The 72,089-nt window shown below is 34.2% G+C and overlaps 3 protein-coding genes across 3 annotated transcripts; 1 reads left to right on the top strand and 2 right to left on the bottom strand.

Moving 5' to 3' along the window:
- Positions 1–17,112: 17,112 nt before the first annotated feature.
- Positions 17,113–18,558, top strand: LOC109815151 (ethylene-responsive transcription factor ERF105). The gene has a single exon (XM_020379780.3). The coding sequence runs from the start codon at positions 17,233–17,235 to the stop codon at positions 17,995–17,997; it is 765 nt and encodes a 254-aa protein (XP_020235369.2). The 5' UTR covers positions 17,113–17,232; the 3' UTR covers positions 17,998–18,558.
- A 2,217-nt stretch (positions 18,559–20,775) lies between these two features.
- On the bottom strand, positions 20,776–35,522 carry LOC109815170 (uncharacterized). The gene is made up of 5 exons (XM_083071712.1): positions 35,345–35,522; positions 22,775–24,029; positions 21,963–22,526; positions 21,119–21,653; positions 20,776–21,075 (listed from the first exon to the last, which is right to left on the bottom strand). Exons 1-5 carry the CDS (start codon positions 35,520–35,522, stop codon positions 20,776–20,778), a joined length of 2,832 nt encoding a protein of 943 aa, XP_082927838.1.
- A 31,817-nt stretch (positions 35,523–67,339) lies between these two features.
- On the bottom strand, positions 67,340–68,265 carry LOC109815171 (uncharacterized). The gene has a single exon (XM_020379810.3). The coding sequence runs from the start codon at positions 68,205–68,207 to the stop codon at positions 67,575–67,577; it is 633 nt and encodes a 210-aa protein (XP_020235399.1). The 5' UTR covers positions 68,208–68,265; the 3' UTR covers positions 67,340–67,574.
- Positions 68,266–72,089: the final 3,824 nt, after the last annotated feature.

Below are 72,089 nucleotides of genomic sequence, written 5' to 3'. Positions count from 1 at the left end.
TAGAATGGTCCGTTCTTAAACTAGAACGGCCCATTTTGGGGTTTCATTTTAACACATAACGACCATGTTTGGAACGGTTTGTTCTTAAACTAGAACAGCCCGTTCCCAACTAGGGTTATAGGCCTTTTTAGTAGTTTGAAATGGCTCGTTCCAGTTTGGGAATGGCCTGTTCTGGGATACCAAAAATAGGTCTTTTTAGTAGTTTGGAACGGTCGGTTCCAGTTTGGGAACGGCCCGTTCTGGGCTACTAAATCACCCTTATTGGGCTTTGAGCCTTCGTACAATATGTGAAAATCAGGGTGTTACACTCAAGATCCTTTGACTCCTCTATCGCGACCATAATATGATCAAATTTAGAAGTTAATGTTTGAAACACTTTCTCAACCATCAACTAATCCTTTATTGCTTCTTTGCATCCCTTCATTTGGTTTTTCAAGGATCAAATCTCGGTGAAGTAACCAGAGATAGTGTCACTTTCCTCCATCTGTATAAGTTCATATTGCCTTTGCATTGTCTACAACTTCACCTTCTTGATTTTTTAGGCTCCTTCATAGCTTTTCTCCGAGCTATCATAGTTCTTGTCATTCAGAATCGGTATTGACATAGTGAACCCACCGTTGCTGGTTATGATTTTCCAACCAACACTCTTTTTCTCTCACAAGTTTGGGATCAGGAACCTTGCTTTAGATACCACTGTTGGAGAGTTTTTACAGCAAGGAACACTCCACACAATGGATACTAATTAAGTCACGTAAGTGAGCTTGACTCCACAACATAACCTAAAACCTTAAGGCATTAGGTAGGTGGGTCTTTCTCACTTATATATTACTCAACATGTCCAACTCTAACCAATAGTGGTATCAGAACTGGTGGTTCAACCAAGTGACTGGTGACCAACTCAAATGAGTATTGGCCAATAGAATTGGTAATGGATGGATCCGAGAGAAGGATCCTGAATGGAATTGGCAGAAGATCCAAGAGTGAGATCATCCCTTGTACTGAAAGTCTCCCTAGAGGTGTGGAGGAAGTGTGTCATTGAAGTGTAACGGCAGTGCAAGTAAGGCTACTATTAAATACTCGTGGACGAAAGAAAGGCTTTCACTTGACCATGTGGAAGGGATTCACACTTGAGGGGGAGCTAGCGTTGGAGTTCAAGTGTGAAGTGAAGTCCCACATTGGTTAGAATTGAACATTTTGAGTAATATATAAGTGAGAAAGACCCACCTACTTAAGGCCTTAAGGTTTTAGGTTATGTTGTAGTATCAAACTCACTTGTATGACTTAATCACTACCCATTGTGTGGAGTGCTTCCTACTGTAAAAACTCCCCAACAATTAATAGAATAAGATTTGTTTTGGGAGTAATTCTAAGTTTTTTTAAAAAATATATTTTAATTTTTAAAACAAAATGTGTTCAACTAAAATGAAGATAAAATCTTTTAAAAAAAATTACCAAAAAATGGAGATAAAATATTTTCATGTTCATTTTTAAAATAATAAAAAAGAATTTACAAATTTGGTATAATTTTTAAAACAAAACCTCTCCTTACTTTTAACATGATCTTTACTGTTGTCACAATTATCATCAACACTAGCGCATTGTCATCATCATGATCAATATCACCACCAATATCAACAATGCTAACACCATCATTGCTACCATTCTAACATTAATTGGTACCACCGATAACACTACAACCACTTTGCTAGCACTAAACTGACAACCCCACTACTATTAATAGTGCCATCATTATTACTATTGTCATTACTATTATTATCATTGTCGTTACTACTATTTTCATGACCACTATTGCTACCGTGGCCACCATTATTATTGGCAATGTCATCACTAACATTGTGACTGTCGCCACCGGCCCCAAACGGGCTTTCGGCATTCGCGAAGGATGGTTGGACTCGTTTATTTGTTTGAAAAATGTGGATTGCTAGAATGACTTATTCTCAAACTGAGACCTCGTCAAACGAGCAATTTTATTAAAAGGCTCACTAATCCATATTAATCCCAAGCGGGACCCTCCATGGATTAGTGGTTTTCATAAAAGGAGGGTTCGTGGAGTCGCCACCAATGTTTTACTCAAAACATTGGAAAAAGGGATAAGGCAATTGATTTAAAAATCAACTTTGGCCACTACAACCAGAGTTGGGTAAGGGAGTCGGTTACGCGTGGGGAAGGTGTTAGCACCCCACAGCGCCCCTTTCGGGTTCCCTATGACAGATTATTTTTAACAGAACAGTATAAAATTACTAAATTACCCCTATTTATTCTAAGCAATTATAAATTGACTATCTACATGATGACAGTTTAAATATTCACACAGAAAGCAGTAAAAGGAAGGATTGAAGGGAAACCTCTTGAAGCGTGCTTTTATAAAAAATGAACTGGGAAGCGTTTTGGCGTTCCCACGCTCTACAAGCCCGCTCCTCGCTCTCCTAGAACAAAATTTTAACTAAGGGAATCAAAGAGATTTCCCCTCGACTAGGTTTGAATCTCCAAGCTAAGTGCTCGGAATTCCAGAACTTCGTCGGATCGACTCCCAGAGAGATTTCTAGGGCAGAACACTGCTCAAAAACCCCAGAATACTCAAGGAGGGAGTCAAAACTGAGTGAAAAAGTGTGGAATGACGTCCAATTGACGTCATATTTATAGGGAATAGGCGCAATACGGCCTACAGGAGCAATACGGCCGTATTGAAATTTTTGAACTTCAATACGGCCGTATTGAGTTCAATACGGCCGTATTGAAGTTCAGAAATTTCAATACGGCCGTATTGAGTTCAATACGGCTGTATTGAAGCTTCAATACGGCCGTATTGATTTCAGTACGGCCGTATTGAAGTTTCAGAAACTTCAATACGCCGTATTGAGTTCACTGCGGCCATATTGAAGCTTCAATACGCCCGTATTGAGTTTAGTACGGCCGTATTGGGCTTCATTCCCTCCACTTCCTTATTTTAAGCTATTCTAAGACCTCTAGACCTACAGAGAATCCTCCTAGGGCCTTCCAGGAGTCCTTCTGGCTGATCTTCCTTCAGTCTTCGAGAGTCTTCAAGCTTTATTTCCGACCCGGACAATTTTAGGGGTCTACAGCTGCCCCCCCTTTACTTAGTCAAACGGTCTTTTGGTGTACCGGCTGACAAGTAAAGGAGTTGACCCAATTGTCCGGGTGATGTGCCGACCTTCTGACTTGTAATGTCTTCCGGTGGAAAATTGTTGAGTAGCCTCTCCAGGTTGTTGCATACCTCGGCGCTTCTGACAACCTCGGTAGCTGAGTTTAACATCAACGTGCCTCTGACGACGCTGATGGCTGAGTATTGTCTCTCCAGACCTTGAGTATTGTCTCTCCAGACCTTGAGTACTGTCTCTCCAGACTTTGTTTGAGTATTGTCTCTCCATACTTTATTTGAGTATCGTCTCTCCAGACTCTGAGTACTGTCTCTCCAGACTTCGAGTACTGTCTCTCCAGACTTCGAGTACTGTCTCTCCAGACTTTGAGTATCGTCTCTCCAGACTCTGAGTACTGTCTCTCCAGACTTTGAGTACCGTCTCTCCAGACTCTGAGTACTGTCTCTCCAGACTCTGAGTATCGTCTCTCCAGACTCTGAGTACTGTCTCTCCAGACTCTGAGTATTGTCTCTCCATACTCTGAGTATCGTCTCTCCAGACTCTGAGTATCGTCTCTCCAGACTCTGAGTATCGTCTCTCCAGACTCTGAGTATCGTCTCTCCAGACTCTGAGTATCGTCTCTCCAGACTTCGAGTACTGTCTCTCCAGACTTCGAGTACTGTCTCTCCAGACTTTGTTTGAGTACTGTCTCTCCAGACCTTGTTTGAGTATTGTCTCTCCAGACCTTGTTTGAGTATTGTCTCTCCAGACCTTGTTTGAGTATTGTCTCTCCAGACCTTGTTTGAGTATTGTCTCTCCAGACCTTGTTTGAGTACCGTCTCTCCAGACTTCGTTTGAGTATCGTCTCTCCAGACTTTGCCTCTCAAAGATGAGGTAGTTGAGTATAGTTTGTCTCCACAGTCCACAATGCTGCTTCGACGGTTTGTTTTTCTGATTTTGTGCCGCTGAGGGCTGGATAACGCAGGGATCCGTCTAGGGGATGTGCAGTCATTCATAGGTTCTTGTGTCCCAACTTGCATTGCTTAGTTGGTACCCATGGGAATTTTTGACTCCTTGGGGTGTAGACACAGATGCTCTCTGAGTTGAGCGATGCCTTATGTTTGGCTGACGTCCTTTTGACGTGAGTGGAGTATCCCGGTTATCCTTATTCGGGTGTCTCTCTTTGATTTTCTGATTGTGTTGCCTCTGTGTAGGCTGTTATCCACTGGGGAATTTTGTCGTTGATTTTGATTAGCCTCTTCTGTTAGGCGTATCGGCTTGACGTTCGATGTTTGGCTAAGAGCCGGATTCCACTTGGGGAATACTTATTGATATTTTTGATTTTCTTCTCCTTTTTGCAGGGATACCTCTTGAGTAGGCGATTGGGGATTTGGGGATCTTATTGTGTCCCAGAGTATTATTTAGGAAGCCTCTACAGGCTTAGCCTCGCTCAGTGCTTTGAGTCGGAGAGCTATCTTCCACCGAGGAAGTGTTAAGTCCTTTGACTTGTATATACTGTTTGGATGATCGCACTTCCATTGGGGATTGCGTCGATTTTGCTTTGATAGCTCTCGCTGGGGATTTTTCCGTGAGCTTGAGCTGAGGTTCCCTCTGGGGAGTATTATTTCTGCGAGCCTCTCCAGGCTCAGTTATTCTGCATACTGTGGAGGATATGGAGTATTATTTTGGTAAGCCTCTCCAGGCTTAGTTATTCGGTACAAATTGTTTGTTGGATTTTCTATATCCTTGCCTTTTTTATTTTCGGCTTTTTCTGTATTTTGCCTTTTCTTCTGATTTGGCTTTTTCTGTATTTTGCCTTTTTTATGTTTTTGGCTTTTGCTGTACAGAAATTAAAAGTGTTAAAGAAATTAGATTTATGAGAGAGTATTATTTCGGCAAGCCTCTCCAGGCTCAGTTATTTTGTAGGAGTATTATTTCGGCAAGCCTCTCCAGGCTCAATTATTCTGTGGGAGTATTGTTTCGGCAAGCCTCTCCAGGCTCAATTATTCTGTACGAGTATTATTTCGGCAAGCCTCTCCAGGCTCAATTATTCTGAGAGTATTATTTCGGCGAGCCTCTCCAGGCTCAGTTATTTTGAGAGAGTATTATTTCGGCGAGCCTCTCCAGGCTCAGTTATTTTGAGAGTATTCTTTCGGCAAGCCTCTCCAGGCTCAGTTATTCTGTATGATACTGTTGATTTTCTGAATCTTTGTATTTTGCTTGCTGCTGTCATACACAAGCAATTTTCTATTTTTCTATTTTATGCGGTTGCCTCATGATAAGGTCTTTGAATGTGCAACTAATGTGTGTGTGATGCACAAATGCAATACAATTTTTTACTTTTGTTCATTTATTTAGAAAAGCGAGTGGCTCTCCCTATCCTCTTCTTCTTGGAGGACTTTCTGTCATTGACGCGAGGGAGTATTTTTGTGAGCCTTTATGCAGGAGATTATGGATTTTACAGGAACCCCTCCAATTTTCTTTTATTGACCGATTATTAATGGAATTTCGTACAATTTTATGAAAAACCAATTCAGAGGCATAATCACATGGTCAAGAAAGAAAAGAAACAAATGGATATTTTTATTGATATTCACAAGTGTTTTTACAGAAAGATATACAGAAGGAAATTTCTGAAGAATGGCTGGCCAGGGTAGGCTATATACATTGGGCTTAACAATTATATCTGTAATTGTTGCTCTTTACGTTCCCCTAATTGCTTCGGCCTGAGCCAGGAGTGTAGATGCTGCAAGATGTTTGCTTCTAGAAGATAATCACTTGAACCGCCTTTCGGTTTTCGATTTAAGCGATCGTTGCTTGCTTTGCTTTTACATCTTATTCTTTTGCCCCTAACTTTTGCTTAGGACGTATCCTAACGGGGTAAATTTGCCTTTGTTTTGCCTAGTACCCTTGTACTGGCAGGCTTTTTATTTTGCCCTAACTTTTGCCTAGGACGCCCTTTTTGGGTTTTCATCCTAGCGGGCCTATGCAAGCAACGTCTTCAAGCATAGTACTTCTTTACCACGTCAGTGTTGACTAAGTATCGAAGTTCTTCTCCATCCATGTTTGTGAGGATCAATGCTCCTCCTGAGAAGGCTCGTTTTCCCACGTATGGTCCTCCGTGATTTGGGGCATACTTTCCGATTTTGTCCTTTTGAGTTGGTAGTAATTTCTTCATTACCAACTCTCCCTCATGGTAGACTCGAGGGTGGACTTTCTTGTCAAAAGCCTTTTTGATCTTCCTCTGATAGGCTTGACCATGGCATATGGCGTTCAGCCGTTTCTTTTTGATAGGGTTCAACTGGTCATATTGGCTTTGAACCCATTCTGCCTCGGAAAGTTTTGTTTCCATGATTACCCTTAGATAGAATATCTCGACTTCGATGGGTAGAACTGCCTCCGCCTCCACCTCATAAACGAGTGAGAATGGAGTAGCTCCTGTAAATGGACGTACTGAAGTCCTATAGCCGTGAGGAGCGAAGGGTAACATCTCGTGTCAGTCTTTAAATGAGACAACCGTCTTTTGCACTATTTTTTTGATGTTCTTATTGGTTGCCTCGACTGCCCCGTTCATCTTTGGCCGATATGGGGAAGAGTTGTGGTGTTGGATCTTGAATTCTTGGCACAGTTCTTCCACCATTTTGTTGTTCAGATTAGATCCATTATCAGTGATGATTTATTTCTCCATGCTTCCACTAGATTATTCTAAAATCTTTTGGGACAAGAGAGAAAAGAAGGGAAAGATATTTTTGTTTTGAAGTTTGTATTTTAGAGGGGATTATTTTTCAAAAATGGTTTTTGTAAGAATGGGTGGCCAAGGTAGGCTTAAGTGTTTAGGCTTGTTTGATTAAACACTTATGAGGTTTAAAAAATCGTGTTGTGATTCGACAACTTGGATAGCTTCCCTTGAACCTTTCTTTTTGAATTTGGTTCATGGTACCATCATGGATTTCTTTTGTTTTTTGATTGTCCTTATTTTTGCCTAAAACACCCTTTTGTGGCGTTTTAGCGGACCTTTGTTTTTGTTTATTATTGTAACCCTAACTTTTGCCTAGGTCACCCTTTCGTGGGATTCCTAGCGGGTCTTTTGCTCTTATTTTTGCGCAGTCCCCTTTTTGGGTTTCCTGCCGAGCTTCTTTTATTTTGAAAGATTTCTTTTTACCCATGATGGCACTTGTCGAGGCCAAGGGAAGGTGCTCCAAGTTGTCACACACATCTCCACATAAAAATGATGTGGGTTTATTATCATTAAGATGATTTTAACCTCATTCATGTTTATTCAAATAGGGTTAAAAATAATGTGGTTTAGAATTTTATTATAAGCAAGAAAAGAAGCAAGAATGATTTTATTATAATCATAGTGGAAACATGTGTCCTTATTTCATCACTGATATGGGTCCCAATGTTGACCTCTTTTATCTTTCGGCCATGCCCCAAATTCACGGTCTCGAGCTTCTTGATCTAGCAATCTTTGCAGATCCGGAGAAATGGTCTCCTCATCACTGTCCAACTCAAACCTTTCACCTTCGGATCCCGGTCAGAGCGAACAATTACAGACACAATTATTTTATTGGTTCTGTTTAGGTTTAGAATTTATTAATATTGATGAGGAAAGAGAGAAAAGAACAAAAGAGAGAGTGATGTGTGAAATGCCTCTTTATTGATATATGTAAAATGTACAAAAACCCTTATTTACATGAAAAGGTTCTCATAATCTCGGGTACTGATCATGAGTCCCTAAAAGAGAAGAAAAATATGAAGGGGCCCTATCGTGGCTTGTTCTTCTCTCTATTCCTGCTTTGGCCGAAGATTCTTGCTCACGTCGGGCGCTGTTGAATCAAAAGTGATCCACCCGGCATCAATAAGGCTTTGGACCTTATATTTGAGAGCTCTACAGTTCTCCGTTGAATGCCCCGATGCCCCCGAGTGGTATAGGCATTTATCTTGTGGTTTGTACCACTCGGGATAAGGTGGATCAATCTTCTTTAGTGGAACGTAAGCTAGAAGACGTGTTTCCAATAGCTTCGGCAGGAGGTCGCTATATGTGGTCGGAAGTTTATCAAACTTCTTCACAGGGTTGAATTGCGACTTTCCTGACTTCGAAGTGGAAGAAGATGAGGAAATGGTTATAGCATTGACTCCTCCTTCCCTCTTCTTCCCAAAGGTCTTCTTAGCTTTAAATGATTGGGAAGGTTTAACTAGCTTCCCACTTTTCAGCTCTTGTTCCACTTTTCCTTCAACATGATGGGACTCATGGTCACTGTGCTCAGCCCCGTGTATGTTGTGGTGACGCATGAGTTCCATCACTTGCGCCATTTGCTCCTTGAGCTGTGAGAGCTCGGCTGTAAGCTTCTTAATTTGTTTCTCCATCGCGTCCATCTTCTTGATTTTCTGCGCGCGCGTGAGGACAGAGAGATGACCAGCCACTTTCTAAAATGAATTTTTTAACCTAATTAGTTTATTCATGAATACGCTCTTGACATGAGCTTGATAACCTTTCATCTTTGAGGCGCTGCCTTTTTAAGATGAAAGTTTATCACCCTCCCTAGACTATTATCTCTCCACAACGGAGAATCTCAATAGTCACGGGTCTCTTTCACTCACATCGAGAGGGTATTAGTGAACCTATAAATGATGATGAGGATGCATGAGGTTTTATTGATAATGATGCCTATGCTCCTTACTTTTATTATATTTTCACACATTGGTCTTTCCTCTCATGTCATGGTTTTTTCATGCATGGGGATTATTCTTTAGACCTTATCACGAGGTTATTTATTAATGCACAAACAATGTCACATAACGAATGCACAAACAATTCACTCATCCACGAACAGTCACGAGCGAATCACGAGGTAGGGGTCTCCTGCAGAAAAGTGCATATTCAAGGAGGATCTAACTGTTCTCACTTGGTCAAAGGCCCCCAAGGTGCCCCCATTATAGGGACCCAATTCCTCTTGTCGTAGGTCGATGGAAAGCTCCAACGCACCGTCGGACTCAAGTTCATGGTTATCACCTTGAGTGATGCTTTTCGACAACGGTCTCATAGGCTCCTATAAACCCATCAACCGGCCGTACTAACATCCACTCCCTATGGATTACCACTCATGCCCCCGGGTATAGAGGGAACTGTTGTGTGCAAAGGTTTGTGTGCAATTTTATTTCAAACATTTGCGGAAAATTAAACATACAACAGTTATTAAAGCCAAATAGATAAACATGTTATCATACAAGTGAGGGGTAATAAAGTAATTTTAACTATTTGTTAAAAATAATCTGTCACTAAATGGGACTGACTCTCGAGGCTTCCCCAGTGGAGTCGCCATCTGTCGCCACCGGCCCGAAGCGGGCTTTCGGCATTCGCGAAGGATGGTTGGACTCGTTTATTTGTTTGAAAAATGTGGATTGCTAGAATGACTTATTCTCAAACTGAGACCTCGTCAAACGAGCAATTTTATTAAAAGGCTCACTAATCCATATTAATCCCAAGCGGGACCCTCCATGGATTAGTGGTTTTCATAAAAGGAGGGTTCGTGGAGTCGCCACCAATGTTTTACTCAAAACATTGGAAAAAGGGATAAGGCAATTGATTTAAAAATCAACTTTGGCCACTACAACCAGAGTTGGGTAAGGGAGTCGGTTACGCGTGGGGAAGGTGTTAGCACCCCACAGCGCCCCTTTCGGGTTCCCTATGACAGATTATTTTTAACAGAACAGTATAAAATTACTAAATTACCCCTATTTATTCTAAGCAATTATAAATTGACTATCTACATGATGACAGTTTAAATATTCACACAGAAAGCAGTAAAAGGAAGGATTGAAGGGAAACCTCTTGAAGCGTGCTTTTATAAAAAATGAACTGGGAAGCGTTTTGGCGTTCCCACGCTCTACAAGCCCGCTCCTCGCTCTCCTAGAACAAAATTTTAACTAAGGGAATCAAAGAGATTTCCCCTCGACTAGGTTTGAATCTCCAAGCTAAGTGCTCGGAATTCCAGAACTTCGTCGGATCGACTCCCAGAGAGATTTCTAGGGCAGAACACTGCTCAAAAACCCCAGAATACTCAAGGAGGGAGTCAAAACTGAGTGAAAAAGTGTGGAATGACGTCCAATTGACGTCATATTTATAGGGAATAGGCGCAATACGGCCTACAGGAGCAATACGGCCGTATTGAAATTTTTGAACTTCAATACGGCCGTATTGAGTTCAATACGGCCGTATTGAAGTTCAGAAATTTCAATACGGCCGTATTGAGTTCAATACGGCTGTATTGAAGCTTCAATACGGCCGTATTGATTTCAGTACGGCCGTATTGAAGTTTCAGAAACTTCAATACGCCGTATTGAGTTCACTGCGGCCATATTGAAGCTTCAATACGCCCGTATTGAGTTTAGTACGGCCGTATTGGGCTTCATTCCCTCCACTTCCTTATTTTAAGCTATTCTAAGACCTCTAGACCTACAGAGAATCCTCCTAGGGCCTTCCAGGAGTCCTTCTGGCTGATCTTCCTTCAGTCTTCGAGAGTCTTCAAGCTTTATTTCCGACCCGGACAATTTTAGGGGTCTACAGTGACTACCACCACCATTATCATTATTTGTAATGTCATCACCGACAACAACATTACCACTAATAGCACCACTAACAACTCTATCACCAATACTATCATTATCATTGTTTCCACAGAAAAGCATTAAATTAATTTTAATAAGATAAAAACTTTGTAGTTTTTAAATTTTGTAAAACTAAAATTTTAGTGTAACACTGTAACTTTTTCATTAATTATTGTCTTTTAACAATAAATATGTGTTATATGGTGTTATAAGGTGTGATGTTGTGTTAAGTAACTCTTGATGAGTCTTTAGGTATTTTATAGGGTTTCTTTTGATAAAGGTCCAATTTAACCCAAGGCAGGAAGTGTTCTTGATAGAGTTGACGATGAATTTCTATGTTTTATCATACTATGATTGCATGTTGTAATTCTAGTCAGATTTTAGTTGTTAGAAGTGCCTATATAAGTTGTGATATGTTGCATGTTGGAGATTTTCTAGTTTTCAAGTGGTTTGAGCCAAATTCATGGTATGCTAAGTGCAAAAATCACCGTCACACTAGGCGTGCCTCCATGGCGTCAAGCATGATTTCAATTAGAGGCTCTTTGCCTTACACATGCTGATCACAAGATAGGTGGTGCCAAGCTTGAGGAGAGAGAATAACCTTGTGTTGAAATAACATCAGGCATGGGTTGAATGGTGCAGGACATGACATGACATAATTGGCTCTACCTAGATTGGCGTCGGACGTGAAGAGGGAGATTTATCTCTACCTAGATTAGGGTCAAGCATGGGACTTTTCTGTGGAAGAAAATATGCACAAAGTTTTGATGATGCCAAAGCATTGAAGAAAATAAAGGTCAAGTTAAAGCAAGCTGATCAAGAAGCAAGATCTCAAATAATAACTAGATAAGTTTTGACTGCTTAGCTTAGTATGTAAAATGAACTTTTAGAATTTGCAAATTTGACTTGGCCATTAAAATAAGAATTTCAACAAAACCTAAACTTAATACTTTTGAATATAAGAATAAGTTGTTTGAAAAGAAAGAAAAAAAGAGTATTCAAAAGATTAAACAAAAATATTTTTAACTAGAAAATAGAAGCTCTTTATATCTTAAGTTTTCTAAATTTTCCTCTTATAAAACCTTTTCCAATTACTTTCTTATCACTTTATTTCCTTAGACAAATTTGCATGTAAAGAATGATGATGAAGAACAACTCAAACACAATTAAATAACAAATAAATAAAAGTGTAAGGAAGAAGAATTGCAAACTTGATTTTATACTGGTTCGGCCAATCCTGCCTACATCCAGTCCTCAAGTCTCCCACTTGAGAATTCCACTACTCTTGTAAACCTTACAAGAAAATGAATCCTTCAACACCTCAGAACTCCCTTTCCTTGTGTTGAGATTCAAACACCAACAAGGAGAGGTAACATCGTCTAACAATGATATCTCTATTACCTTTGATGAATTGCAAGATGCATTTAATGATTTACACAAGGAATCTTTTAAACTTGCAAAATTAGTATCATCATATAAGAAAACAATTTCTAACTTGGAAAAAGAGATTTCGAAATTAAATAATGAATTAGATGATCTTAAAACTGAAATTAGTATAATAAATTTTAAAGAAGAAAATCAAAAGATTAAAAATAATTTAGAAACAAATAAAATAAATCATCCATGTTCAACATGCAATAGATTTAAAGAAGAAATTAGTAACCTAAGAAACACTCTTGCAAAATTTACTAGTGGAAGAAATAATTTGGATATAATATTAGGAAAACAAAAATGTGTATTTGATAAGGAAGGATTAGGATATAATCCTCAAAAACAACAAAAGAAATACAAAAATTTCTTTGTTCCCACACAAGTTACTAGTTCTCCATTCACAACATGTTTTTATTATGGAAAGAAAGGTCATAATTCTTCAACTTGCTATATTAGAAAGAATTTTAACAATCTCAAGAATATGGTATGGATTCCTAAAGGTTCTTCTGTTATTACTAACATTAAGGACCCAAAGAAAGCTTGGGTACCAAAATCAATTCATTCTTTTTCTTGAAGGACTCCAAAGACCAAACTTGGTACTTTGATAGTAAATGTTCCAAGCACGTGATAGGAGACAACAACAAAGGAAAAATACTTGGCATTGGAAGAATTGGTACAAACTTCTCAACCTCCATAGAAATTGTCTTACTTATGAATGGTCTTAAACATAGTTTATCAAGTGTGAGTCAATCATGTGATAAAGGTTTCTCTATATCTTTTGATTCACAAAAATGGCTTGTTGAACATAAAAATAATGAACATGTTATAATTATAAGAAACAAAGCTAGACTAGTTGCTAAAGGATATAATCAAGAAGAAGACATAGATTATGAAGAAACATATGCACTTGTAGCAAGACTAGAAACCATTAGAATGTTAATAGCCTATGCATCTATAATGAATTTCAAACTATATCAAATGGATGTCAAAAGTGCATTTCTAAATGATTTTATTCAAGAAGAAGTATATGTTGAACAACCATCTAGATTTGAAATCTTATAATTTCCAAACCATGTCTTTAAGTTGAAAAAGTTTATATATGGATTAAAACAAGCTCCTAGGGCATGGTATGAAAGACTTAGTAAATTTCTTTTGGAAAAAGAATTTACAAAAGGAAAGGTTGATACAACATTAATTTATCAAAAGAAAAATGAATGATATTCTTAAAGTGCAAATTTATGTTGATGATTTATTTTTGAAAGTACAAATGATCACTTGTGCAAAGAGTTTTCTAATGATATGCAATTGACTTTGAAATGTCCATGATGGGCGAGTTAAATTTTTCCTTGGACTTCAATTTGGCTTGATCTTTACCTTTGGATTATTTTGTTATTATATTTTTTTTGATGTTGCCAAAGGGGGAGAGTAAGGCTAAGGATCACAAAAGGAAAAATACAACACTTATCTTAATCCTCTACTTGACTTTTTGATGTTGCCAAAGGGGGAGAGATAAGACTGCAAATGAAAAGAAAATGTTTATTTTCTTTCTAACATTACTGTGGGCTAAGTTTGTCTAAAATATTTTGACAAAAATATTCTTGATGCCCAACTTGACACTTATGTTTTAAAAACATAAACATTGATCTCTACAATCTTTTTCAAAACATAAGTACAACTCCTTTTATAAAATAAAAGGAACTTCAATCAATGCTTTACTAAGGAGGAGTTTAAGGGGGAGTGATCGAAATATATTGTTTTATTTTCTTCCCTTTACAGTGAATTGTCATCATCAAAAAGGGGGAGAATGTGGAAGAAAATATGCATAAAGTTTTGATGATGCCAAAGCATTGAAGAAAATAAAGGTCAAGTTAAAGCAAGCTGATCAAGAAGCAAGATCTCAAGTAATAACTAGATAAGTCTTGACTGCTTAGCTTAGTATGTAAAATGAACTTTTAGAATTTGCAAATTTGACTTGGCCATTAAAATAAGAATTTCAACAAAACCTAAACTTAATACTTATGAATATAAGAATAAGTTGTTTGAAAAGAAAGAAAAAAAAGAGTATTCAAAAGTATTCAAAAGATTAAATAAAAATATTTTTAACTGGAAAATAGAAGCTCTTTATATCTTAAGTTTTCATAAGCCAAAACAAGTGACATGTTTCTGATAATCGATTACCCCTTGCTGTAATCGATTACCAGAGAAAGAAAACCTTTCAAAATGTTAAAATGCTCTCTGGTAATCGATTACCACTGACTGTAATCGATTACCAGAAGAGAAATTTTCAAAATTCGAATTTGAACTATACAACGTTTCAAACATTTTGAACTTAAACTGTTGTAATCGATTACCAAGTACTGTAATCGATTACCAGAGCCTATTTTCTGAAAAATTATAGAGAGTTACAACTCTTCATGAACAGACATAACCCAAGATACAATTTTCTATAAATACCTATAATTTTTCAAAGAAAGGTGACGAACTCTATTGTGAAAATCATTTACAAAAACTACTTGGCCAAAAATCATTTGCAAACAATTATCTAAAGAGTTCATCAAGTTCTTAGAAAGTGTAATATCTACTCTTTAAAGAGAGTCATTCTGTAATACCCTGTTGATCTGTTGATCTGTAAAGGAGAAAGGGTTTTTCTCCTTGTTGGTGTTTGAATCTCAACACAAGGAAAGGGAGTTCCGAGGTGTTGGAGGATTCATTTTCTTGTAAGGTTTACAAGAGTAGTGGAATTCTCAAGTGGGAGACTTGAGGACTGGATGTAGGCAGGATTGGCCGAACCAATATAAAATCAAGTTTGCAATTCTTCTTCCCTACACTTTTATTTATTTGTTATTTAATTGTGTTTGAGTTGTTCTTCATCATCATTCTTTACATGCAAATTTGTCTAAGGAAATAAAGTGATAAGAAAGTAATTGGAAAAGGTTTTATAAGAGGAAAATTTAGAAAACTTAATTCACCCCCCCTCTTAAGTTATACGAGGCTAAGGGACTAACATTTTCCATGGTAGATGTGAGGGTTTAGCGATCTCTACCTAATCCACATCAAGATCGAGTTGTGTGGCGTCGAGTATGGGTGAGACAGAGAACTTCCTTCTTCAATGGTGTCGGCACAAGGTGTGTGACACCAGACATATAGCTTGCTTTAAAACTTTTTGTTATTTGTATGATTAAATGGTGAACATAAATAAATTAGGTAAATCTATTATATGTTCATGTTGATTGATGATATTTTTCTATCTATATTGATCTAAAATAATATATATATATATATATATATATATATATATATATATATATTTGTGTGTGTGTGTGTAGATGATTGTATGGTTGAGTCTATTGAAATACATTGGTATGGTATAAGTTGATTAATGTTGTTAGTTTTACTCCCATTAACTTGGGGTAATGCATATAGATGAATGTTGTTGAGGTGTGATATTGAGAATGTTATTGACATTTAGGCATATTGTGTTGATATACATTGTTGAGGTGTGATACTAAGAATGTTATAAGCATTTAGGCATGTTGATTGAATTAGGACTAGAGGATAGCTTGTTTTCGAAAGTTGGATATTCCTTTTTATGGATATTGTTTTGGTGTTTTACGAACTCATTTGTTGAAAAATCCTCCTTGAGTAGATGTTATATCTTGGAATGAATGACTGTGTCTCCTTAAAGACCTTAGTTGATGCGATATATGGGTCAGGTTGAGGCATACCAGCTATAAGTGACCATAGTATTGGGGTCATGTCAAACTATACTGATAACAAGTGACCGTTGTTGATCCATGTGAGGGCAAGGTCGATACACATGTATAAAGTTACCAATTGAGTAAAGTACATGGTTGGAAACTTATTATCTAATTGAGTACCGGAGGAGCATAGTATTTGAAAGATAGTTGGTGGGCTAATTTCATAGTGAACTTAGTGTTGCGAGTTAATATTGTAGTAGGCTTATGCCTAAGTTGTTATATCCTAACATGAATAATAAGCTTCCTAGTTTAAGTAGCGACATCCAAAAAACCATGTTGGTAAGGATTGGTATCCCAATTTGTTTGTTGACCTAGTAGGTGTAAAAGGGTCGTGTTGGTTTGATAGAGTCAATTCACTTAGATTACTCACCATATTGTAGGAGATCTCATAGATAAATGTGTGATGAGGCATTAGTTGAGGAGTATGTATATGATGTGATGTGATTTAATATTGTTCATACACTGTATTATTCGATTATTGAATGGAATTGTTATGATGAAAATTGATATGTTTTGACATGAATAAGGTGTTACCTTTGGCAAATGTTGAATGCCATGTTATGTGCTTGTGTGATGATGATATGTTGTATACCATGAGTTGTTCTTTTGTATGGTTTACATGTTGGGGATTGGTAGTATAATTGTTTTGATATTATACTTGTTGTATGCGTATTCTTTTGAAATCTAATTTACCTTGCATGTTTTCCTGATAGTTTGATTACGATGATTGCATTAATATGGGAGCATGATAAAGTCAGTTGGAGGCAGGTTGGAGCTTTGGTTAGCCATGCTATTAGCAGTGTAACCTTGACTACTTTTGTATATGTTGTTGAGTTGTTTGATCAACACTTAAGGTCATGTTATAGTTTTGGATTATTGTGTGTGTATATATATGTGTGTGGATTACTTGTATAGTCTTTTAGTTACAATTTTCAAATTATATTATACATATATGTACATAGTATATTACAATACTTTTTAAGATCTATAATTATGTGAACCTTAAATAGATATTATATTTTTATTGCTAATAAGTAATTTCATTAATTATAGAAACCATGATAAGTTATTATATTTAATCCCTAACGGATCTTTTATATATATATATATATATATATATATATATATATATATATATTATCTCTATAATATAGTTACATAAAATAAAAAAATAAAAAAACATTTTTTCTGAACACCGTGACTATTTCGTACTCACTTTCCTAAGAATTTATTCGTATTTTAGAATTGAAAACATTACTGACAACACGCTCACAAAATTCAAATAAGTCCAAATGTGATGGTATAAATGCATCATGCATTACCCTTATCAAGAACACAATTTCCTTTGTCTTAGCGCCACAAAGTTAAGGTACTCCAAAAGAAAAACACACACTACCCTGCATCGCTATTATTTTAATCCAAAATCTACCAACATGGATGATACACTATATTGCGATCTTCCTTCACTAGAATCTGTTCAAAACTATATGCTTGACCTAGAAAACGATTCCAACAATCTCTCCATTGTTTCCAACAACGAAATCTACCACTCTCCAACGTATGATCCATTCCTAAGCCCCACATTAGGTATGGAAGGTGTCCACGACGTTCACGCATGTGAACGACCTGTGGACACACTTGAAGTTCACACGCCACCGGTGTGTAAGCATTACCGGGGCGTGAGGCAGAGGCCATGGGGAACATTCGCAGCAGAGATATGGGACTCAAAGAAAACTGGTGGAAGAGTTTGGCTTGGGACTTATAAAATTGAAGAAGAAGCAGCTTTAGCATATGATAAAGCTGCTTTTAAGATGCATGGTAGGAAAGCCAAGTTAAATTTTCCTCATCTTATTGATACTCACACATCTTTGGAGCCGGTGAGAATTAGAAAGGCTTCGAAGCCAGACTCCTCAAAGCCTTGTTCCTCATTTTCATCGGCTCCAAAGAGGCAAGGGTCAAAGAAGAGGAAGAACACGGCTGATTTGTTGAACAGGTTGGCTACCAGCAGAAGCCAAGTGCAAGTGTTTGAAATGGGTTCACATGCAAATGATGCTGACGTCAATGGAGGAATCAATTGAATGTGGTCTCGTGGTGTAAAGGTGCCCACAGTTTTCTGCTATGTTGTTTGGTCTTCTAAACAAAAATAATCGTAGTGATTTCGAACTCAAAAAAATAATAATATATAAATTCAATAAAAAAAAAAAAAAAAAAAGAAAAATAAAGTGTTAGGAAAATATTTATATTTGAGAGAAATTTATAATAATGGTTAGAATTTTTAAATGACTTTTGCATACGCTCCTTTGTATGAAAGTGAGGAGTGATTTTGTCATGAATTTTATATTACACGTTAGACATCAATTGATAAAACAAGAAAAAAGAATCGAAATATTTCACTTATTAATTACTTTCCTTGAGCTAATTAGTTAAATTACTTTTTTTTTTACAATAATTAGTTAATTAGGTTTTTTTAACCGCAGTAATTAGTTAAAACTTAAATTAATGTGACATAATTTTCAACCCTTTCCCGTTTTTTCTGCTGGTAAAGAAAATTTCAAGAGAGGATGACAGAGAGACCCTTCAACTGTTATTACAAAGCTATTAAAACTGTAACCGTGAAAACGTAACAATTATTACCTTCAATGGTCCATATCATTAAATAATTTTTATTCATGTTATTATCCCTGCTCTTAGATGTTTTTCCTTTTGTTTTCATTCAATACTATTTTTTTTTTTACATAATTTACATAATACTATAACTTATACTTACACATTATAATAATTGTGGGCATAAATTTACAAAAATATACTAATATATATTGTATGTTATTATAATTTATATGTACATTTTTTAAAATAAATTTATTAACATGTGTCAACATATATTGTACATCTATATAGTTTATACTTATATTTTTTAAAGAATAAATTGGATAACATATTCCAATATATATTATGTGTTACTATAGGTTATACCTACATTATGGATAATTATTTAATTTATTTAATATTATATAAAAATAACATAATCATAAATAATAAAAATAAATTTCATTAGTAATGTCACAACTTAAATAAATATATTATAAATATTTACTTAATTACCCATATGAAAAAATATTGTCATCCATACATAATAATAATAATAATAATAATAATAATAATAATAATAATAATAATAATAATAAATCCTTCATTCATTCATACCAATTTAATACCACAATTCCATAATAACAAGAAATTTTATATTCTTTCATCCATTTATGAAAAAAAAATGAAATCCTTTATGTTACCACTAAGTCAATTCAATATCTTGTATAACAAGTAATATGTTACGCTACTGGATAGAAAGAAACCAAAACTTAAGGGAATGCTAAACAAGAATTGAAATCCAAATTCATCATGTCATTTCTAAAAGAAGTCTGAACAATATAACAAGACTAATATGGGCTTTACACAAGGCCTAACACATGAAAATCCAAATATTTATTGCATTAAGAAGTCTCGGGTCCACTCTGGCAACTTTATTTTACGCTTCAGTCCAGCCTGCTTCCTATCATTACTCTCCGGCCCAACGTGGACCTTGTCCTCAAGGTCAGTCATAGGAACCCCGTGATTGGTTGCTTGGGTAGAGCCATGGATTGACGCTGACGTGGTTGTTGGCGATGCATTTGTGTTTCCTTGTGATGCATCCAATGGTGCTCCCACAATGCATGGGTGAGGCAAACACGTGGTAACAACAACACGTGAGTCATTAGAAAGTGCCACAGACGAGGTTGTCTTGGGAAGAGTTTGAGTACGCGTGGCAAGTGTATTGGAAGACAGAATGTGAGAAGTCCGTGTAAATGAAGGGGTCCCCTCTTTGAATTCATTTGAACGAACTAGAAACGAAGGAGATATCGTATCATCAACGTTGTTCTCCCCCTGAAATCCAATCTCTTTATCTAATGGCAAAGGTGTGTGATGGAGCATCGGATCGTCACCCACATATGGTTTCAACCGAGAAACATGGAACACAGGGCGGATTCGCGAAGTCGTCGACAGATCTAACTCATATGCCACAGTTCCGATCCGACGACGGACTTGAAACGGCCCATAAAATCGACGAGCCAACTTCTGACCTTTACGGTGGCGATGAGAGCCTTGGCGGTACGGCTGGAGTCGCAGCAGCACCCAATCCCTTCGATAAAGGTATGATCCCTCCGCTTTTGGTCAGCCATCATTTTCATTCTTTGTCTTGTTGCCCGCAAGGCATGTTTGATGTCAGATAACACTTGCTGGTGGAGATGTAGGAGCTCATCCACCGATGGCGAAGAGGGGTTGTCTATAAGTAAATCCACCGTGGTAGGCGGATGGCGCCCATACATAACATGAAACGGCGAAGTTCGGATGCTTGAATGGAAGTTCGTATTATACCAGAGCTCCGCTAAGTGAAGATAAGCAAACCACGAATGTGGATTGTCAGCTACAAAACAACGGAGAAAGCCTTCCAATGTACGATTGGTCACCTCGGTTTGGCCATCTGTTTGTGGATGGTATGCAGAGCTAAAGCAAAGTTTAGTCCCAGTAGCTTTGAAGAGGGTCTTCCAGAAAGTGCTCAAAAAAATAGGATCTCTATCGGATACAATAGAGCGAGGGAAGCCATGAAGTCGAAAAATTTCCTACATAAAGCGGTGGGCTAGCTGGTTGGCGTTGAAGTGAGTGGGCATGGCAACAAAATGAGCCGCCTTGCTTAAACGGTCGCACACAACCCAAATGACAATATAACCATGAGAACACGGGAGACAGGTAATGAAATCCATACTGAGATCTTCCCAAATTTTGTGAGGTATAGCTAAAGGTTGGAGTAACCCCATCTGTTACTGTATAGGGCTTTTCATGTGCTGACAAACTGTGCATCTACGAACAAACTCTTGAAGGTCTTTAGCCATGGTTGGCCAGTAAAATGAAGTTGCTATACGATTCAAGGTGGGCTTGTATCCGGAGTGTCCTGCCATTGGGGAACTATGGAATTCCTCCATAAGCCTTGTTCGACAATCAGTGTGGTCAAGCACATATAAACGATGATGAAAATAGAGTAAGTGATTTTGAACTCTGTAGATATCACTGTTGTCGGTTGACTCCAAACACCGTTGAACTAAATCTTTGCCTGCCTCGTCCTGTAAAATACTCGCGCCACTATTGGAGGTATTGAGGAATGACCAAGGAAATGGCCAACAACATCACATTCGAAAATGGAGGTGGAGGTCGGGACAATGCATCAGCAGCAAGGTTATGTCTGCTAGGCCTATACAGAACCTCAAAATCAAAACCAAGTAACTTGGATAGCCAACGTTGTTGTTCTGGTGTGTGTAGATCCTGAGTGAGCAAATGTTGGAGACTCTGCTGATCCGTGATGATCTTAAACTTTCGTCCCAAAAGGTAATGTCTCCACTTCTTTACTGATTCAATAATAGCATACATTTCTCTCACGTAAACTGATTCTGTTTGCATTTTCTTCCCCAACTTCTTGCTAAAAAATGCCACTGGATGATGGTTTTGGGATAATACAACACCGACGGCGACGACTGAAGCATCAGTTTCGAGGACAAAGGCTTGGTTGAAATCTGGAAGAATTAGTGTAGGACTATTTGTGATTTGTTGTTTAAGCTCTTTAAAAGCCTTTTGGTCTGCCTCATTCCATTTGTATGTAATAGCCTTTAGGAGGTCGGTGAGAGGAGAGGCTAACGATGCATAACTGCGAATAAATCACCGGTAAAACCCAGTAAGCCCCAAAAATCCACGCAAAGCAGTTAATGTGTGTGGCACGGGCCAGTCTTGAATGGCCTTGATCTTCTTAGGGTCAGGGAGGACCCCTGTCCCGGTGATGATGTGACCTAGGTAAGCAACAGACTGCACTCCAAAAACACACTTAAATAATTTGGCCTGATAATGATTTTCTAATAGTAACTGCAAAACAGAACGTAAGTGAAATAAATGGACCGTAAATGATTCACTATAGACCAATATATCATCAAAAAAGACTAAAACAATTTTTTGTAAAAACGGTCTAAGTAAATCATTCATGGCCGATTGAAAAGTGGAAGGAGCATTTGACAAACCAAATGGAATTACTAAAAATTCATAGTGGTCGTCAAATGTTCTAAAAGCTATTTTCGGAATATTTGGTGGGTAGAGAAGAATTTGATGATACCCAGATTGCAAGTCGAGCTTAGTAAACACCTTAGCATGGCTTAACTCATCCAGTAGCTCATCAATAGTTGGGATAGGAAATCTATCTTTAATGGTCAATGCATTAAGGGCTCTGTAATCAACGCAAAAACGCCAAGTTCCATCTTTCTTTTTAATAAGTAGGATTGAGGAGGAAAATGGGCTATTGCTGGGTTGAATGATCCCATCTGTGAGCATGTCTGAAATAAGTTGAGTCATAATGTCTTTTTGATAATGAGGATAACGGTAGGGTTTAACATTAACATGATTAGAGTTAGGGGTGAGGGGAATATGATGATCATGAGGTCGAGTAGGTGGTAAACCGGAAGGTTTGGCAAACACAGAGGCATAGGAGTGGAGTAAGTGGGAAATGTCGGGGTGAGGTCCAAGGTCGTAGAATCTGTCAAGGTGGAAACGGAGGTGATAGATAACAAATGGAATTGGGATATTGATTGTTGATGAACCAGAGCACAAAATTGGTGAAATGAGGCGTGGCTGAGATTGGTGGAGTCTGCAGTGATGGTGAGTTGTTGGTTTTGGTGGGTAAAGGAGAATGAAGGAATGGAAAAATCAGCAGTTACCAGGCCTAAGGTCCGCAACCAGGACAAGCCCAAAACTATATCAGCACCTTCAATGGGTAAAACATACAGTGAAACAAAAAACTCATGTGTTTGAATCATAATAGGTACTGAAGGGCAAACATGAGAACAAGAAATATGTTCTCCATTTCTAACCATAACTTTGAATGGAGTTGTAGGAATAGTAACCAAATTCAAGAACTTAGCAACGCGAGGTTGCACAATGTTGTGCGTGCTGCCGGTGTCAATGAGGATATGAATCTTGTGGCCATGAATTTCACCTTGAAACTTCAGATTCTGGGATGTCAGTTGACCTGTAAGAGTATAGGTAGATAATTGAAAATGAATGCCGGGGTCAGAAGGGGTGGAATCCTCTATGATTTCCTCAACATTTCCAGGTTCCTCAGGAATGGGAATAGAAGAATCTTCATCATCCAATAACAGCAAAAACTTTGGAGTAGCATATTTATGGCCAAAAAAATATTTTTCGTCACAATGAAAACACAAACCAGTGGCACGCCGTTCATGGAGCTGTTGTTGGGACAATTTTTTTATTGGTATAGGGGAGGAAGTGGGTAAGGGAGTGGTAGGAGGAGTAGGCTTATGTGATTGTATTAGGGTGGGTGAGTTGGAAATTGTAGAAGGTGAGTTAGATGAAGTTTGGGAACGAGAGAAACGAGGTTTAGAATCTTGCAATTTATCCTCAATTAATTTTGCTAACCCCATGGCTTGAGTAATAGATTGCGGTTGTAAAATAACCAGTTCACGTTTGATGGCAGGGCTTAACCCCGATATGAAACAATTCAGTAAGGAAGTTGAAGATAAACCATAAACCTGATTAGACAATTTTTCAAAAGCATCCTGATAGTCCGCAACAGAACCCACCTTACGTAACTTATACAGATCTTGCTCATGATTGGCATAGATTGACGGCCCAAAACGCAATTTCAAAGCATTAACAAAGTGTGACCAATCGCGCAATTGTTGGTTACCATGCATCCATTTAAACCAACTCAGGGCTTCCCCCCGCATATAAAAACCTGCAATGGAAACACGTTGCTCCCAAGGAACTTGATAAAACAAGAAATATTGATCAGCCTGAAATAACCAATCAACAGGCTCAGATCCAGTAAACTCACTAAGCTGCAATTTTGGAGGGCGTATAGATAACCCCAAAGAAGGACTAGCAAAATGCATCTGTGGGGGTACAAAATTAGGTGGGGTAGGTAACTTGGACCAGGGATGGCAATAGGTATAGAAGTCGGAGCTGACATGCTCGATGTAATTGTGGGTGGAAGTGTGGAGTGCAAAGTCGGTGAGGGTAACTGAACAGGCAGGGTAAAATTAGACGAAGATGAGGGGCAATGGGTGGGTGGGGTAGGGCCAGAAGTTGAAAGATGTGGTAATTGAGTTAAAACAGCAGATAAAATGGAGGTGAGGGTTTCGTGATTGGTGGCGTGTAATTGTGATTGAGAATCAAATTGGGATTGCAAGGAAGCTACCTGTGCAGTGAGAATGCAAATGGGATCTTCCTCATCCTTATGAGGTTTAGGGTCAGGGTCTTTGGAAGATCAGGGAGGCATGAGGACTAGATGAAAGCACCAATTGTTACGCTACTGGATAGAAAGAAACCAAAACCTAAGGGAATGCTAAACAAGAATTGAAATCCAAATTCATCATGCCATTTCCAAAAGAAGTCTGAACAATATAACAAGACTAATATGGGCTTTACACAAGGCCCAACACATGAAAATCCAAATATTTATTGCATTAAGAAGTCTCGGGTCCACTCTGGCAACTTTGTTTTACGCTTCAGTCTAGCCTGCTTCCTATCAGAATATTATCGTTCATTTATAAAATATTACAAGAAAAATGTAAATTATCGACGGATAATTTTCAACAGATACAAATTTGTCAGAAAATTTCAATTTTCTAACAGATAATTTTTTACGAATACAAATCTTTCGGAAAATTTATATTTTCGATGGATAATTTCTTATGGATATATTCGTCGCTGAAAAATTTATATTATCGACGGATATAATTATCGACAGATATATCCGTCGGTAATTTTCGATCGATGTATCCGTCGGTAATTTTTGAAGGATGTATCCGTCGGTAATTTTTTATGGATTTATTCATCAGAAAATTTATATTTTCAATGAAAAAAATTCGTAGAAAAAGTTATATTACTGATGGAATATTTCTGACAAATTTATATTTATCAAAAATGTAAGAATTTTTTTACAAACACAATTTCCAGCACTCCTTTAAGCAACAAAGATCAAAACACTCACGGATTGAAGAATTTTTTTAAGACATTTTCAAATTTTGGAAACCTAATTTTTTTAAGAAAACTACTAATGATCTAATAGTAGTTCATGAACTCAAACAAAACAAAAATTATGAGCATATACCAAAGGCTATGGATCTCGGCCAAATCCAGAAAAATACTTTTAAGATGCAATTAAAAGAAAATCAAATGGATCAACAAGCATAGCTAGGAATGATAAACACAAAAAGAACTACACATGACTACTAGACATAGATTCAAAATAAAATGGACTCAAACAAGCAATGACCGAATAAAATTTCAATTATGACTCAAAGAAAACAAAAAGATCTTAGGCAGATTTTTCCTAATAGGCAAAAGAGAATGGAGCATGATTCATGGAAGCATATAGTCATAAAGCATAAATGAATCATTCAAGCACATGATACTAGATCCATCAAACTTTAAGACAAAAAATTAGATCTAGGAAAGAGTAAACTCTAAGTGACAAAGACTCAAAAACAAGATGAACACAAGATGAGAATTATCCACGGATCACAACTTCAAAAGACAAGGAAATGACTTATCTCTTGAAGAACCGAATGCTCTTGATACCACTTGATGTGCTTCCACTTGGAATGCACATGGATGCTTCTAGTCTTCACGGATGTCCTTGGAAGAAGCTTCAAGGATGGAGGTCCACGAAGACTCAAGGTGACCTAAGCTTGCACACAAGCTAAGTCCAAAGAAGAATGGTGACCTAGCTCTACAAAGAGAAGCACTCAAGGAGGGTAGAGTAGGGAACCAAGGTGACTTCGGAGGGATGAATTTCAAGATAGAAAATCTCATCAATATAATCCAAAGTGGCATACAATTCTCGGCCAAGGTGATTTATAGGAAAGAATTAGGTTAAAGTGACCTAGGGTTAACCTAAGGTTAAGTGGAACCAAGGTAAGGTTCACTTAACCTTAGGCGCCCAAAATTTGAATTCAAAATTCAAATTTTGGTGCCTAAAACCCGGATCACCATGTGCTTCTTCATTTGGCATGTAATTAGAGATCAATTTGAGTTGCATTTCGAATCACACCATGTGCATGTGTTGCACATGGCCGAAATGCACTTCAAATGTGATTTTAATTACATGCTGATGAAAATTCACATGCAACCTAAATACCCTTAAATTCACATGGTCTCTAAATGCAAATCCTAAGCTACATGGCCGGAAATACAAGGCCCAAAAGAAAATACAAGGCACTAAGGCCCAATCCTATACTAACCCTAATCTAATGGGCTTGAGACAAAGCCCAACAAAATAAAGTGATGGGCCTTTCTTGGGGTTGGGCCCACTCTTCATGCATCCTTCTTGCCATAGCCCTAGTAGTTGGGCCCTTGGCCCATGGGCTTCCTCCATCAGGATGAATCAAATAACTCTTAGTAAAGTTATTCCGCTCAATAACTCATGGTGTGTGTAGAATTTCATCGATCCAATTGTTAAATTAAAAGTTATTAAATTTTACTAATAATTAATATAGAAAAAATTAATTAGCTTTGGAATAAATTATTTGCTAATTAAGAATATAATTGAAACATTAATTATTTTAAATTATTTAATTAGAATCTTATTGACAATTTACTATATGATCTTGATATTTTTGTATAATTAATATCTAGTTTTAAATTTGATATGAAAATATTATGATATAATTAGATAAAATTTTAAGTTAGTATTTTATTAATGGTTGATAATCAGAAAATTAAATAAAGATAATTATAGTTTTTGAATTTTATATCTTTGGTTTAAGATAAATAAATATATTAAATTAATTAATAATTTATTTAAAATGTTAAAATTTAATTTATAAGTATGTAATAAATAAATATTTATAATTTTATAAATTATATTATCATTATAAACTATAAGAATAAATAATTTAAACTATAATTTTAAATATAAATAAGTTGATTGTTAATTATAAAAGTAAGTATATATAAATAAAGATTAATTAAATATATTATTATTATTATTATTCATAATATAATTATTATATATTATTATATTTTTATAACACTCCGGACACACTAGAATTTGAAGGATCCAAACATAGTACAAATATGAGATTGTATAGTTGATGATGACTTAAATAGATTAATGTGTACAAGTTATACTCACTACATGCATAAACATTTAAGTAGCTTATCTCATCATAACTCTGCAATTAAGCGTGCTAGATTTGGAGTAATAGATAGATGGGTGAACTTCTAGGAAGCTTCCCAGAAATTGTGCAAGTAAGGATAAAACACGCTAAAAAATAAAATGTCGTGAAATAGAATCCTTGAGAGGGCAAATATATGAGGGTTGTTACATTAATAAACTTATTAAAATTAAACAAAAATTTTCCGACAGATTTATCCGTCGAAATCATATAAAGATTTTCAAACAATTTTCGACAGATATATTTGTCGGTAACTTTTACGGATGTATCCGTCGATAATTTTTATGGATGTATCCGTCAATTTTTTATGGATGTATACCGACAGATAATTACCGACGGATATATCCATTAGAAATTTCTGGCGGATTAAATTGGTGTTGATGGATTTTTTTTTCTAACGCCCCTTTTTTCGACAGATTTGCATCGGTCGAAAATCCGTCAGAAATAGAGAATTTTTTATGGATATTCCTTTTTTTTTTACGAATTATGTCTATCAGAAATTTGCGTTTTTCTTGTAGTGAAAGGAAAATGGAAATCTCAAGTTATCCATGACATTATTCTTTGAGTTCCTTTATTATAAAAATGAAAATATTAACAATATGCAAATGACAAAAAGAAATTATTATAAGGGTAAATAATGACAAATAAAAGAATTATATAACTAGAAAACATGAATTTATTAAAGTTTATCCCAGGCGCATAAAATTTGTAAATGATATTATTAAGAATGACAAATTTTAACTATCATAAAAGAATATAGACCAAACACAACAGGTCAATTTGTACAAGTAACTTCATATTTACAACATCATATATCATGCCAACCTACTCTCCAAACAAGATTTAGGTATTTAAATGTAAAAGCAATGTGTAACTAGTTGTTTTTGTTCTCTAGTTCATTTTCTAAAATACGAATAGGTAAAAGCAAAAATTCAATTTATTAATGTTATATTTCCAATGCTAAAATGGTGGGTGTGAGGTTTCTATCTATGTAAGGTATAGTTGCTAGGATGAAGTAGGATGTGAAGCCTTTAGTGGATATAGCAAGTGTGTGAAGGATGTTACTTAGGCATCATAGGTTTGGACACCTAACATGAAACAACCCTCTTTGGTAGTGGTATTATAACTTAGTGTAGTATCTCTCTAGCTAGCTTCTAATCTATATAAAGTATGAAAAAGAATTTGGAATTTTTCGGTTTATATACAAAGTGTAACTAGCATCAATATCAAACTTTCATATCACAAACGAAAGAGCAATCTCAATTTATGCTCATAACATACTATTTATAATGTTAGCTCAATGAATAAATAGAAAAGAATTTTCACTACAAGAAAAGAACAAAATAGTGACGTAGACGGTAATACTATAACCGTCTCCACTTTAGCATTGCGATGGTTCACACAGCGGTTCCCATCAATCGTCGTTAAGTTATTAAATATTGAGGTAGTTTAGTGAGAAACGTTGTAATGTACAAAGATTGCGCAAAAATAAAAAACTCTTGAGAGCCCCCTTTCAAAAATCACAAACCCTTCAGAGCCTCCCTTTCCTAAACTCGTGCCCCCCTTTCCCAAACCCTAACATCAACCCACCCCATTGAACGCACCACCACTTGTGCTCTTATACACTGTAAGTGTTGCATCTCTGTTCATATACTTTTCAAGTGTCATCACTTGTACTCCACTACACCACAAACATTATTATTTGTGCTTTGCTGCATCGCAAGTGTCGTTGCTCGCACTCCATTGGAAAAGAAACATTTAGCCATCCAAAGGACAAGTAAAGAGGGGCAGTTGTAGACACCCAAACCAAGAACAAAGGTCTACTAGAGCAAGACAAACAACCCTTGAGGGGCTTAATGCGTTGGGCATCCTTTTTGTTATGATAATATCTCTCGTTACAAATCTAATTTTGACGATCCGACCGTTGAAGTTAAAGATCAATGTATTGAGAAAATATCATCAAAATTTTAGTATGATCTGATAGTTAACGAATTCTCTAGAAGACTCACACTAAAGCAGGAAAAAGTAGCACGTATAGCCCCTAAGGACCCAATAGAACACCTAAACAGGCCAAGATGGCTCTAGAAGGCCCAGAAAACTCACAACAACTGATATAGGGTGCAGAATGGTCGTTCCCTTATTGGAACGGGTCATTCCCAATGTTGGAATGGCTCGTTCCCAATGTTGGAACTACCCGTTCCGAAACTAGAACGACCTATTCCCCTTTCCAGAAAATTTTGCGTTAGACAACATTTTTGTTATGATAAAATCTCTCGTTAAAGACCTAATTTTCATGATCCGACTATTGAAGTTAAAGCTCAATGTATTAAGATGATATCATCAAATTTTTAGCATGATCCAACGGTTAATGATTTTTCTATGGGCCTCGCATTGTAGCTGGAAAATAGGAGTTTTATACTAGACAACATTTTTGTTATGATAGTATCTCTCACTATAGACCTAATTTCAACGATCCCACCATTGGAATTGAGTATCAATATACTGTGAGGATACCATAAAAAAAAACCAGCACGATCCGATGTTAATGAGTTCTCTAGAGGTCCTGTATGGTGCCTAGAAAAAGCTTGTATTTTTATAAAATTTAGTCCCACATCGGATAGCTCTCTTATTCTTCTGGCTCCTACTTGGCTATATAAGAAACCTTTTGGCCAAGGGATTAAGAAATGAAAAAGTTGCATAGCTTCCCCCCCTCTATAAATCTCTGAGTGATAGTGAGGATTTTGTAGAGCAAAGAGTTGTCAAAACGCACCCCGCACGCATTTGGGAAGATCCCCTTATAAAAAGTTTGCTTTAGAAGTTCTAAATTCTTCTCTCTTATTTATTAATTTTATTCATTTTATTTATTATTTTGTTTATTGTTTTATTTATTATTTTATTTATTTCTTTATTTATTATTATATTTATAATTCTTATATGTCAATAAATAATCATGTAGATAATAGTTATTTTTCATTATTTAAATAATATTAAATAAAGGGGGATAAGATATTTTAAATATTATTTATTATTATGCTAATATCATCATAGGATACCAATTTAGGACAATGTAAGATGCCTAACACCTTCCCTACACATAACCGACTCTCGAACCCAATTTTGGCTATGAAGACCTTTATTTTAATTTCAAAATCTTTTCTTTTTTTGATATTTTGAGTAATATATCAGTGGCGAATCCTTCAAATTTAAAAAAAGAATCTTGATTAGGGATTAGTCTAGTGTCCGAGCATTCCCTAACTCATAAGATTTTCAAAACGGAAGTTCAAACCATCTGTGGGTAAAATCAAAATTTTTTGGGTTCCGACAGATGGCGACTCCACTGGAAAAGCTTAAAGAGGGTCAGGCTCAAATAAATGATGAAATTAGCAAAATAAGAATAATAGTTCAAATATATTTTCCCCTTTTACTTTGTTTATTTTATTTGTTTGGCTTTGATATCTATATGTTTGCTTAAACTTTGCACCTATTTGAAATAAATAACTGTACACAAACTCTTGCACACAACAGTTCCATCCACACCTGGGGGCACGAGCGTGTAAACATAGGGAGTGGTTGATGTACGACCGGCCCAAGAACGACCTTAGAGTTTGCCAGGTGACAGCGAAAGAGGTACCGGGTCCCTATAATGGGGGCACCTTGGGAGCCTTTAAAAACTAGTGAGGAAAATTAGAACCTTCCTATACAAAGAACTTTCTTTGACAGGAACCACGGACCATGGATTTGAACGTGATCATTCGTGGTTATACGTTGATTGAGCATGTGTGTGTGCATTTGTTTATATTATTTATTTCAATAAGAGTGGATTGGAATTTTAAAATAACCAAACGGATAATAAAGAAATAAAAAAAATAAAATAAAGAAATTTATACCCCTTTGTACATTCTTAGGTCATCATTCCATTAACATCATATAGGTAGTTTCTTATTTTAAAGAAAATGAATAAAAAAAATGCATATCTTTACCATGCATCTAGGCATGGCAATCTAACCCGTCCCCGTGGGTACCCGCCCGAACCCGCCCCGATTTGGACGGGGAAAACCCGTGTTTATCGGGTTCGGGTTTTCCCCGATTGATAAAATCGGGGGCGGGGGCGGGGACGGGGATGTTAATACCCACCCCGCCCTCGCACCCATACCCGCCCCCGCCCCCGCCCCGCTTAATAATATAATTAAAAAATTATTTTTATATATATATAAACCAAAATTAAAAATATTTATATGTAAAAATTTATATTATTTTTCTTTTCTTTTATTTTTTTAAAATTATTCATATTTATTTAAAAGAAAAATAGAAGAAAAAAAAAGAAAAAAAATACGAGCGGGGGCGAGGATGGGGTGGGGAAACCCGAACCTCGCCGGGGGCGGGGATGGGGACCTAGATTTTACCCGCGGCGGGTATCGAGGGCGGGGGCGGGGGCGGGGGCGGGGAACGTAAAACTCGCCCTCGCCCCGCCCCGTTGCCATGCCTAATGCATCATCTCTTAGATAATAAAAACATGAAAGTTTAGGCAAAAAAATGACATGCATTCTAGATTAGCTCATTAATTTCCATTCATTTTATTTTATTACTTAAGGAAGGATTAGGTAGCAGTATGCATACAAAGTTAAGAAAAATGAATGCTCTAATATATGACAGTATCTATGCTCTAAAGAAAGGCCCGAATCGATTTTGAAAATATTATGGTTAGACCCTTACTTTGATATGTATGTTGAAGCAAGCCTTCTTATAATCTAATATGCACGTTATGCAAAAAAAAAAGCCCACTATGACAAAAATGTTTTATTAATAAAATTTTTGGGGCAAATTATGAGTCTACTAAGACGAAAGTTTTGATACAAAAAAAAAAAAAAAAAAAAAAACAAGTGTAGACTTAGACATTAATAAGACATGTTTCACACAGACATCAACCACTTAAAAATTTCTTTAGATTCTCACTTGATACTGTCAGAATCTATTTAAGCATTCATCGATAAATAAATCAATGAGACTGATATTTATCAATTCTCAACTTTCTATGCATTCTGCATTACATTCATTTAGAACATATCCTTCCTTGTAAAAGAATAAATAAGAATAAAAAGGGAAATTAACCTATGTGTGTTAGTCAGAAGTAATGGGAAGTAAGTCGTTGGTTATCAAACTTGCACTCTAGAGTGGGCCACACTTAATGATTAAACCAGTTACAATTTGAGTGGGTAAAGGGAAAAGAACACCAGAACCTTTAATTATCAAGATGCCAAATCTATCCCCAAACGATAAGATAAACCCATGTCGTGGGATCGTGAAATCCAAGCGGGATAGGATGAATGACTAGGAATGGACAGATCCACACTCTTAACGAGTTGCAAGCTAATAAAAAGAACATGAGGAGGAGGATGAATCCCTCAAACACGTAAGGCAAAGTGAATAGAGCTTTCTTGCAAAGATAATTTCAATAAAGAGAGGAAGCATTATACTTAAGAGCATTGCTTGTTAAGAACCCGCTAGAACAAAAACCCGCAAAGGGCATTCTAGGAAAAAATTAGGGTAAAAAAAACTCGCTAAGACAAAGGTCTTAGGCAAAAAAAAAAGGGCTAAAGAAAAAGCAATGTTATTCGACCTAAAAATAAAAAGGCAACTCGAATGTTCCTCTTGAGAAGTAGGACTCCATGGAAGTGCTACTCCAAGCTCTATTATCTCTTCTACTTATAGATACTTCCTATGAAAGGCTTAAGATATGGGTCGACAACACCTTCATGAGAGAAGAAGCCGAAAGACCTCCCTCTACACGAGATCTTCTGAAGCGCCAAAATTCAAGTAAGTGGAGGACTAGCTCTAGTAGTCAGACCACCTAGGCCTCTCTAAGGGGCAACCTCCTTCTATTTCTCTATGTATGAATCACAAACTCAGGGCATGCCCGGGCCCTCGAGCTACATTAAAAGGGCATGTGTAAATTAAAATATTATTTTAATGCCATACTTTTTATCTACACATGCTTTGTTTATTGCGGGTTATTTAATGAGGCTAAGTACAACAACAATTCCCCTACAACGGATACGCCTTGTTTATTAACCTAAACATTAACCTACCTCGGTCAGTCATTCTTCTAAAAACCATTCCTATAAAAATCCCTTCTAACGAAAATTTTGCAAAAAAAATATATATGTATATATCTCATTCCTTTCTTTCCTCTTGACCTATATGTCATTAAGGTAATTTTGAGAGATACACGGAGTATGCACAATGAACACTCATAGGGAGAAGTTAGAGGTGTCCTAGAACAGAGTCTAGGTACACCGGATCTAAGGGCTAACATATCATATCCGGTACAAGCGAGAGGCCCAAACTACATGAACCTCAGGCTCAAGAAGCAACACTTAGAATGAATTCGACACGAATAAAGGCTAACAACCCACACCAATAATTAATGCACATAAATTAATTTGTTGAAAGTAAAATCAATCTGCATTTAAGCATTAACATAGAGGCATCATTGCATAACATGCATATGGCACAAATGTGTACAAAAGGGTATAAGTTCACTTTCAATAAAAAAAAATTTAAAAGTAAAAAAAAAATCCAATCCATTCTTGTTTTGCATTTTCTTTTGCATTCTTTCATTCTTGTTTGTGTCTACCTACTACGTGTTAGAAGGAATCATCATGCCGAAGCATTCGTAAAAAGCTTAATAGTCGGACAAGGCCTTAAGAGCCAAAATCATGTCAAGAAGCCTAGCCCCAACAAGGTCACTCCCTACAAGTGGTTTCGTATAGCCACCAAGCAAAGAAAGACACATCAACAACAAGATGGAGTAGAACTGGAAAAGGAAGAATAAGCAAGCCTACAAGAACGAAGAGGCCACCATGCTTTATTCTGTCTTCGACCGAGCTATACTCTTCAACTAAATCAAGGATGATTCATGAGAATACCGAGACCAAGAATGACTTCCTCACCAAAGCCAGGAGTGGCTTTCAAAATAATACTTATCAATAAAGACCCAACAAAAACCATCACCATGAAGAAGGGATCTCTCCACCAATAGTGACAGGTAAGGACAATACAAAAAAGGGTAAAGCTTCTACACAATGAAAAAGCCGAAGCTAAGAATATAAAAAATTAGGTCAAAAATTAGGAGATCTTTAACCTGGGGATTCAACTACATGTAAGGGGTAGGGACTTCCCACAGTAATAAACCAATCAGACAAACAAACTCAACAAGACCAAGATCCTCATGGCATACAAGCCAATATGTGCAACACCGATCCATTCCCCGATGAAGACGCTTGGAGAGGCATCATAATACTCACGTATTAAGCATACCATGAAATTCATACTAATCCATTTAATATGCAACAGAAAGTCCGAGACGGGGATACATCAAGCACCTCTTGCCCAGCATCTTTGGGGCAACATCTATCACAAATCAAGCATACCAATGAGGGAACCAACAGATTCCTCAAACTACAATAGAAGGCGGCTTGGAGAGCCCGACACAATAACACTCACCTCCCGATTTGGTACACAACAAAGCTATAAGAGAAAAGTCTAGAGAGATGTTACTAACCTCTCAATCTGGTACAAGACAAAGTCATAAGGGAAAAGTATGGAGAGACAATACTCACCTCCCAATCTAGTACACGACAAAGCCCTAAAGAAAAAGTCTGAAGAGACGACACTCACCTCCCAATTCAGTACACGACAAAGCCGTAAGGGAAAATTATAGAGAGATGGTACTCACCTCTTGATCTGGTTTACGATAAAGCCGTAAAGGAAAATTCTAGAGAGATAGTACGCAATAGAATCACCATAGGTCGGCTGAAGCCTCAATATTAGTTCAACCTGCAGAGGTTGATCTTAGAACATACTCCCTCTTTAGCGAGCTACGAATAAAGGTCACACTATCAAAAAATAAGCAGAAGCAGCATGGAATATCTACATCAAGTCGGAAGCCTAGATGGTATAGTTTACCATAACGAAGCATGCAACTCAACACTCAGTTACTCCAAAGGGCGAGGACACAGGTAAACACCATCTACTCAAGGGAAACGATGTGGAGGCATATACACTATTGAAGCGAAAGGAAAGATTCGGACGTAGCTACAAAAGAAGTGACATGGAACATTCACATAGAGCTCGAAAACTAGATGGTACAGTTTACCATCATTGACACCCAATGGAGGACGAAACTCAACACTTAGTTGCTTAAAGGGCAATGATACAAGTAAACACCGTCTATCCGAGGGAAACAACATGGAGGCAGCTATTGCCAATGCGAGAGTGAAGACCCGGATCTTCACCTCACCAGTAACAAAAGGAGCAAGTAGAGCAAATGGCATGGAGTATCTACTCGAAAACAAAAGATCAGGTGTACAATTTGTCATCCTTATTTCCCAACTGAGCATGCAACCCAACACTCAGCTACTCCAAAGAGCAAGGATACGGGCAAACCCATCTACCTGAAGGAAGCAGTGTAAAAGCACTTGGATAAAGAAGCAAAGAGAAGACCTGGACGAAATGTCTATGTCTTTACTTGTCTTTGGAAAAATAACATTTAGTCATCCAATGGACATATAAAGAAGGGAAGTTGTAGACACCCAATTTCATCTGGTACCCAAACCAAGAACAAAGGTCTACTAGAGCGAGACAAATAATCCTTGAGGGGCCCAACACGTTGGGCAGCATTTTTGTTATGATAATATCTCTCATTACAAACCTAATTTTGCGATCCGACCCTTGAAGTTAAAGAGCAATGTATTTAGAATATATCATCAAAATTTCAACATGATCCAACGGTTAACAAATTCTCTAGAAGCCTCACAAACACTAATATGGGGCATGGAACAGCCGTTCCCAAATTGGAACAGGCCATTCCCAATGTTGGAATAACCCCTTTCGAAACTAGAATAGCTTGTTCCCCTTTCTAGAAAATTTTGCATTGGGCAGCACTTTTGTTCTAATAATATCTCTTGTTAAAGATCTACTTTTCACGATTCGACTGTTAAAGTTAAAGATCAATGTATTGAGAAGATATCATCAACTTTTTAGCATGATCTAAAGGTTAATTACTTTTCTAGGGGCCTCACCTTGCAGCTGGAAAATAGGAGTTCTATACCAGACAACGTGTTTGTTATGATAGTATCTCTCACTACACATCTAATTTCAACAATCCAACCGTTGAAATTGAAGATCAATATATTGTAAGTTTACCATAAAATAACTAACACCATCCAACGGTTAATGAGCTCTCTAGAGGTACTGTATGATGTCTAGAAAAAGATTATATTTTTATAAAATTTAGTCCCACATCGGATAGCTCTCTTATGCTTATGCCTCCTAGTTGGCTATATTTAGTCCCCCCCTCTCTATAAATCTTAGTGATAGTAAGGATTTTGTAGAACGAAGGACTGCCAAAATACGTCTCACATGCATTTGAGAAGATTCCCTTATAAAAGGCTTGCTTTAGAGGTTTTAAATTCTTCTCTCTTATTTATTGTTTTTATTCATTTTATTTATTATTTAATTTATTTTTTATTTTTTATTTTATTTATTTCTTTATTTATTATTTTATTTATTTTATTTATAATTCTTATATGTCAATAAATAATTATGTAGATAATAAGTATTTTTCATTATTTAAATAATATTAAATAAAATGGGATAAGATATTTAAAATATTATTTATTATTATGCTAATATCATCATAGGGTACCAATTTAGGACGGTGTAAGGTGCCTAACACCTTCCCTACACGTAACCGACTCCTGAACCCTATTTTGGCTATGAAGACCTTTATTTTAGTTTCAAAATATTTTCTTTTTATGATATTTTGAATAAAATATCGATGGCGACTCTTTCGAGTTTAAAAAAAAAACGTTAGTTAGGGATTAGTCTAGTGTCTAAGCATTCCCGAACCAATGAGATTTTCAAAATTGAAATACAAACCATCTATAAGTAAAATCAGAATTTTTTGGTTTCCGACAATAGTCTCTACTAATAAACCGGGAATCATCATTGGTATAAATTTTTAGTTATTCATTATAAAAGTCAACAAACTTATCATAAATGATTTGTGATTGGATAATAATTTAAATTAGGCAACCTATTTTGAAATAATAGATTTTTTACAAACCAAACTAAATTAAATTAATTTTAAATTAGTTTAACTAAATTAAATTAACTTAACTAGTATTAGTATATTTTATTTTCCACACAGTAGTTAGTATAGTTTTTTTAGTTATATAGTAATTAAATCACTATAATTAGAGCGAGAACTAGAAATCTAAGATAGTGATTCAATACAATCTCTTATTTTTAATTATCTTGTAATCATAAATGAAATGCTAAAGTGTGGTATTTAATTTTAATCCAGAATTAATATTTAATGTAATGGACAAGTCATGGATTATGAAGCCACAAAACTCTGTTGAATATGAGCAAGGGGTTAGGGGATTTATTGATTTTGCCCTTGAACATAATGCAGTTAGTGACAAACTAATATTCCCTTGTAAACGATGTGGTTTCAAAAAGTGGTAATGTAGGGGTGTGGTGTATATGATCACTTGATATGTACACCATTTCCAAAAGGATATACTTTTTGGGTCCATCATGCGGAGTTAAGAACAAGAAAAACTAGTAATAGCTCTCATAATAGAATGCCAAATGAAGTTCAAGATAATGTTGTTGAAGATCCTATTCAAAACATGATCAATGATGCTTTTGGTGTTGATATGAACCATGCACCTAAAGCACCTATTGCATCAAATTTAGATGTTCACTTCGATGAAGATGTGCTACTAAACGCAACTCAAGAAAATCATGAAGCTAGAGAGTACTATGAATTAGCTAGAGATGGAGAACAACCTTTGTATGAAGGGTGTCAAAATATTCAAGGTTGTCTTTTTTGGGGAAGTTGTATCACATCAAATTCTTGTGTTGGATTAGTGCCAAGGCCATGACCATGATTTTAGAACTATTGAATGATGCATTTGAAAATGTAAAGATACCAAGTTCATTTTATGAGGCCAAGAAAACAATCACCAAGCTTGATTTAAACTATGAAAAGATAAATGTTTGTCCGAATAATTGTATGTTATATTGGGGTAATAGGGAAGATGCAGAGAGGGAGACATGCCAAACTGGTCACACTTCCAGATGGAAATCAAGGGAAAAGTTGGTATGACTGAGGTGACTAATGAAGACAAAAAATTTAACAAAATACCTGCAAAATTTCTTTGGTATTTTTTGCTAAAACCTTGGTTGTAAAGGATATTTTTGTCATAAAAAACAACAAAGGATATGATATGGCATGCTATTGATAATAACAATGATGGGATGTTAAGGCATCCTAAAGATTTTAAAGCTTGGAAGCAGTTTAATTTGACACACAAAGTTTACATCAAATCCAAGAAATGTGCGTCTTGCGCTAACTACTGGTGGTTTTAATCTTTTTGGTCTTATGAGTCCAAATTATAGCATATGGCCTATTATTCTCATTCCATACAACATCCCTCCATGGTTGTGCATGAAGCTGAAATCTTTTATAATGTCAATGATCATGCTTGGTAAAAAATGCTAGGAAATGATATAGATGTCTACTTAAACCCTTTAATTAAATAGTTGAATGAGTTGTGGATAACAGGTGTGGAAGCCTATGATTCCTTCAAGAAAGAGATGTTTAAATTGCGTGTAGTTTTGATGTGGACAATTAGTGATTTCCCTAGGTTAGGAACACTTACACTGGACTTGCTTGCCCATCTTGTAACTTTCACTTTGTTCTCTTTCATCTCAAAGATAGTGGCAAATTTTTCTTTTGGGGATTTCGTTGTTATCTTGATCAAAGACATAGATTTAGGTTGTGCAGGATACATTTTAATGGTGAGCAAGATATGTGTAATCCACCAAAAAGGTTAAGTGGTGTTTAAATACTTCAACTAGTTTAAAATGTTAAAGTTGTACTTGGTAGAAGAAAAAAAACAAAAGAGAGAGAAGATTCAAGAGAAAGAAGACGGGGTGAACAACTTACACAAATTAGACCCACTAAACAATGGCATAAGAAGAGCATATTTTTTTGATTTAATATATTGGAAACAAAATTGTTTACGTCATTGTCTTTATGTAATGCATATAGAGAAGAATGTATGTGATAATATTATAAATACTTTGTTGAATGTTCCCAAAAGGAGTAAAAAACCCTGTTGATGCTCAAAAAGATCTTAAAGTTTTGGGAATAAGACCTGACCTCTGGCCTGATGAAAATGGAAGATACTCTCAAGCTATCTTTACTTTGTCTAATAAAGGTAAAAGGGCATTTTTTAACAACTTTAAAGAATATTAGAGTAAACATTTCTAGGTGCATTAACTTGGAATCTATAAGATTCAGTGGAATGTTGAAGAGCCATGATTGTCATATATTGATGGAACAATTGCTACCATTAGCCAAGTTGTCATCATTGCTATAGAAAAGGTTTCAAAAATACTTGTTATACTCATTTAAATGAATAAAAAATTATTAAATATTTTAGTAATATTATTAAATTATTACTTATCCTATAAAACCTCAAGTGCTTAGAGATCATACAAAAAAGTTTAGTTATTACTGCTTCATATAATTATACATCACATTTATCAAAATTTTACAAACTATTTACAAAAGAATGAGGTTTATTAGGTTTTTTATTTTACAATTCCCCTCCATATTCTACAATATTAATACAATAACAGTTATTATATATTATATAAGGTGTTAACATGATTTGTCGGGGGTAGAGTAAAAGCAATAGTTATAGGTCCATCTAAAAAGATTGGGGTATCCTTATTTGGTAGCATAATTGTTGATGATCCTTGTCCATGGAAAATGACAATATTATTTTGTGTGTCAATCGCCTATTGCATGCCAGGAAAAATTGCATGTACCAAAGCAATAAATGATCCAACATGAGGTGAATCCATCTATATATGAATTAATATATATATATATATATATATATATATATAGAGAGAGAGAGAGAGAGAGAGAGAGAGAACAAAAGAAAAACAAAAAGAGTGAGAAAAAATATCTAATAAATACAAATAATTAAATAGAATGTACAAAATTATTTATAACCAACATTAAATATATAAATATTTTAGATTTTCGTTACAATAAAATTTGAATTATTTTAGTAGTGACTAGTTAGGATAAATGAGTGTCATCATAATATCAATCAATAAAAGGATATTTCACCTTAAGTTCTTTACTCATTTAAATCCCCAAGGTTAAACCTTCAAAAATAAATTAATTCAAACTTTATTTGTAACACCCCAATTTTCAAAAAGGTTATTATTATTATATTATTATTATTATTAGATTGTATTTGGTCATAATTATTTTAATAATTATAGAGAAATATTATTTTGTACGTTTTAAATAATTATTATTTTGGACAATTATTTTGTACGTATTAAATAAGTATTTTTATTAGCATTTTTAAATAAATATTTATATGTTTTAAGAGAAGGTTGATTTTATATGATATTTTGTTATTGAAATTATATTATTATATTTAGGGTCAGAAATATATTATTATTATAGAGAAAAAATATTTTATAATATACATGTATTTATTTTATTTAATTATTTTGAGGAAAATTAGAAGTGGGTTAGAAGAGAAGGAAAATGGGTTGGGTTGACCCAGTCCAATGGATTAATTTTAAGAAAGGAGTCAGGTGGTGTTAACCTTATCTGCCTCATTTGCGTTCTGAAGGGTTAGGGAAAAAAAGAGGAGAAACAAAGAGCTCTAAGGAAGAGTACTCAGGAACGATCTTAGATCACACCAAGATCATTCATCTTCTGCTCATCCAGGTACGGGGGAGATGGGTTTCTTCATATGTGAATATAGGGGTGTTCGGGTAGTGAGGGCAATCCCTAAGTCCCTCTAGGAACTCTATTTAAAATTCTGAACGATTATCTGTGCAATCGATGTTCTAAATTCTTAATTCATTTGGAAGAACTTATTTCTTGAATTGTCTTTGAATTCCATTGGGGCTTTCTTGTTAATTCTTTATCCTTAAATTTGATGACTTGAATTTTATGTGTTAAGAAGAGTTTAGATTTTTTTTGTAAAACCAATGGAAACCAATTTTTGAGGCTTGAGATGTGTATGGATTGATTTGGAACGTATGAAGAATATAAATGGAGTTAAACTGAACCAACGGGGTGTAGAAGTAGTGAAAATTGGTAAAAACCTTGTTGGAACTCGTAAAACGCAGGTTTAATTTCACAAAGGGGAGTCTGGGCAGAGATTTGGGCGCTCAGCGCCAGTTTTGGGCGTCGGGCGTCGGGACCCCAACATACGTTTGTAATTTTGCGATATCTTTCTGTGTAGTTATCCAAATCGAGTGCCGTTATACATCTGGGGCTACCATTTAAACACAAGAATCGTGTAAAAATATTAATATTTGATCAAGTTATGTGAGTTGCAATTTGAGTCTTCCAATCTGTGTGCGAACCACAACATCAATTTTTGTGAGCCCTGAATGGTAACCTAAACGACTTTATTAGGATTTGTGTTCTTCATGAAAGTTGTATATATTGATGTTAGGATTCTAATGGAGTTGGGATCACTTAGAAAGCATATGTATATCTCGAGTTATGGTTAAATTATTAACTGAATGTCATAGATATTGTGATGTGTGTGAAGAATTATGTGAAATTTGTGATCTATGATGTTGATAACTTAATGATAGGTACCTAGCATGTGAGGATGATATTGCATGGATTGTTATTGACATGTGATGATGTTATATAATGGAGATGCATTAATTATGAGTTACGTGGGATGCATGAGTTGCATGAGACTTATGAGTTGCATGTGGTGCTTGAGAAGCCAGACGTGGCTATATTGCATTGGACCCTGGGCCCAGAGAGGGGTTGAGATAGGGGGGACCATGACGGGAGGCATTCCATGCGTGGGCCGTTGGGTGTTTAACTGCGCAGCTCACTGGCCACAGAGGGTTTAACGGTGGGTGGATTGCCTTTGCACGGGCCGCTGGGTGTTTAACCGTGCAACATACCGGCCCTGGGAGGGTGTGAGAACGGTATGCCCGCATTGGCAACAACTAAGGGAATTGACGAGGTACGCCCATTGTGCGGAGTGCCAAGTTGAGACTCTTAGGAGAGGAGATGTGTATGAGAATATAGTGAGCATGTGTATGAAAGCTTGTATGATTGAAAGAAAAAAAATGATGTTTGGTAATTATATGAGATGTATTTGTTGTTTATATTTAATGATGATATTTTGGTGTACGGTGTGGGGTGGGAATTGGGTAGCTCTATGTTCATATATGATGTTATCTATCTCTCACCGTCCTGTTTTTATGTGGTTTTCTTTTAGGTGAAGATGAAGGCACTCATAGTGTTGAGTTCTAAAGGGAAAGGGTTCTGCTCTGATAGGATGTGACATTGGGGCATGAATTTAGGATGCTTTAGTTATGAATTGTTATTTGTCGTTTGAGGAGACTTATTTTTAAGAGTTTTATATTCACCTTATATTTGTAAATTCTGGATTCCTTTCATTTTTCTTTAGAGACCTTGATAATTTTCTTTTAAGAGTAAAACTTTATTATTATTATTATTATTATTATTTCTATTTATTTCAAGACTTGTGAACCTATGAGTTTTTATTAAAATATGTGGACCCTTCTTGATGTTATATTTATTGAATTATTCTTATTGTTGTTACTTATTTATTATGGGGTAGAAGGGTGTCACATTATTTCTTATGGCCATAGAATAACATTTATCTTTATAATGTATGAAGAAATAATAACAAGATGAACTTAGAAAAATTAAACAAAACTAGATTATAGTTAGAACTCTTATAAAAATAATTAAACTAAATAAATTTGAATATTTTTAATTATTTAAAAATTTAATTTAACATAATTTATAGAATTGGGATGTATTAAAAAAATTAATCTATTAAATAACAATTATAAACATCATAAAAATAATTAAACAACATAAACTAGAAACTTTCTCTCTCTCTTACACAAATTTTCTTTAGTTGTTGGCTGTTACTATTGATAAGGCTGGCAAATTAGACCTGAGACTCAAAATACTTATGCACAACTAAACAAGCCACTGAACCAATCTATATTATGTAAATATTTTATTATATAAATTATCATATATCTAATTTATTCTACATGCAATTATAATAATTAAAGTATTATTCTGAAAAATATTATAAATAATTTTTTTCTTTCTTAAGATATTTATGATGTAATTAAATATTATACATTTCCATTTTAGTTTACTAGAAATATAAAAATTTTAAGGCATTAAAATAAAAATATTGTACTTAATTTGTATTTATTTATTTTTTATTATGCTTTTTTAATATGCTAACTTAAAATGTAAACTATTATTTTAAGAAAATAATAAGATTGAGAATATTATAGTATGGTATGAAAAATTCAGAATATTACAATACTAATTGATTTATGCTCATTCTTTAGACAATTATGTGGAAAAGTATTGAAAGTTGAAGATTTAGACAAAATGAAAAATCAAATTGTCCTCACATTATGCCACATGGAAATGATATTTCCTCCTTCGTTCTTCACTATTATGGTTCATTTGGTTGTTCATCTTGTTGAAGAAGTTAAGCTTGGAGGTCCCACTACTACAAAAAGCACATTTTACATCGGTTGTTTTAGGTATTTTACATCGATTTTGAAAACGATGTAGATTCAAGCGATGTAAAAAGTGCCAGACATTTTACATCGGTTTTGAAAACCGATGTAAAATATGGCATATTTTATAAAATAATTTCGTGTTGCATTATCCTAATAACAGTGTACATGTAGTGGCACCTGTTTTACTTAAATTGACAACAAATCAAAATTAAATTCTTCTGCAAAAACATTTCAAATCATAAAACACAGTAAAATTGATGCAGCACGATCAATTCTTCTTAATCTTCTTTTATATCCTTAAACAGAGTGAAGGTCTAAGCATACCACAATCAATTCTGCAAATTCATTTTGACATTCAAAGAAACTTTTGACTCACATTTATTCAAAATCAATTCTGCAAATTCATTTTGATTCAAAATGAACTATATTAATGCATATCTAAATGCACTAACTTTAGCTAGAATTTGCGTTACATCAACATTTCTACATTATTTTTTTTTATGAAATCACTTTTAAAATTCAAAATAAAAAATCCAAACAAATATTAATCATTTTACTTCAAAATCAATTTTAACTCCAATAAATTTTTCAAACGCTCCCCAATCACACAGAAAATCTAACAATTCGCTATTAGACCACTTTAAGTTGGAAATCAGTTACTCACGGGTCAATCTACAAGCTCATCGGAAGTTTCTGGTATAAACTTGGTACAAAATACATTTGCAATATGTCTTGTATCAATTGAATGTAAAAGTTTTGGGCCAGAATAGCTGCAAATATTGATCTGCGAAATTTCAGGAAAACAATTCAATGCCTTCTGCTGGTAGAACAGACCAAGACAATGTTATAAACCAAAAACAGAAAGGCTGGAATCATTTGCTCCTTGACTCTGTCAATATCTATGCTACCTATTGAGAGTTAGGACTGAACTTGTCAAACTAGTCATGACTCATTATAAATTATATCTGACAATACATGACCCAAAACAACCAAAGTATACAAGACAACACTACATGTTACATAAAATAAAATACATGCCATACCCGTGTATCATCTGATCCAGATATCAACAACGAACCATTGGAATTCCAAGCCACCGCATTGACACAGCCATGGTGGCCCTATTCAAATCACGAGCAAAAAGGATATGCAACAAAAGTAAACAAACAAAATGAGAATGTATAGATTCATTTTTGGGCAATGGGAGAGGGGATGCACAAAAATGAAGCAAAACGGTTGTAAAAACTTGAAGAGAAAGTTCATTGAAATCTATGGGTAGTGACAGCATTTATAAGAAAGTCGTTACTATGCATGCCTTTTTCAAGAAGATAAGTCTAATAATATAATATACAAAGAATGTCAGCGTAGTGAGAACACAGAACCACTACATCAGAATGCCATTACCTTCTCTGATCACTCAAGGCACTTGAAAAAAATATTTATATATTCCTTCAATTATTCAATCTTCTATCAAAGTCCTTAATAGCAAATACTAAAACCACCTAAATCAATATGCACGTTACGATAATACAATAGAATCAACACGGAGATAAAAACATTGCACTCCTGCATTTCTCAATTTCAAGTTCCTACTAAAACACACAGATACATGTATATGACGAACAACATTTAGGAAGCATATTCACGCGGATGCTATTCCTATTTCCTATTCCTACTAACATTTAGGAAGCAAAGGATTCAATTAAGAAAAATTGAAATCGGTTTGTGCCCTAAAGAGAAAAATAGGGAGAAAAAGAAAAAAAAAGATAGACTTTTCTACAGTAGAGTTCTCCGCCGAGTTCCCTAACGCCTCCACCTCCAACCCCCTCTCCCTCCACCTCCTCCACTCCATCTCCCACACGCTCCACCACGCCCTTTCCCTCGCTCGCACGTGCCAACCCCACCAACTCCCCAATGGGAAGCTCAAAACCCAAAGCGACCTCGCTCCCTCCTCGCCACCCTCCACCGCCACATCACCAACCGCGACATCCTCTTCCGCAGTGGCCTCCTCCTCAAAAACAACAATAACCTCTCCACCCCCTCCAAACGCGAGGCCACGCGCTTTGCTTCAAGAAACCTAATAACCCGACTCCAAATCGGGTTGACCGAATCCAAATCCACCGCAATAGACTCCTTATTGGGTGGACTCGAAGAATGGAGTGACCGGGAGGCGCTCGTGGCGGCTGGCGAGGAGGTTGGCGGAGTGGATCTCGCGGTCGCAGGCAAGGCAGAGCGCAGCGACGTCGACCTTGCAGGCGCTGCAGAGGAAGGCATGGAACAAGGAAGTTGAAGTTGCTGGTTGAGGAAGGAAAGGGAGGGGTCTAGGGTTTTGCTTTCACGAGTTCTATACTACATCGGTTATTTTGAAAACCGATGTAGATATACTTGTAAATATTTACAAAAATGCCACCGCGCATTTAAATTTACATCGGTCCAATTAAAAATGATGTAAAATGTTCCATAATTACATCGGTTTTGTACATAACCGATGTAAATTTGCTTTACATTGAACTTATATTTACGAATATGCCACCGCATCCATTTTTTACATCGGTTATACCTAAACCGATGTAGAATTAACGATGTAAAACATTAACTTTCTAGTAGTGTCCTCTTCAATATCGATGGATGTATCCTATAGAAAGGTGAATTATTTATATCATCCCCCTTATTTTTATTTTAGCAACATGAACAAGCTTCCTCTAAACAATATTTTTCATTTCTTTTGTGGTTTCAAACAGGTTCTTAGGACATTTGAAATCCTTTGTACGTTATAAAGCACGACCAAAAGGGTATTGTAGAAGGATACCTTATGGAAGAGATTTTGACATATGTTCAAGGTATCTAGATGACATTGAGATTAGATGGAATCGACCCAATCGTGTAGATGATGAGGCTTTTAATGATACATAATCTGGATCATGAGTAACTGATTTATTTCCTTGTGTTGGAAAACCAATTGGTGCCTCTTCATATTACAACTTACACCCATGGAAAAGTTATAAGCTCATAGACATGTGTTAACGTATTTCCCTTTAGTTGATTCACATCTTCAATAAGGAAATTTTATCACTTGTTTTAATCTATTAGTAAGTTTTTTTGATCGTAAATCTAATATGGTATGAATAAATTAATAGGAAATATAGAAGCATTGTACAAAGATAACTAAGGGGTGGTGCAAGGAGTAGTGCTCAGGTTGATAAGAAGGTTCATACAGAGTTTGTTCCTTGGTTTGCCAATCATGTTAGTGTTCATAATTAACAAACTTTGTGTCTATATGTCATTCACATTTTGGGAATAATGGGACTAACATTGTATTTTATGGCATGTAGATTCGCAATAATCTCAATACTCTTAGTGGAGTGGATAAATATGTTCTTCTTAGTCTTGCACAAGGTCCTTTTGACAAAGTTAGGATGTTCAATGCATTTAATGTTAATGGATTCAAATTTCAAACTTTGGCACGAGACAAGTTTTTACAAACTCAAAATAGTGGAGATTTTGGTATGTTTGGAACAAGAAGTTACTCAAGCAACAATGATGCTTAAATGAGGTTCGGAGGAGTGGCTTATTATGGAAGATTGATAGATATCATCGAACTCCACTATAATGGGTTCACAATACCTATATTTAAACGTGAATGGGTTAATACAACAAACCCAGAGGAATGAAGACAAACAAGTTGGGTTTTATCTCTATTAACTTTTCCAGACTAATACATACTGGAGAACATGAAGATGATGAACCATACATTAATTCTTGAGAAGCTCAAATGGTTTATTATGTGGATGATGATAAGGAACAAGGTTGGAGCATACCAATCCATTTGAAGCCAAGAGACTTGTACGACATGGGAGAAAATGATGATGTTTTGCCATCCATTGAGCCATACCCATCACAAAATTTGGAACATATTTTCTCTAATAATGCTAGTCATATACAATTAACAAGAATGGAAACAGATGATGATGTACTTGAAGGCTTAACTACCAATGTTGATTTTAATAATGATAATCAAGATATGGTGTTATGATTGTCATACTTTTCTCATATGAAAGGAATCAAAAAACTTTAAGTATATATTATCTGTTAGATTAAGAAGTTGATAATATGGTTTATATATGCAGATATGGTTCATTCAAGACAAGGCGCTTCCAGGAGTAGATCCATGCCAAATCCCCAAAATGCATCTAGTGCATTGTTGGGACTCCGTTTCGAGTTAGTTTCTCTCCATGTTAAATCTAAATATGTTTCTAACCACAGACCCAAAACACGACAAGTATACAGGTTATACAAGTAATATATCTAATATCGTATCCACAAGGACTAGATAAGATAAAATAAGCATTTAAAATATATGTGAATGAGGGAAAAACCCTTGAGAGTTTTCCCTAAAGCGAGTTGGGCAACTAAATCAGAGGACTCACGCCAAGCGTGATTTAGTTTCATGTCGGGTGCTAACATGATCCAGAGAGTAGTGCTCTTTACCTCGAGCCACGCCCGGTGTAGGATATCAAGCCCGACGCAAATGGCATTTCTAGCTCCTTAACTCTTCAATTTTAGCTCTAGCAGGTCTCAATTCCAGGGATCCCCAAAACCAACATCTACTACTTAATAACTACACAAAAAGGAGGTGTATCAGGATATTGTTAGATGGTTTTCAAGTTAGCTATATATGCACAAGAAAATTGGATCAAAAGAGGACAAAGTAAGCGCAAAGTTGGATGAAGGAGTTAACATCACTCAAGAATTTGTAACCAAAAGTAAGTAAATATGAGCCTTATCATGCATCTCATCAAAATCTAAATGTTCATCAACAAAGTGAGCCTATAGCTAATATTGAATCCTTTCAAGAAGAGGTATAAGCTAAGCCTATTGTGATTGAGAGTGTAGCTAAAATACACCGACTATTGGGAGAAGAACTTCTCCATTTTGGACAGTTGATGTTATTGGTGCGTAATCTAATTTTGGTTTCTTACATATCTTTTAATTGTTATATGTTGTTTTAACAATTGACTTTTATTTTTTTTATTAGATGGGGAAAGTCATATATCCCAAACATGTTTAAGGGTACAAGATGTGTTTGCAATGATTGATAGTCCAACAAAAATAGTGACACAGTGGAATAGACACAATCAACCAATGGGTGATTCTTCTAGTTTGTTAACATGATTTTTAGGTCAAGTTGCATCCAACTTTGGAAACTTTCTTGTATTGTGTATGAGAATTAGACATAAGTTCCTAAAGAGTAAAAATAATGTTTATGTTAACACGATACAAGTATCACTTAAAATTAAATGAAAATGTTCATATGTTTAATTTATTTTGTGTTTAGTGTCTAACATTATATTTTATTTTGTCTTCTTCAAGGCTAATTTTGTTGTTAAAGATTGGAAAGCACAAAAAAAATATTTTTTAGAGCATGGGAAAAAAATGGAAGGACAAACAGTGTAGATTATTTGATAAATATCACAATTGGGAACAATCTGTGGAGCAAAATAGTCAGAATCACCCACCGTATATTTCCCAAGATCATTGGGCTATTTTTTTTTTGCTTTACAGAAGAAGTAGTAAAGCAATTGTAATAACGCTTCCATATAAACTTCTTTTTACTTTAAATAATATTCATATTAACTATGTTTATTATTGTTGATGTAGGATATAGCTAACCAAATGTTGCAAATCGTGTAAAGCTAGTGATCCCCCTCATACTAGGCTCTAAAACTCTTTCAAGGAAAAGGTATGAGTTGGTATAGTTCAGTAAATCTAGTTCTTACTTCATCTAATATTAATAATATCTATTCATAACTATTACATGATGTCTATTGTTAGGAATTGTTACATGACCGTGAATTTAGTAGAGTATAAATATATCAGGTTTCTCATAAAAAGCCTGTTGAAACTTTTTTTAATGAAGAGGCTAGAGAATTACATGTAAGATTAATGTGTTATTTGTACTTTATTGTTATTTATGATATAGTAATTTTTAAATGTTTGTGTGTTTAATGTTATATATAGGAAAAATTACAAAATGAAATACAAAATTGTTCTAAAAATGAAGCTTTTCAAAAAGTTTGTGGGAAAGAACATCCTGACCATGTACGTGGTATGGGACTTGGAGTTAGGTCATCTCAAATCATTGGATCTTCTTCTCATGCAACAACATCAACAACTTCCTTTAAGTCTAATGAAAGGATGGAACAAATGCAAGTTGAAATTGAAGCACTTAAGGCACCAGTTGTAGAAGTTGATGTCTTAAAGGAACAAATTGTATTTCTTATGCAACCAAGGGAAATGAGGTAAAGTAAATATTATTATATTTTTTTAGGTTTAAAAATAGTTTTAATTTTTAGTGGATTTCATTTTGACTATAAGCATTTGCTTTGAATTTTCCCTTAAGGTTGTTTGTATTTTGGTACTTTCATGGTTCATGATGATTTGATTAGTTAAGCATAAATTCTAATGCTAGTTAGTGCTATTTGTTGGATTTTAGGCTACTATTCTTGTTAATTCTACTGTAAACTTCATTTGGTGAGAAATAAAATCCTTTGGAGAACATATTTGTTGGATCAAATAACGATAGTTGGTTATTATAAGTGTTTAAGTTCTCAAATATTTTGAGAAAGTAGATATTTGCTATTGGTAAAGTGGTTTCATTAGGATTTTGTCTCTAATTAGCGGTTACATCTTGCTTTCTCTCTTATTCCTTTAATTTTGTGATAAAAACAACTTTAATTTATGAAGTCATTCCCATATTTTTATTCAACTTTACAAATTACAAGTGATTTGGAATATATATGATAAAGAGTGAATGCAAGTTATATCAAATTATTGTTGTTGTTTGGCTTATAGTGAATGAGAAGTAGCATATGATCAATTTAATTAACTTTTAATTTATAAGTCATTGCTCTATCAGTCTTTATATATGTGAAGAGATGTATTTTTTATCCAAAGACATATATAATTAAAGATAAATATTAATTAGGATAATTGTAATATTTACTTGAGTTATTAATTATTCACATGTTAGCATATTCTATTATTGTCCCTGGCTAGATCAATTTATCACTGGCTGATTTAATTGTTACATTGATTTTTTTACTGATTTGATTAATTTTTTGGAGAAGTTTTGGTTGACAATTTTGGCTTCATTTTGGTTTTGTATTTGCTTATCTATTGGATGCTTGTAGGCTGACTTTCCTAGTTGTTGATTGGATTCTATTTGGTTGTGTGTTATACCTTTGACTATTTCTATTTGGCTGATTATGTTGCTACAATATTTCTTGGATTGGTTGCTCATTGGTTTCGAGTGTTATTTTGGCATTGTAGTTAGGCCGAATTTTTGTTCATTTTTTTTACTTTATATTTGTATTATTCTTATGTGGGTCAAATCTAGTCCCCCCACACAAAATTCTTTAGGTTAATTGATCCTATTTTTTTGGGATTATATAAATTGGTTTAAATTGCTACTTATTTGTATTATTTTTATTTTGATTACATGCACCTAACTTGGAATCACTTGTAAATAGAAGACGTTCCTCTAAGTCTGGTCATATGCCTGATGTCCATGGCCCAATTTCACTTGTTACTATTTAGATTTGTACAATATTGATGACAAACATGCTTATACTTTATGCTTATGAATGAATTTTATTTCATGCTTATACTTTATACTTATGGATAAATGTTGGATGAATGGATTTTATGTTATTTAATTTTATCTAATTTTATTAAAGTTTAAAACAAAAACAACTTAATAAGAAGGTATTATTACAAAATAATATTATCATCTATTCTAAATTGTAATGCATAAGTTTTATAAAAAATATATATATAAAAAAATGATTGTTATATTTTTTACCCAAAATAAAATTAAAATTAAGTTTTTAAAAAGTTAAAAATACTACGACAGTTACCAACTGTCACAAAGTTATTAAAAAAATATTACGGTATCAGTGTAAATGTTGCAATGTAATGGGTAGTTTGTGCGACTAGTAAATATAGAGGTAGTTCATGCAACGAGTAAAATAATTGCCACAATATATAGAGGTGGTTTATGTAATGGGTAAAAAAATAGTCGTAATATAGAGAGGCAATTTGTGCAACGGGTCTGTCAACCATCACAAAATGTGCTCGTGACAAACAATTTTGTGACAGTTTCTCAACTATTGCAATCCTATTTTTTGTGGTGATTGTAATGGTCGCAATGTGAGATTTCTAACCATCGCAAAATAGTGATTTTCTTGTAGTGTTTTATTTACTTAAGGGATTCTACCCATTATTGATGCACATAAGTATGTATAAACTCCACTATTTATATTGAACCTACAATCATAAATAATAAAAATAAATTTAAAATTGCAAAAAATAAATTATATTATTAAGTTTCTCAACTCAATTTTTGTACCATTATCAATATTACTTAACACTTACCACTTGTAGTTCAGTACATGTTATTATTATAATCATTTTGGTGACTTGCAACATCGAGTATCTAAATAGAAAAAAAAATAATATATCTTTTGTAAAGTAACATTTTTGTTAAATATCATCACAATTGACAAAGTTAAATTGTAAGAATTTATACCTCTTGATCTACAACTTGCATAATATCATTAATCTCTCGATCTCCAAAAAAATCGTGCTTGAAGAAAAGAAACAAGATTTTCAGGCACCATCTTCAATTTTTCAATTCTAAGTTCTATAGTAGAACTTTGAGCTAAAGTATTTCAACTTTTAACAAGTGGAAGTTTTTTAAGACAACGTACATGCTTTCTTTTTTCAAGACTTTTCACTTTTGAATAGATGTCATTTTTTCAACTTGTATAATTGTGACTGGTTTGAGAACCTCCTAAACTTTCTACCTCCATCATATGCTTCTTTAAATTCTACATCAAAATCCATTTTAGTTAAAATAACCCAAATATTTTACATGTCTTTTTGAAGCTCAATTAATTACCATCAATAATTTACATTATGCTTTGGAAAGAAAATTCTTACAATCACATGGACTGGCTTTTCATTCACAATGTTCCCATCTTCCCAACACTATTGTTAAATAATAATAATTAAATTGGACAAAAAAAGAATAATCAATAGCAAATTTCATAAAACAACGATTGAGATGTTCATATTCTAACATTGTATTATTGGTCTAATGTTCAGGTGTTGATAATCCAATTGCTATACTTGGAGTCTAGATTGACAAAATTTCTCCTCTAAAGCTTGTGAAACAATTTGGACAAATCATAGTTGCTAAATCCGAGGTCAAATGACTTTTCCTTTCTTTTATGGTTATTTGCCATCCTTTTATGTTTTACATTCATGATTTCCTAGTGTTATATTTTGTGTTCTCTCTCTCTATTGTGAATTGCAAGATTTTATATGCAGTCAAATTAACTTAGTTTTACACATTTTATGATTTATTATATAATTGCTCTTGAGAAAATTTGTTTACACATGGTCTACAAGTGTACAATAAAATAATATTTATATATAAAAAAAATTTCAATTCTTTAACTTGCACATTTACAAAAATATGTCATGTGTTTAGATATCACTCATGAACTTCTTTTTCCTTTGTGCAAGTTGCCAGTTTTGTTAAAATATTTTCCAAATTTTCACATGGTTGGACTGTTAGATACAACACCATAGATGTAGAATCTGTGAAGGCTATGGAGGAGGCCCACCAAAAATTGTTGGACTAGATTATGCATTTAGGCATAGCAAAGTATCTAACCTAGATTATAGAAAAAAGAAAAGAGGGAGTGGTTCTATAAAGTAACTAACCTAGATTTTTTTGTATCGTATCTAATCACTTCCCAAATCAACAATGACATGTTAGCTACCAATGTTCTATCACATCCTATGTGTGTGTGGATTAATGAATGGTGAAAGAGAAAAAAAAATAGAAAAGTATATTATACTATAACAACCAAAATGACATTGATAAGACTATAACTATAAATAAAAAATTACCTATAGACTATAACTTCCTGTGTATCAACAAAAATGATAAATCGACCTAGAAATTGGACAACTTATGATACCTTATCAGTATCATATGAATACAACTAAAAATTAAAAATAAATAAACCAACAATTGCATTCACGCACAAAAGAAAACTAACATTGTACTTGCACAGTTCATACAATGTATTAAAAACTCCAAATGCAATTTGAATTTGAAGCTCTGAAGAAAGGATGAACAACAAACGGTGATGAACAATTATTTGAAGAAATAACTAAGTCATATATGATATAGGAGATGAGAAATAGTGAATCTAAATAACTGATAAATGAAAATTAGAGAACAATGAAGATTAACAATCTAGATCTAAAATCAACCATGAATAAAAAGCAACGACAAATAAAGATTCAAATTTGGATTTCAAATATCTAAGAATACTCCTACGTCGATAAGACCACAATGTATCATCTTCCAACCAGCTTTGATGATTGACAATAGGAGGAACTCCTTCTCTCTCTAAACCTAGATTTTGAATTTTCATTTCTTTCACTCTATAATTTCATCTATGCACACTTACCTCATCTTTCCTATTTTTAAATCCTATTCTTTTCAACTATGTAGTTAAACATATACTATTTTAAAACTGACATGCTTTTAACAATCCAATTTTCTTTTTGTTTTTGTATTTTATTTTACCTCATCTTTCCTTCTTTTGTTAAACAAAAATACTCATAATTAAAATATATTAATAAAGATACTTTTCATCCATGATAAAATCAGGATAATCTATTAGTAAATATACTTTTACCTCATATATTTATAATATTACAAATATATTTAACAAGTTATGAAAACATAATAATATATTAATAAAATAGTTAGACAGATTTAATAAAGTTGTGTTGTTTTAAAAATATTAATTATACCACAATAGTGACACATAAAATAAAAAAGAATGTAAAAGTACATTATATAGTGAAATATAATAAAAAATATAGGTGAATACAATTTTAAGTGACACTGAAAATTGTGACACTATAAGGTGTGTATTAATGTATTGTATTTTTCTTGTAGTGACACCACTGCTCAACAACAACTTGTAACAAATTTTTGTTTAAAGGGCTAAGTTCTTTTTTTTATTTAGAGAAATTTAGAAATAAATATAGATTATGATTTATTTTTTATTCTTTAGAATGGTACACTTGACATTTTAGAATCTATAAGAAATGTTACATACAGTAACATATAAAAGTGTTATCATAAATACAATATATGTAGGTATGAATCTAGTTGACACATACCTATACACAATTTTACTGTTAGCTTTGAATGAGATTTAACAATATATATTGTGTGTCAATATAACCTACATCTACTTTTAAAAAAAATATACCAAAAAATATTGTATTTATAGTGGAGATAAAAGTAATTTTTAGTGATTGGTGATATAATTTTCTCATTATCCTTGGCAAGCGGACCAAGCTTTGTTGTAGTAATTAAGTGTCGTCCTCTAGGATTTGTGATATTAGTAATTTCTATTCTAATGACTTATAAAAGAACATTGATATGATTGAAAAGTTGATTCAACATATAGTAAATGAAAACGACAATATAAAGTTTAGAAGAAACAATTATATGCAGAGTGGAATAGATTCAATTGTACTTGCTAACCCTTAGATCTTTCTTAAATAAATATGATTTCAGCTTCATTACTTCCACGTTCATTAAATAACTCAACCATGTCCCTCAAAATTGAGTCCTAAGGTGATTAATCCTAAACATGATTCCTCTATGCTTTGAGATTAACACCTTGCATTAAGAACGGTAACTTGAACAAATGTGGCTAACCAACTCAAGTCTACTCCTAGAACAAGAGATGATTAAGTGTGTGATTCAGTTCGGGTTTTTTAAATCATTTTCCAACAGAGTTAAAAAATCAAAAATCATAAAATGGGTGATTAAACCGAATAAGAATTAAGAGAAGAATCAAACACAAGTAATGAAAGTGAAATGCATATATAATCAAGAAGAAGAAGAGTTAGTAGTTACAACGAAGCCAATCCCAAAAGTGAAGTTAGTGGAAAAACACATAGAAAGGGGGTTGAATATGTGTATGTGTGAACAAAGTCATTTTAAAATCTTTTCGCAATAAGGCCCTTTTTCCTCCAGTCAAATGGTGTTGGTCAAGGTTAAACAGAAACTTCCCAGGATTGGTTTAGCAGAATCATTTGCATCTGGGAATTTTATCGTCTGCTTAGAGAAAATACTTTTTAAGTGAAAACTTGTCTTTTGAATGAAACAAGGTTATTTTACGTTTGAATATAGTTTTAGTAGACAATAAGCATTGGACGAAGTTTCAATATTTAAGATCAATCAAATAAAGGGCGCCTAGATAATCAATTAAGTGCAAGTATTATATATTTAGCCTCTTCAGGCTAGCAGTGAGTATTATAGACCATCAGGTCATGACCACTCCTGGTCCCAAGTATTCTCAACCACTTCTGGCTCGTCTGCTTCACTCACAGATGCTAGTATTCTTAAACCACTTCTTGTTACCCAAGTATTCTCAACCACTCCTGGTTCATCTACTTCACTTACTGACGATTCGCTAGTATTCTTTGATCAGCCACTTCTGACTCTCAGTGAGTATTCTTGACCAACTCCTGGCCCGTTGACTTCACTCATCAACGCTAATATTCTTTACTTAGCCACTTTTGGCTCGGAGTGAGTATTCTTTGACAAGCCTCTACAGGCTTTACAAGTATTCTTTTCCTAGCCTCTTCAGGCTTTACGATGTAGACTAAGCATGTTTGGTTTGAGTGTGTGGGTTACAGTCATAGAGAGTATACATAGGTTTCTACACTCACTAAGGTGTTCGACCTTAGGCTTTATAATGATTGAGTGTTTGGTTTACTCTCATTGGAGAGGATACATAAATTGGCACACTCACTAAGGCTTTGTTCCTAAGATGTTCATGATTGAAACTCCTTAGTTTACATAGATGAGTACATTGTGGTATAGTTGACTCTATACGCTCTATCTCTGGTTTCATTGCTTCATGGGCTAGATATTACTCTTCTTCTTGCTTGAACCATTTCGAGCCAAACAGCTAGCCTTTTCAGGTTCGATGTTGTGACCTATATATAGTCTTGTGAAATCTGCCCGTTGCAAGTGTCCGTTGAAGCAGTTGTAGTTATTTATGACTGGTTTGATCTTCTCATTTAATGCTCAGATTCTTGCATTAAGTGTTGCTTCCTGTAATAGACCTTGCATGAATTCTTTTTACCTTGTTAAAAGTTGTGTCTGAATTTAGCAGAAACCTAGGAACCTTTTTGTCCTTTTCTGGTCATGTAGCTATGGAGTGTTGTCCTTATCTGAAAAAGTGATGTAATTTTTTTGACACATGCATGCTTTTAGTTCTGCGCTTGATCTTTTCCTTTCTTCTTTTCTTCTCACAATTTCGATGACTTCGTGTGTTCTCCTGTGAGAGTGGACGATATTCAAATTGCCCTTTGAATCTTGATTCTTTAGGTGATTGCATGATAGCTTCCGTCTGAGTCTGGTAGTTTATGTGTAGCTCAAGACTTGACCTTTGTTTGAGCATTTGTTATTAACGCATTGACTTTTCCTTTTATCTAGTCAACTAGTATGTGGTCAGACTTTCAATTCCTTCTAGAATGCTTATTAGTTTGTGTTGTCTTTCATTTGATATGTTGTTGACTTCCTTTTAACCTTTGACCAACCTTCGTCTAAGTCTTTATGTTGCACGTGACACATTTTTGCCTTGTTCTTGATTTGGCCTTGTTGGATGCTTGTGTTGGCCTTTCGTCTGCTTAGTCTCAATGCTTGATCAATTTCTTCAGGTGCTTGAAGATTCGTTCTGACTGTCTATTTAAAGTTTTCGTCTATCATCTGATGCATATGCTTGTTCTTCATTTTACATGTCCTTATGTTCTTCTGAAACACTAACACACTTGTTAGAGATAACAACATGTATTATATTTGTCTCACTCAAAACCTTTCTGGGAATTTCTTTGTCTGACTTAACAAGATCTAGCCATTCATGGCGAGGGTCATCACAAAATCAAAGGGGAAGAAGAAATTATAAAGGAAATGAAGACGGAATGAAGTTGATCCTTGTTCCCAAGCGATCCAGCCTCGAATTCTCCTTTTTGGCTTTATTTTTCTCTGTTTGTATGTTTTCCTCTAATTTCTATGTTCTCCTCTGTATCTCTCCTAATTCCCCTTTTATATTGGCCTCCAAAACAGGGGAAAGATCCAATTTTTAATCCCACCGCTACAACTGTGATCCACAGCCATAGCTATGGAAGGTCCTTCATAATTAAGTAATCTTCATGGCCACAGCTATGTCCCACAACTATGGCTATGGAAGTTCCTTCATGGTGAAGTAAAGCTTCAGCGCTACAGTTGTAGAATCATAGTTATGGTTGTGAGTCTCTAGAACTTTTTCTTTCTCTCTAGTATTCCATGGCTAAAGCTGTGAATCCACGACCATGGTTGTGACTCTCTAAAACCTTTTCTTTCTCTCCAGTATCCCATGGCTCAAGTTGTGAATCCACAGCCATGGTTGTGACTGTCTATTGGTTCCTGATTGCACTCCAGATTCTCACGGTTATAGCTATAAATCACAACCATGGTTACAGAATGTTGATTTCTACAATTTTCTAAAAAGAGAGAGATTCCATCAAATTTCTACTACTCTTCCAATCTTCTTAAGTTCACTTAAATTCTCTATTTTTTAGGTTAAATATCATCAAACATATTTACATTTTCATCCAAAAAATAGTGCTAAATGCTAAACAAAAACACATATAATAAGTACTCAACAGTGATAAATATTATATCACTTTAAGATATGTGTTACTAGATGACAATTTTTTTTATAATGATAGTTATGTGTTGGTGGATTTATTGGTATTTTATTTTTCATAATTTATGTGTGTATTTAGTGATTTATGATATATATATAAATATATAATGTGTATGAAATTGCTTGGATTTGTTTTTAAAATTACATGTTTGCAATGGACCTAAAATATAATGCACAATAAGAAACATACAATCTACCTACATTAGCTCATGCATTCATTAACCGATGTAAAAAGAGGTTGTGTTTTACACATACGATACTTTATACATTAATGTGTGAATCAATATAAAAAGTGAGATACTTCTTACTTCAATTAGCTATACAATAAATGTAGAAAGGACTTTTCTGCATTGATTTGATAATTGGTGCAAAAAGTACCTCATTCTTTTGTCACTCTAATATGAATTAGTCATCAAATCGATGTAGAAATATACTCAAAATCAATATGGAAATCGTTCTATGTAATGATGATGATACATCTTCTTGACTAACTTATGAAAACCTATGTCATAATATTTTCTACAAAAGCTTTCCGAAAGAAATTTGATCTATGTTGAAAAGCTTTAAAAAAGGAATTTAAAGTACATTTTTGTTATTTTGTGAATTTGGTTTTAATATTGAAATATAATTACTTGATTACAAAACTTTGAGAAACATCTCTATCAAGTTGTCAGCATGAGCTTAACATCATGCTCAAATTTTTCTAACAAGATTTGAGCATTTTGGACAGAAAAATATGAAATTTATTAAAGATAATCAATTAGATAGATTCATTAGTAAATATTCAATCTATTTCATAATAAGTGTTATTTTAAGTTTTTAAATAGATGAAGAAAAACTAATAAATAAATAAATAAAAAATAATGATTTTATAAAATTAATCTTATTATGATTAATTTTCTTTCATAAAAATGATACAACACGATAATAATCATTTTTTAAAGAATATTATATAGGATATAATTAGAAAAGAATAAGTAATTAATATTACATTAAAAAATTAATCTAATATTTATTTTAAGACTTATTTTTTCTTTAAACATGACAATTATTATATGACGAGAGTATATAATCATTGAAAAATTATTTAGTAAATATTTTACACCTATAATATAGTAACGAAAGAAATATGGTTAGAACAAACAACTTTAATTCAAATTCCAAAAGCTAAAAAGTACAATAAAGATTCCTCCATCAAATTAAGTCTCAAGCATAAATTTTAACCGAGATCTCATAACTTTTAAACCCAACTCTCCTTCTACTCTAGGTCAACTTATTCAACAAATCAACTAAACTTTTTTTTCTCTTTGACGCTTCTAATTTTACTGACGAAAATAAGGATCAATTACATTTTCCTCACAAGTGGTGGCCACCATTCTCATTGGCTTTGATGACGATTCATCAGAGTCAACGAAATAAGGAAAATTCGCACATCGTCAACAAAATTGGATTGTAAGCCAATACACCCCCTCACGTGAATAAATGGTGAGTGACTCTTTTTAATGATTTAGGATTGATGAGTGGATTTAGATGACTTTGATACCATCTTAAAATAGTAAATTTGAGTCAAACTCAACTTTACAAAATCGACTTGTAAAATAAAGGTTACTTTTCATTTATATATTATTTAATTGTCTAATCTCTAATTGATATGAGACTTGAATTTTTCTTAATTTGTTAGAAAACGAATTGCATGGTTGGAATCATGTTCAACCTCAAGTAGATGGTGTTGAAGAGATTCCAACGAGGAAACATCACAAGATGTTGTAGCAGCCATGTTTTGGAATTGGATGATAGGTGTTAATTTCCTCTTTGGGAATTAATCACTTTGTGGCTAATGCTTACATATTTATGCCACCGGTTTTAAGACTTTTTTATACTATTTTCTTTGTACGTTTTGAAACTCAGTTTGAACGACGTGATTTCAATTATTTTAATGTTGTCTTCATGTTGGTTGATTCTTTGAAATTTGGAATGAATATAAATGGAGTGACATTGAAACGTAAACTGGCTGTACACATTCTTCGTTACGTGTGATTGCTGCATTAGTTCATAACCCACCTCAACAGATTGTGAAAATTATTTTTTTTTGAAACCTAAAGATCTAAGTTATATTTTTCTTTTAATAAATTTATTCATAAGACGATCAGAAAATTGAATTTCTTTCCATATACTTAAGAAATTTATGTTATTTACTAATTGTGTTGTGTTGGAGATTGTTGGTTGGTTTTAAATAAATATCATATTTGGATATTGTGTACTTTCTCCGTTTTTTTTTTTGAAATTATTTTTTTTATATTTTTTATATTTTTTTTATTATTTTTCTAAAATCAATGATATATTAATTTTTTTTATTTTATCCTTAATAATTAATTAGTATTTACTGAGTAGTATATTTATTTATTTTTAATATATCTATTATTTCTCTAATCAACTAAAAAATATAATAAAAATAAATAATAAATACTTTGAAAATTTAAAATATTAATTATTTTTTAATTCTTGTACATAAACCTTAGATATAAAAAAAATGGAGGGGATATATGGACAAAAAGAAAAGTTACTGGGAAGAAATTACTTCTGCATAAAATTAATACATTGATAACTCCGAAATTAAAAAATAAATAAATAAATAAAAAATCACCATTCTATTTTCATCCAAATCATGGCTGCTACAATTATCGTGTCTGGCTGCTAGTGCGTGGGTATCCCAAGAAAAAAGTTTTCATAAATTTATTCTATTTGCATATATTAAATTTTAAGTATATGTACCACACAAAATATTATATAATTATCAAATTATAATTTTTTTTTGAATAAATAAGGTTTCAAATATTTACAAACTGAAGTTTAAATTTTATTTAATGTTTTTCAAAAAAAAAACTCCGTTTAATATTTTTTAGATAAATTTAAATGAACTAACTTATATAAATATAAATTAACGTGTGTATATAAATTTAACCTTTGATCTTATAATCTTTATATATTTCTTTATTTTTCATCATATTCCCTCTATATATTCAGTTCCTTTACTCCATTTTCCGTTCACCGTTTTCCTTTTTTCACAAATTAAATTTCTAAATGAAAACATATAATGTTTGGAGATAAACGAAGATGCCAGCCATGAAACCGATTCACATGGTTTAAGCCAAATGGTATGGTTAAGAGTAGGTTGGGCAGAATCTTGGTTTCTAGGGAATGGTTTCTTATTTGGCCTGGCTGTCTACAGATTGTATTAAATAGATGTATTTCTGACCATTGTCCAGTCAAGATGCAGGTGTGTAACTCAGATTGGGGACCAAAACCATTCCGTACCCTAGATCATTGGTTTCAAGACCCATCGTTTAAGAAGTTTGTTGTGGACTCTTGGGAAGGAATCTTAATTCAGGGGTGGGGTGCATATGTTCTAAAGGAAAAGTTGAGAGTGTTGAAGTCAAAGCTAAAACATATTGGAATCTAGAGTCTTTTGAGAATCCAAAGGCCTTACAACAACGGATCGTCAAAGATCTAAACTACCTGGATAAGAAGGAGGAAAACCTCGGGTTGACTGAAGAAGAGATCCAAAAGAGAGTGGAATTACAAAATGAGTTTTGGAAAGTGGCAATTAGAAACGAGTCGGTTCTATCACAACAGTCAAGAGTGAAATGGTTGAAGGAAGGGGACTTGAATACAAAATTCTTTCATCTCATGGTAAGCTGGAGGAGAAAGAAAAATGCCTTGAAAGGACTATTCATTGATGATTCTTGGTCAGAGGATCCTACAGTAGTTAAGGGACATGTTAGAGATTTCTTTTATCAGAGGCTTCAAGAGCAGTGCCAAAATAGACCATGACTGGATGGTACACATTTTAGATCACTTTCCCAAGATCAGAATGAATTACTCATTGCTCCATTTTCTGAAGAGGAGATTCGATCTGCAGTGTGGGAGTGTGGTAGTAATAAATGTCCGGGTCCTGATGGTGTGAATTTCAAATTCTTAAAGGAATTTTGGGAAACTTTAAGAGGGGATATATGTCGCTTTCTTACAGAATTTCATCACAATGGGAGACTGCCTAGGGGCACGAATTCTGCCTTCATCACTCTAATACCAAAGAAACAGGATCCACAAAGGCTTGAGGACTACATACCCATCTCCTTGGTTGGGTGTATGTACAAGATTTTAGCCAAAGTTCTTGCCAATAGAGTTAAGCGAGTTCTGCCGACCGTTATTGATGAGCGACAAAGCGCCTTCCTTGAAGGTAGGAATATGTTACATAGTGTGCTGGTTGTTAATGAGGTTATTGATGAGGCTAAGAGGATGAAAAAACCTATCATATTCTTTAAGGTTGATTTTGAGAAGGCGTATGACTCTGTGTCATGGGAGTACCTACTATACATGCTTGAGCGCTTGGGTTTTAATCCTAAATGGATTGGATGGATCAGGGAGTGTCTCAATACAGCTCGTCTATCAGTGCTAGTTAACAGTAGTCCCACTGACGAATTCCCAATGGGAAGGGGGCTAAGACAAGGTGATCCCTTGGCCCCCTTCCTCTTCACAATTGTAGCAGAGGGGTTATCAGGATTGATGAGGGAAGTAGTGAAGCATAAGAGATTCAATAGTGTGAAGGTCGGACATAATCAAGTTGAAGTTAGTTTGGTTCAATATGCAGATGATACAATGTTCTTTGGAGAAGCTTCTTTGCAAAACGTATTTATGATAAAAAGTCTAATCAGATGCTTTGAGGTGGTCTCAGGGTTAATCAAGAGTAAATTTGGTTCCATTTGTGTGGATCAGGCCCTAGTGGAGGATTTTGCACATCTGTTAAATTGTACACTTCTATCTCTACCTTTTCCCTATTTAGGCCTCCCCATCGGGGCAAATCCTAGGACTGTGGTCACCTAGAGGCCAATTATCTCAAAAGTTCAGAAGAAACTTGCGATGTGGAAGCATAAAGTTCTTTCTATGGCAGGTAGGGTGTGTCTGGTGAATTATGTGCTAACTTCCCTCCCTCTTTATTATTTATCTTTCTTCAAAATCCCAAATCGGGTGGCTAAGGAGATAGTTTCCCTACAAAGGCGCTTTTTGTGGGGTGGAGTCGGGGATCAGAAGAAGGTTTGTTGGATTAGTTGGGATAAGGTGACCCTACCAAAGGAAAAAGGGGGATTGGGAGTCAAAAATATCATACTCTTCAATAGATCGCTACTAGCTAAGTGGAGATGGAATCTCTTCCACCAATCCAGCACTATGTGGGCTCAGGTTCTACAATCAAGGTACAGAGGTGGGCACAATCTGTGTGCTCAAGCCTCCTCTCAGAAGGATTCTATATGGTGGAGGGATCTTTTAATGGTGTGTGGTGGAGTTGAGGAGGATAATTGGTTTGATAAGTTGATTGAGTGGAGAGTTGGAGTGGGGTCTAAAGTTAGATTTTGGCTAGATAAGTGGGTGGGGCCTACTAATCTTGCAGTTGCATTCCCTAGATTGTTCATTATCTCTGATCAGCAACTTGCTTCTATTGCAGAGATTGGGGCACTTGTGAATGGAGAATGGGTGTGGCACCTCAGGTGGAGGAGAAATAGATTTGAGTGGGAAATTCCTTTGGAACAACAACTTTTGCGCCAAATTAATAGTCGCATCTTCAACTCCTCCCAATGCGACTCTTGGAGTTGGGTGGCAGAGTCCTCAGGGATGTTTTCTGTTAAGTCGGCTTATCAGAGCATATTAGCTGAGTCAGTCACTATTGAAGATCACGATATCTTCAAGTTAATATGGTCTATCCCTGCCCCTCCTAAAGTTCTCTTCTTTGCTTAGAGGCTTCTGAATCGAGGACTCCCAACTGTGGATAATTTGGCACGCAGGAATATATTACTTGGCGAGCATGAATCTAGATGTATCTTTTGCAAGGTAGATATTGAAACCACAACACACATCTTCTGTACATGTCCGATGGTTGATAGAGTTTGGAAACAGTGCCTCTCCTGGTTAAATTGTCCTGCACCTCTCCCTAGGCAGATTTTCGACCACTTTTCTTTCCTCCCAGCACCAATTAAAACCGAGTCACAGGCAAAAACCTGGCATACTGTGTGGCTGGCTACAATGTGGACCTTATGGAGGTACAGGAATAAGTGTATTTTTGACAGCGGAACATTTGAGCAAGGTAGTATAGTTAGAGACATTCTCATTTTTTGTTGGAGGTGGCTATCCACCCTCAAACCTTCCTTTGCCTATTCTTTCTCTCAATGGAGTAGCAATCATGGGCCATGTATTTGTCTCAACGGGTGTGGATAGGGTAGCAGTTTCGGATTATGAGGAGATACAAATGTATTAAGTATTTCTCTATAATCCTGACTTTATACTTTGTATATGGGTTCGGGTATCTCTTGTACCTGTTATATATTAATTTTGCTGTTTTCAAAAAAATATGCATGTGTATACGTGTATGAAGAAGAACAATTTTTGCTGACAATTGAACATGCATGTCTTTCAACAACCTTATTCTAATAAAAACCCCATCTAAAGCTCAAAAATAATATTTCTTTTCTGAGTTTCGTTGAGCCTGCCGCAGCCTAGAGAGAGAAGAGTGTTCATTTCTTTCTTAATTACCTTTTTTCCTGTTAATTAATGTTTTTATGAACGAAACCAAGCCATCAATACGAGGTTGAATAAGTCATTATAACACTTACTTCTATATTCGCATCTTAAAAGAATTGTTAGTTCTTATATTTACATCCTTATAAAGTATTATAATTTGGTATTAATGATGTTTATATATGGTTGCATATATAGATAGTTATATTTGAATTCGTTGTTTAATAAGGATGTCAAAATAGACCGTCTGATGGTTTGAACCATATAATTAGACTGATATTTATATGTAACAAAATAGAATATAGATAGGACTAATAAAATATACGTTCAAAATCATTTTTCCTAAAAGAACAAACACAAATTATTAGCTTGACACGGACTTATAGCTTGTGGTATATTTGGTTCTTTATTTTTATCATTAAGGTTGGTGTTATGAAAATTTAATATAATATACTCAGTTTTTATATTCTAACTCTTCATGATTACTATAATTCCCATCAATAAAATAAAAGGTCAAAACGTCTTGCTAACATAAAATTTGAAAATTAATTAGGAAAAAAAGAAATTTCATTTTCTGATAGTTTGATATTTTATTATTTAATATATCAAAAAAATTTCCTAACTTAAGTTATTTATTTATTTATTTTATTATTATTATCATTATGATAATCGTCGTTATTATTATTTGATATCAATTATTTTGGCAGAGATTAATTTTCTTCATGATGAATTTGAAGTTTAACAATACAAAAATCGTATATTGTTATTTAAACTATTTTTTATTATTTATATCATATTCAATTTTTATTCTAATATATATTTATTGTTTTGAAAAGTAAATTATTAATTAACTATATATTATTAGTGAAAAAAATATATAGATGATAAATTTTGTAATATATCATAGTCAAGTACTATTATATGTATGTGTGTATTAGAATCACTGCACTTCACGTTCAATACAATTGGACTTGGTAAGTGAATAAATAGTGGGTGACCCATTTTTAATGATTTATGATAGGTGACGTGGATAAATGGTGGGTGACAACTTGAATTTTTTTCAATACACCTCATTTCACGTCAGCACTATTGGGGTAAATAAATGGTGGGTGACCCTTTTTAATGATCTAGAATAGCTCTAATATCATCTTGAAATAATAAATTCAAGTCTAACTCAATTCTATAAAACCGACTTGTAAGGTGAGAATTATTTTTCACGTATATATTCTTTGATTATCTTATATTTAATTAATGTGAGATTTGAATTTTTTCAACAGAATCATTGGGTTTATGTTTTTTGTGTTTGTTGAGTTTTCACCATATCTATTATTATAAGAGTTAATCATTTATACACTACTAGTGTAATTTTTTTTTACACTGACAACTAATTATATCTTTTAATTGTGTCATGTCACTGTCAAAAGTAAATGTGTTTATAAGGACATGACACAATTAAAAAATATAATTAATTTTCAGTGTAAATTTTTTTTTATACTAACAGTATATAGGTGATTAACTCTTGTTATAACTTGTGAATGCATAACATTTTTCATTTGTTAGAGAAGGGTGGGGTGAGAGGCCCATCATTACTTGCTAGTCCCAAACCCAAAAGTCACGTGAAATGCACGTGGAACATGTGATTTCAATTCTCTAAATTAACATTTCAGACTTATTTATTTGGTTTAATTCCGGAAATTTGATAATATACATTTCTTTTCTAAATAACTCAACTATACGATTTTTTGTATTCTCTTTTAAATTATGATTTCAAATAAATTATTGATCTAATGATTGAGATTGGAGTACATATTCGTAGATTGGAATTTCATTGCCATAAATGTAATTCATGTCAAATTTTATTAATTAACTATATTTACCATAAATTAATAAGTTAAGTAGCACCAATTAATTGATCTAAGACCATCATTCATAATAAACCATGATTTGTATGGACGATGTTTAGATATTCGTAGCTGCCAATTATAATAGTAACATGTTCCGAGTCTCATTTTAGGCATCAAGCCCAGCTAATGATAGAAGAAAAAAAAATCTGAAAATTATGCCCTTATCCCCTTTTATATATATTTCAAGGAATATAATTAATTAAAACATGTCATTTTTTATGCATGGGATTCCATCTAAAATTCGTGACAAAACATATCACCCCCAGAATTTCATCAAAAGGAGTGTACGCAAAAATTCATTGGAGAAATCCAAACTACGCAAACAAACAAACAACTATAGTCCAAGAAATTAAAATCATGGTGTAACCTTATGGGCATCACGTTACACCATTACACAACCATTCAACTCACTCCACCATTGTTCAACAGGAGCATCATTTGCATGAAAACCCATTTCAAACACCTGCACTTGGCTCCTATTTTTGGCCAACTTGTTCAACAAATCAGCCAAGTTCTTCTTCTTCTTTGACTCTCGAGTCTCTGAAGTCGGTGAAAATAACGAAAAAGACTCCGATACATTTTTTTTTGAAGTCTTTATTTTTTTCACTGGCTTCAGAGACATATGAGAGTCAATAAGATGAGGAAAATTCAACTTTGCTTTGCTACCACGCATCTTAAAAGCAGCTATATCATAAGCTAAACCTGCTTCTTCTTCAGTCTCATAAGTCCCAAGCCAAACCCTAGCACCGTTCTTCTTTGGATCTCTTATCTCTGCGGCGAACTTTCCCCAAGGCCTACGCCTCACACCCCGGTAGCGCTTCCAAACCGGTGGCGCGTGAACTTCACGCGCTGCCCTAGAGTCTTCCTTTAAGGTAGGGCTTGGGGATGAATTGTAGGGTTGAGAGTAACACATTTCGTTGTTGGAAACATTCTCGAGAGGGTTGGAATCATCATGTTCATGGGCAAGAAGAAAGTGTTGAATAGATTCCAAAGAAGAGAAATCATCACACGACATTGTAGTGGCTATGTTTTGAATAGTGATGGTGGTGGTGTTTACTCGAAGCACATGAGATTGTGTTCAAATGAAGAATAATGCGGTGTGTATTTATACCATGGCTTTTGGAGTTGTTCATGTTTTTTTTAATGTATTCCTTGAAAGTTGAAAATGGGTTTGAACAACGTGGGTGATCTTTCTTTAAATTAATGTTGTTTTCATGAGGGATGTTTCTTTGAAGGTTCAACGAGGGTTTGAAACGGCATTGAAACTTGAAGTGGCAGTGTTCTTCCCACGTGTGATTGATTAGTTGATCGAGTATATAATTGTTTATTTATTTTAGCTTTTCATCAAATAAAAAAATCTCAAAAACCTTTAACACGAATATTTTGATAGTGTCACGATATTATAAAAATTAAACCAATTTCCTTACGGAAGAGTTGAATATGGTAAAAATGAATAATCTCCTATAAAAAGAGACGTCAATATATATTTAATATATAACCTAATGTATTTCATGTATAATTATATTATATATATATAAGGTTTATTTTAAAAGTAAATTTACCTAAACTTAATCTATTCAATATTTTATATTTTATATTAAATTTTAATAATTTAATAATTGAATTTAAAGTTTTTAATATATATTAAATTTATAAATTTTTAAAAATTTAAAAATTATTTAATACTTTTTCATTAATTCAAATTGATGAATAATCATAAAACTATTTTATACGTTAATATGAATTAATAAAATGAAATATCAAATGATCTTTAAATATTTTAAAAATTTGCAAACTTAGTCTATGCATTAAAAACTTTAAATTTAACGGTTGGATCGTTAAAATTTGATATATAATATGAGTTATTAATTGAATTAAGTTTAGATAAACTTACTTCTAAAATAGACAAATCCCTCCTCACTCATATATATATATATAGAGAGAGAGAGAGAGAAAGAGAGAGGAATAATAGGAAATTTACCAAAAGAAAAGCACCTTCCATAAATGTCATTTGTAGTAGGTATTATTCATAAATAACACACACAAGTGCTAATTATTATCAAAATAAATAAATAAAAATAGACAAGTGCAATTTTATGTCGTTATAAGAAAATTGTTATATAGTAACACACATCTTATAATGTTACAATACATATATATCACTCAAAATTATTTTTACTCATATGATAGATATAATATATGTTGATATATTATTAAAAAATATAGGTATAAACTATAGTTAACACACAAAATAAGTTGTTAAATTTTATTCAAGATTAACACTAAAATTATGTATATATATATATAATGACACTTTTTTTATGCCATTGTTTGTAACATTTTTTGTATGTTTAAATTAATTTATATTAAATTTTAATTAATATATTTTTATATTTAATTAATACATTGATAATTAATATATTTAATTAAGATTTTTCTTCTAAAAAATACTTTTAAAATTAATTAATTCAAATTGTACAGGTTAGGCCATTCGACCATACCCTTCGGCTATTTGGCCTTCCCCTTTGGTCATACCAAAATGTACGGGTTAGGCCATTCGACCATACCCCTCAGCCATTCGATCACACCCATTCCACACCATTGAAAATAAGACCCCAATTGACACCTTTGGCATCGGATAGAAAAGGTCTGCTTGACCATGTCTTCCATCCTGAGAATCCCTTACATCATTCGGCACGATCGACAATCGAATGGGTCCATACTAGTCAACATACCTCGGCACCTTCGACATCCGATAGAAAAGGCCTGCTTGATCATGTCTTCCATCTTGAGAATCCCTATACCATTCGGCACGATTGGCAACCAAATGGCTCCATATCATGTTGAAGATTGAAGAATCTACATCTGGAAGATGTTCCCTAGAAGTTTTAGTTTTGATGTTTTGCTCATGTTGCTTTTTATTTTAAGCCTATGTCAAAAGGATAATGTATTGATTGTTTAAAAGATTAGGCTTGTATGTGTTTGTTTGTTATGTGTTAAAAATTAGTAATTAACATGAAGGTGAAAATATCATAATACTCATTTTTCTTATTTCATTCATTGTTGAGAACATGAAGTATTAATTTACTGAGTGTTTGAGACTTTAAATGAAAACTTGAAAACATCAGAAATTTTCTGAGTTAAGGAATAGATTACCTGAACTGGTAATAGATTACCTGACTCATGTTGAAAAACTGATTGATACTGGAATAATCGATTACCATGTGTGGTAATAGATTACCAAACTGGTTCTGATGATTTCAAGAGGAAAAAGGATCGTGTTAATCGATTACCTCTTTAAAGTAATCGATTACCTCTGTTCCAAATGTGAGTTTTGTGTTATTTTGGCATCGTGTTAATCGATTACCATGTTAGGTAATAGATTAAAACAGGAGCTGAAACAATTAGTTCAGTTATTCTAACTCGTGGTAATAGATTACCATCACAGGTAATAGATTATCTCTGTTATGAATATAACTGAAATAACTGTTTCCTTGCACATGAAAATTGTCTTTAAATAAGATTAAAACTGAAGTTTTTTTAACAAGAAAAAAGAAGAGAAAAAAGAGAATTTTCACACACGGAAAGAAGTTTTTTTTGAATACACATTACTGCAAAAGAGAAAAAGATTTTCTGAAAAAGAAAGAAAGATCATATCTGCTGAAAATCAACTTTTGGAAAAAGAAGTGTGCAAGATCAATTCAAGAAGATGAAGTTCATATAGAAAATTCATTCTAAACTGGTTTACGTTGTTGAAGATCATATCTACACGAACAGGTGTACTCGTTTCTGATCTTTTATTGTTTGAATGGTTTTAACTCTTGAGATTAGAGAATCTCTGGAAGAGTTGTGTAAAGAGAAATCTTGAGATAGGTTTTTCTCAAGTAGGATATTGTGGGATCAATATTCTTGGGTTATATGTTTCTTGTGGAGTCAAGAAATGGTTTGTTAATCTTGTGGGTGTCAAGATTTGCTTGTTAAATTCATTGATTGGATATTGCTTGTGCAGGGTGCATGTAAAGAATATCAATAGTGGATTTGACTGGATTTAGAGGTGTATCTAAATCTGAAACTGGATGTAGGCCTTTGGATGGCTGAACCAGTATATATCTTGGTGCATGATTTTCTTAACTCTTACACTCTTTACATTCTGTATAAGTTTCATGATTAATGTTGTATGAAGAAAAACATTATCTGCAGAAACTGAACTTTAAAGATTCTTGGTAATTGATAAATTCAATCTTTACATATCTTGTTATTCAAATCTTGTTGGATAAGCTGTGCATATATAACTCTGAATTACCTTTTATGTTTAAAGGTTTGTTTTAAATCAAGATTTGTTTGGTAAAGATTTAGAAAGCAAAGAAGAAAAGGAAAAATAACATAGAATCTATTCAACCCCCCCTTCTAGATTCTAACCGTAGGGACCAACAATTGGTACCAGAGCTGTATCTTGTAAAACATTCAAGACTAGATCTTTAGAAAGGTTAGATGGCTGGTAATCAATTACCGTTTGCTGAAGGTGCTTCTATAAACAGACCCCCATTGTTTTGTGGAGATAACTATCCCTTTTGGAAAGTTAGAATGAAAATTTTCATGGAATCTGTTCATAGAAATATTTGGCAGGCTGTAATCACAGATTACAAAATACCCACTAAGATAGAGGGAGGAAAAGAAATTGAGAAACCATATGATAGCTGGGATCAAAGTGAAATTAGAAGAGCAGAGAATGATGCAAAAGCTTTAAATATCATACATTCTGCACTAAATTCTGATGAATTTTTTAGAATTTCAGCTTGTTCTACAGCAAAGGAAGCTTGGGATTTAATCCAAGTAACACATGAAGGAACTCCAGAAGTGAGAAGAGCTAGAAAGAACACACTCATTCAGGAATATG

The sequence above is a fragment of the Cajanus cajan genome, chromosome 3 (assembly GCF_000230855.2).
Source record: "Cajanus cajan strain Asha chromosome 3, NIPB_CcT2T_4, whole genome shotgun sequence".
Lineage (NCBI taxonomy): Eukaryota > Viridiplantae > Streptophyta > Magnoliopsida > Fabales > Fabaceae > Cajanus > Cajanus cajan.
Note: the sequence above shows the minus strand (reverse complement) of the source record. Positions and strands in the feature narration are given on the sequence as shown.

Excerpts from the sequence above, each read along its gene's own strand:
- LOC109815151 (XM_020379780.3), top strand. The coding sequence starts at position 17,233 with ATGCATTACCCTTATCAAGAACACAATTTCCTTTGTCTTAGCGCCACA.
- LOC109815170 (XM_083071712.1), bottom strand. The coding sequence starts at position 35,522 with ATGCCATTTGCTCTACTTGCTCCTTTTGTTACTGGTGAGGTGAAGATC. Across the intron at positions 22,527-22,774 it reads CATGAGTTTTTTGTTTCACT|ATTCTACGACCTTGGACCTC; the intron begins GTATGTTTTACC and ends CCACCTTGACAG. Across the intron at positions 21,076-21,118 it reads TGTTGTTGGCCATTTCCTTG|GACGAGGCAGGCAAAGATTT; the intron begins GTCATTCCTCAA and ends AGTATTTTACAG.
- LOC109815171 (XM_020379810.3), bottom strand. The coding sequence starts at position 68,207 with ATGTCGTGTGATGATTTCTCTTCTTTGGAATCTATTCAACACTTTCTT.